Source organism: Pelodiscus sinensis, chromosome 17 (genome assembly GCF_049634645.1).
Source record: "Pelodiscus sinensis isolate JC-2024 chromosome 17, ASM4963464v1, whole genome shotgun sequence".
In the NCBI taxonomy this organism is placed as follows: domain Eukaryota; kingdom Metazoa; phylum Chordata; order Testudines; family Trionychidae; genus Pelodiscus; species Pelodiscus sinensis.
The window spans coordinates 2,994,964-3,055,911 of NC_134727.1; the positions used below are offsets into that span (position 1 = coordinate 2,994,964).

Here is a 60,948-nt window from a genome sequence, read left to right on the forward strand (position 1 = left end):
TGCCCCGGCGTGGCCATGCGGCCCCAGAGCCCATAGACCTGCTCCGGCCTGAGCCCTGCCGCGCACGGCAGCAAAGCAGCCCCACTGCTGCCCCACTGCTGCCCCCCAGCCGGCCCGGTGTCCAGGTCAGAGCGGAACGCCCTGTCGAAAAGGGACCTGCTGGCTCCAGCCCACACCACCCAGCAGGCTCTTAAAATCTGGGGGGCGGTCCCCCGCCATGCCCCAAGCATTGGCTCTGCAGCGCCCATTGGCCAGGAATCACAGCCAATCAGAGCGGTGGGGGCGGAGCTTCGTGGCCTCTTCTTGAGACCTATGGTAACGGCCCCCAGAACCCTGCATCTCAAAGCAGGTTTTGCACCCCAAACCCCTGCCCCAGCCCCTTCTTGCACCCCAAACTCTCACCCCAGTCCCCCTCCTGGTTTGCACCCCAAACTCCTCACCCCAGCCCCACCCAAGCCCTCACCTGCCTCCTGCACCCCAACCCAGAGCCCCCTCTTGCCTTCCCAATTCCTCAGCCCCACTCACCAGCCCACAGCCTGCTCCTGCACCCCACCTCTTACCACCTGCCCCACCCCAGAGCCCTCACCCCTCCTGAACCCCAACCCCTGCCCCAGCCTGGTGAAAATGAGCGAGGGGAGGGAGCACGTGGGGGAAGGGGCAGGGTAGCGCGGTTCAGTTTTTGTGGTTAGAAAGTTGGCACCCCTATCGCCAGCCCAGCCCCCTGGTGTTTAGGGGCAGCTCCGTCCCGCAGGATCCGCAAGGGTCACCTTCCGGACTGCCCAAGGAGACTCTGCGAGGGCTGGGGCTACCCCGGGCAGCTGGAGCCACAGAGACGAGCCCCGTACCTGCCTGCAGGAAGTGAGCCCTGGCCTTTGTCCCTGCAGCACTGGACAGCCTGGCTTCCCACCCCCTCTCCCCGCCTGCCCATTGCCCTCCGGGGCTCCCAGTCTCAGGGGCACCCTGCAGGCGGAGACGAGATAGGCCAGGTGGGCCCCCCGCTCCCGGGTTGGCTCGAGCAGATACCACAGAGCTGCATCTTTGGGCAGCGCCCTCCCTTTCCGCCGCCCAAAGTCCTGCTGCGCGGAGCTCTGCTAGTGCCTGCTCCTCGGCTGGCCTGCGGGCCCCCCACTCAGCCCTGCGCCTGCCTCACGTCCGAAAACCCAACTCCCCAAACGGCAGCCTCCACAGCCCGCAATAGCCAGCGGACTCTGATCGGGGCCCGGCTGCGTTAGCTCTTGCATCTGAGCCTGTGGGAATGGGCGGAGTAAGGACACCTCAGCCCATGCGGTAGCTGCTGGCCATGGACATTAGCCTGGTCACAGCCTGCGCCTCTCAAGCCGGCACACGCACTAACCTCGCCTCCGCTTCTCCTCCACGCACCCGCGAGAGCTGGGAAGCAGTTTCCATACCCTGCCCTGCCCTGCCCATGCTTACAAAAGTCCCGAGTTTTCCCCCTCTGAAATCAGGCCAAAATCTCCAAATCGTCACCTCCCTCCCCCCCAAGTGTTTGGCTTTTTCAGTTTGCAACCGTTTTTCGAGAGCTTGATTTTCAGTTTGCAACCGTTTCGAAAGGCTCCTTTTCAACAAAAAAACAGGTTGGTCCAAAAAGTCTCAAGTGGCGCTCGTTACCCCAAACGCGCTGTGTGGCGAGGGCATTCCACGCACTGAGCCCAGGACAGGTCTCCGCAGCACGGAGGGACGACTTTATTAAAGCAGAGGGGAAACTGAGGCAAGGGGTAGGGGAAACTGAGGCACAGGGTAGGGCAGCTTGATAACAGAATCCAGCTGTTCTAATGCCCAAACTGGCTCCCTGACCACTAGGTCACATAGCCCCCTACAAATCAGGTCTGGGCCCTGCCAGCAACAATAGTTCTCCGATGGGACACCAGGGCCTAGCCACAGGGCTCATTAACAATCACTTGATGCTTTTTTTGCAAGGCAGGATTACAAGGGTTTCAATCTGTGTCGTTACTACTGCCCAGCTAGATTTCCCCATTAATGTCGCAGGGCGTTCTTCACTTCCTGTCCCAAACTGTCACGTTAAAGCAGCTGCTATGTTCCAACCCAGAGGTGGGCGCATTTCAGGTAGAACTGGGCATATATGTTCACTTGTTCAGTTCTCCCCTTGGTCCCCCCACCCCCATTGGCGAATTGTCTATGAACAGATTGTGAATTTCTCAGAGTCATCAAAGTTCTCTGGTGACTTCCTTCAGCCAATCACTTTCTGGCCAATATTCACAGCTGGTTCGCTGGCAGCCTGGTGCCCCCTCCCCCGCTGTTACTTATGTTCCTCCGCAGAGAGATGGTCAGAACTGGCCCCCGAGCGCAGAAGTGGCTTAACGGGGCGTGAAATTCACCACGAGGGGGCATCTGTGCCGAAGCCGAGGGGCTGGGGGCTAGTCGCACCCGGAACGTCCGCCCCCGGGGCAAGAAGAGCAGGCTGCTCTCCGCCGCTTCCCCTGGGAGCGCCCAAAGGCCCGGAGCCCGAGCGGGCGTACGCGCTTGCCCACGGAGCCCGGTGCCGTGGGCTCCGTTTTCCAGCCAGTCCCGGAAAGGCCTCAGGAGGCCGGAGCTGGGCTGTGACCGTGCTGGCAAGCTCCCGCCTTGCTCTGTGCTGGAGCCCCCGCGTCAGCGCCGCCCTTGCCCTCCGGCCCCGCTGGCTGGGAAGGCCACAAGCGAAGCCAAAGGCAAATACAAAGAAGGACAAAACCCCGCTGCAAGGGCTGGAGGCTGCGAGCCTGCGAGAGCTAAATTTACACAGCCTGGGAGAGCGGCTGCAGAGGAGACATGATCACAGGCTATAAATACCTGCGAGGAAACAGCCTGGCCAGAGGGAGTGAATTATTCACAGCCTCAGAAGATGACAGGCCAGGGAGCTAGCCGGGCTGGGGGTTAGGAGGAGGGCAGTGCCCCGGGCAGGGACGGCGAGAAGTGACCAGGCAGCGCGGGAACGGGGCCCAGGCCTGGCTCGGAGACGTGCCCTTGAGGGCTTCCAGGCCCAGTCTCACGCTGCTGGCCCGTGAGGCCCTGGGGCAGTATCCGTATCCTTCCCCCACAGCCAGCCCCCTACACCCCCCTCACATCCTCCCCCCGTCCCATGGCGCTTGGGGATTACTGGGGGCCTGAGGCGGGGCAGCAGCAGGGGCCGGATCCCCCCGCGCTCACCAGGAGGAAGCAGAACAAGGCAGCAGCCTCCGCTCTTGCCCTGCTGCGCTCCTGGCGGTGGGGTTCCCGGGGGTGTTAATCGCTCAGGGTGGCAGACAGGGCTGGGGGGGGAGATGCGTGGAAAGCCCCGCGCCAGAGCCCTGCCAGAGGCGAGTGCCTGCCCACCCACTGGGAGGATCTGAGGACTGGCCCTGGCCCTGCGGTAAACGGAGTTTGAGCCCTCTGCCCTCCAGGCTGCTTTGTGCCCGGCCCCAGGGAGCCGCAAGGAGGCAGCTGGTCCCTGGGTGGGGCTGAAACCCAGACACCTCCTGGCTCCACGCCAGCCTGGAGAGAGCCAGGGATGAGACTGGACAGCCCAGTGAAGGGCAGAGAAACCAAGATCAAGTCTACCCCCCCCCCCCCCCCCGCAGGGCAAGCCACGCCCACCCCAGCCACGCCCACCCTCTCCAGGCCACGCCCACCCCAGCCACGCCCACCCTCTCCAGGCCACACCCACTGGAAGAGGAGCCAGGAGCAAGCCGCACGCCCACCACGCCTCCTGGCAGCTGGGTAGGGGCAGGGAGCCGTCCTGGCATCGGTCGTTAAACAGGCAGAACCTATGAGCCACCTCAGGGCTGCGTCCCTGGTCCCGGCAGGCGCGGGAGACGTGTGCCCCCAGGGCTGGGCCGGCGGGAAAGGGGCCTGGGCCCCCATCATCCAAGCAAAACCCAACTTCCCCGCCCGTGCTGTGGGCACGGCCCCCGGGTGAGGGCAGCTGCCACTGGGGAACAGCCGTGGGGGGCAGACCTGCCCGCCTTTGCCCATAGCACGAGTGGCAGCCGCGCACGCCTTGGCTGACCCAGGTTCAAAGCCCCTGGCCCGCCCTCGCCTGCCCTCAGAGCCACCAAAGCCAAACCGGCTGCGCCCCGCGGCTCAGACACCTCCTCTGGCCCTCGCCCAGCCCCTCCCTTTGCTGCTCCCCGTGGTTCCATCCCCTCGGGCTCCCGGGGGCACCGCAGCGTCCCCGCCCGGCTCGGCGCCACATTGCCTGGCAGGAGAGCGGAGCTACGAGTCCCTGCTTGCAGCTGCAGCCACGCGCAGAAGCCAGGCTGCTCCCAGCCACGCTCCGTCTGCCCGAGCGCCTCCATCGCTCTCCTGCTGGCCTGGGGACCAGCCTGCCCCGCGGCCTAGCAAAGAGCAGCAGGCTGGCCCCTCAGGCCTGACCCTCGCACGCTTCAAACCCTACCCAGGAGCCTGTTGCGCACTGAGCCGGAGCACCTGCCCCACTCTGGCCCCCAGCTTGGCCCCCGCCGTTTGGGGCCCGGTCCGCGGCAGGGGGCACGCTCCGAGCGGGGCTCGCCCGGGGTCCCAGCGGCCCCTGCTGAGGGCTTTGTGGGCAGGGTGGATGCGATCTTGGTTGGGGGAGTGAAAGCCACAGCCCGGGGGGGTGCGAGTTCCAAAGGGGCCCTGGGCACGGGGCCCATCTGGCACAAGCTCCCTGCCTCCCGCCACCCACTCCAGGCAGGCGCCTGCCCTCCACGGGAGCTGGCACTTCCAGGGCCACTGGGTGCCGGGAGCTGCTGCTCCCTAACGGGACCAACGCACAGACCCTGCCCCCCGGGGCGAGTGTTCCCTGCAGGCGGGGGGCTCGTGTGGCGGCCCAGCAGGGGCCCGGAGCTGGGGTTGAGTGGGCACGGGTGGTGCACATTCACACAGGCCTCAGTGCATGCAAACATTTATTCCACACATGGTTGATAAAACCCCCCACCCCAGGCTGGCAGAGGCGTGTGAGAACATGGCCGGTGGTGGTGCCCCAGCGCCGGGGGGATCCTGTCGAACGGGCCAGGGGCAGCCGGCTCATCCCCTCTTCCTGCAACCACCCCAACCAGCCCAGCCTGGGACTTGCCCGGCCTCAGCCACGCTGGTTACTCGGGGTTCTGCTGCCACCACGTGGGGCCAGGGGGAATGACACGTGGGCCCAGGCCAGGACGTTTCACTGGGGTGCAGGCTGCAGGAAGGAAACTGAGGCGAGCAGGATACTGGGCCGGCCTGCAGCCCCCCCCCCCCCCCCCCGGCTCTAACGTGACAGGCAGACGGGGGCTGGGACTAAGCCGAGTGTTTGCAGAAATGCCCTGCCCCGGGCACAGGCAAACTCTGGCACTCACCCACCGTCACTGCCCAGTGCAGTCCCCTTTTAGGAGCCATCCCCTCCCCACCCCCCATCCAGCTTTGGGGTCCCTTCTCCTTCCCCCCACAGAGGGAAAAGGTTCCTCGGCGTGCGCAGCTGAGTGGGTGCATCTCCCCCCCCAGGGCAGCCCAGCCCGGGCACGGGCCAGGCCAGAGCGCTCCCGGCTGGCAGCGGGGCAGTAGCAGAACCCGGGTCCGCAGGATGGGCACCCCAGGCGCTCAGTGGCCTTAGCGGCTGTGGCTCCCGGCAGGAGCCCTGAGCTGCTGGGGACGACCCGCAGAGGCCATGGGAGCGCACGGAGCCGCAGGCTGTTTGAACAGACACCAGGCCACGGAGGTACGTTGGAGCCCTGGTTCCAGGGGTGAGAGAAACCTGGAGGCTGGCGCAGAGTCGGCTCCCTACCCGCCGGGCCAGGGGGTAGATAAGCAGGGAACGCAGCTCCAGGGACGGCGAGGGGAGGCAGCCCCAGGCCTGCGGAGGAAAGGCAGGGGAGGGGCTGGCAGCGGGAAGCCCCGGTCTATCATCCGATTTAGCTGCGGGGCAGAGGAAGTTTCTCAGACCTGGAAGAGCCCAGCTCATCCCCCCCCCCCCCCAGACTGCTCCCACAGAAGCGGTTACCTCAGCCCTGAGGGTCGCGGATCCCGGGAGCGAGGCAGCTACAACACCTGCAGCCCCACGGCGGGGCTCATGGCGCGGCCTGGCTGCAAGCTGAGGCGGCAGCGGGTGCAAGTACAAAACAGGCTCCTCCCCCCTCCTCGACCGCACAAGGCCATGTCCAACGGCCCAGGACCCCCTGGCTGGGTCCACTCCCCCAGGGCCCTGCAGCGGGGGATGGCCCGGCAGGACTTGCAGTACAACTCAGCATAAGAGCAGCCAGACTGGGTGAGACCAAAGGGCATCTAGCCCCGTGTCCTGTCTTTGGCCAGGGCCAGGCATCCCCCAAGGAACAGGCAGGAAAAAGGGGGGGGGGGGAAAATCAAGTGATCCAGCCCCTGAGCACGTTTTCACGAGCAGTAGTGTAACAGCTGTGCATATTCTTATCACGGCTGTGCACGTAAAGGGACCTGTCGAAGGAGCATGGCCCAGGTGCCTGGAAGCAGGCGGGGACGATGGGTTTTAGGCAGGTTTCCCAAGCGATATGTCAAAGACCAGAACTGGATCCCTGGCTTGCATCAGAGGAGGTAGCCCAGGGAGCGTGACGGGAAGGGGTGGGGGGTCCTGCCCGGGAGGAAGCTGGCCAGGCGCTGGTTGAGGGCACAGGGCTGTGATCCTAGAAATCCAGCAGCAAAGCCACTTCCACGCTCACCCAGCCGGCCTTGGAGAGGGGGAACATGAACCACGCAGCGGGGGGTAGCACTGCCTGTGGTAGGAGCCAAGCCCACAGCAGCAAGCACCGTGTGGCTGCGCAGCGGGGACTGGAGGCACCACGCTTGGTGCACCAAACAGCTGGCGGCCTGACGCTATTTACTGGCTGGGGCCGGGGCCAGGTTCCAAGTGGCTGAGAACCCCGGGTCCTACCCTGGCCCCTCAGACAGCTCCTGGGGTACGTAGCGTTACTAGGTTCCTCTCACCCTTGTGGGGGGGGGCGGGGGGGCTTGAGCTGGGAGCCACAGGGCAGGAAGGGCCAGGGCTGGGGCAGCCCCATTGCAAAAATGGATGAAGGAAGCAGCGAGCGATGCTCCTGGAAGGGCTCGGGGGGGGGGGGGGGAGCTAATGCCCCAGCAGGACAGTGGGGGCAGCAGGCCTCTGGCAGAGCTGTAACCCTTATTTGTGAGCACTAGAAATACTGTCTTGCAAGCGTGTGGATACTAGAGAGCCCCCCCCCGCAGCCAAGCCAGGTAGCACCAGCTGATCCCCTTCCACTTCCTTCAGGGCCCTGACAGCATCAGCTGATGTGCAAGCGTGCTGGGGGCGAGGGAGCTAATTTGGCCCAGCACGATCAGATCTCCTGGCTGGTCGCTGCTGCTCCCCTTTGCAAACGGTGCCACTCTGAGCTGAAGATCCCAACGCACAAAAGCCCAGCCGGAGGCCCTCTTTCCAATGCTGCTCAGCGTTCCCTTCCCCCTCCGGGAGAACAGACCCCCCCCACGGCCCTTCTGAGCTGGCTGCAAAGCACTGGGGGACCCTAGAGGCAGCGTGTCAGGCACACAGCAAGGCGTATGGACCTGGCTCTGCCCAGCAGCCTACCTGTAGCCCAGGGCCCTCGTGCGGGTGCTTAGGAGTCCCAGCAGTTAAGGCCAGAGATGCCTGATGCCAAGCCCCCGGAGAGCAGAGAATCAGTTACCCAGAAATGCCTTGTCCGAGCACCCCCTTAGCCCAGGGAATGGTAGGACCGGCAGGGATTATACCCCAGACTGCTGCCCACACCCCCAGCCCCGAGCAATGTGGTAGATCTCAAGCCAACACCCTGAGCTGTCTGCGCCAGCAAGCTCTGTTAGCCCCCGCGGGGGTGAATTCCTCCAGCCCAAGGACACCCCCTCGCTGCCCAGCCCCACGAGAGCCAGACGCCCAGATCCAAAGCGCGTCCCTTCCCTGTGCCCCAGCTGAGAGGTCTACAGCTGTTTCAGCAGCCCCAGCTGGTGGCAAAAATCCCACTGCGACAAGTAGGGGCTGCATTGCAGGTGCCACGTGCTGGCTTTCCATGCACCAGGGCTGCAAGTTTAGCGTCCCGTCCTTCTCTACCCCCACCGGGTTCAGTTACCGCCCCGCTCTTCCCGAGAGGAGGTACAGCAATACCCCACGCTGTGCGGGAGGCTGCAGCTGCCTCACTCCTGGACAGCGCGGCTAAGGGAGGGAAGGGTGCTGAGAACTCGTGGGAGGTGACTAATAAAACCAAAGGAAAAACTCAGATACAAAGCGGGAGAAGGAGGCAGAGAGGAGGAGGGAGGGGAGCTCGCTGCGCAAGACTCCGCCAGGCCCAAGCGAGTTTTCACTTCCTTTCCTCAGAAGAGGACAAAGGTCTGCTCTGGCACAAACAGGAAGGCTCCCACGGCTCTCAGGCTACAACACGGGCCTGGCACCCTCCCCTCGCAGCACTGCCAGCAATCCCTGTCCCAGTGTCATTCCCCTGCTGCCCACAGTGGGTGCGTTCCCTGCGCCAAAGCCCAACACTCCCCCCCCCCCCCCGCATTGTCCCACTCCCCGCCATCGGCAACTGTGACGGTACCTTCCCCGGACCAGCCTTCACCGCGCCCTGCCCCTGCAATCCCCATGCCGCACATAGTGCACCGCCACTGTTGGCTCCCCCTCGCCAAGAGGAGCGGTCAGACCCCTACTGATGATGTAGAGGGTGACTACTGGCTCAGGGTCTTGGAGCCAGCGCACAGCAGTGTCTCTATTACCCCAGCTCTAGGAGGCCATGGCCTAGAACCCTCTAAGTGGGCATAAGGGGCAGGTGGCCAACACCCTTGGCCTTGCAGGGCTCCATGGGGGCTGGACCCCACTGTACAGCTAGAGCCCCTGCTCCGTAAGTGCACTAGGGGGCTTTGCCACCAGCCCCCACTGCTGCACAGCCGGCGGGACAGACTGGGCAGGGCTGGCAGTGCCCAGTGCCTGGAGCCAGTCTGCTCACCCCCATGCTGGAATCACTGGCTCTCGGGAGATGGAAACTTCAGCAGAACGTGGCTCCTTGCCCAGGAGCCTAAGAAACGAGGCGGGGGCCCGAGAAAGCAGTCGGCGCTACACGAACGGCAGGCGAGCCGCTGCTGCGCCACTGGCGGACGCAGGACAGCGGAAACGGATTGAAACCCTGCGTCTCAAGGTCAGCTAGGGGCAGGCACATTGCTCCAGGGCGCCCCTCACTGCTGTGGCCACCACTTCCACGCCCACGGCCGCCTCGCTGTCACGCGAACAAGGAGCGACCCCGGGGCCCCTTCGGGCCTACCAGTTACAGCATCATGAGCTTCCGGGGGTACAGCCCACTTCTGCTTGAGACGTGAGGGGACCCTCCTGGCTTGGCACCGGGAACCCCCAGGAGACACAGGGTACAATGGGGGAATCCTCCAGCTGGGAGCGGTGAACTTTTACCCAGAGGCTGTAGGTGACACCGCGGTCCTTGGAGTCTAGCCTCAAGCCGAGCGGAGGCCATCGCTCCCGACAATACAGAGGAAGGAGCCATCTTCCGCATCCACTCAGAGCCCGTCGCCAGCGCGAGCGGACGTGACTCCTGGCTGGGAGCAGTGTACGACTTCTAGTGGGGCTGGGTCTCATCCTGCCGTGGGAAACGTCATTCCGTGCATCCGGGCTCTTGAATCCAGTTCATCCCTGTCCTGCAGCCCATTCATCCGGGCTCTGACGAGAGAAGCCCTAAAGCCAGTGGCCAGAGGGGAATTCCTGGCCCGTTGAGGGATGCGTGGCTGGTACAAGGATGACTCACTACAGGGAGAACAGTCCCGGGTCGAGAGCGGCATGGCGGCCCTGTGGCTAGGGGGTGGCACGGCAGAGGGCGGAGTTACCAGACCAAGCTTGCGCTTGCCAGCGTGTTCACTCAGTTGGCTGAAGTCCAAAACAGACCTAGAAAGTAACTGGAACAACCCCTTTCGAGTGCCAAGGCCCTGCTCACGGGGCCCGACTGCCCCTCTGAGGTCTCCTGCTCTCCAGCATGGGCTCCATGCACAGGGACGGTGAAGTGCTGGAACTGGAATAGCGCCCCCCAGCTTTCCAGGATGCCGTTCATAGAACCATAGAGCTGGAAGAGACCTCAGAAGGCCATCAAGTCCAGCCTCCTGCCCAAGGCAGGACCAATCCCAACTAAATCAACCCGGCCAGGGCTTTGTCAAGCTGAGACTTAAACACCTCTAGGGATGGAGACTCCACTACTTCCCTAGGTAACCCATCCCAGTGCTTCACCACCCACCTAGTAAAACAGTTTTTCCTAATATCCAACCTGAACCTCTCCCACCACAACTTGAGAATTGTCCGTACGATGGTGCTGCAGCCCCCACCAGTGAACAGGAGAGTTCTTCCTAGCCCGAAAGCAGGTAGTGCACGAGACCCAGTCTGACCAGGATGCGGTTGGGGTTCTCAAAAGGGTAAAGCAAACATGGCTTTCCACTGCCAACTTACCCTTAACGTTAAAGGGCCCCCCCCCGGCTCACCCCCCCTCCTACGGTCTGAAAACAGCTGGTGTCCCATATCACGTACCTGCCGTTAAGCCCGCCGCAGCACACAGCTCGGGGAAACTGAGGCCCAGACTGAGCCCCGCCTGTCCATGCCACGGCGCTTGAACTGGAAAACGCTGCTTTGTGATCAGTGGTGATGGTTCAGACTCTCAAACAGGTGCACACGGAGGTGCCCGAGCCGGCCATTGCTTCACAATGGCCGCAGCTGCCATCACGTCACATCTTCCTTCCCGTACCAGGGCCCAAGTCCTGGGCTGGTCGTGCTGCCTTTGAGACGGAGAGTAAAGAGCCACCCAGTGCCGTGTGACCAGCTGGGAGGGGTCAAGTCACCTGAGGTTTGTAGCTGGGTTGGTGCCCAGGTATCAGACAAGGTGCGGGAGGTAACGTCGTACTGGGATCAAGTGCTGTTGGGGAAAGACAAGCTCTTGCAGGAGATCCTAGGCAGCTGGTGCCCCCAGACTTTGGTGGGCCATGTGGCCAGGGACTGAGCTGCGCCCCCTCCTGTCCCTTATGTAGGAAGCTCATAAAAGAAAAGGACATGAGGCAGCCTCCGGGCACTGGGAGCAGAGCACCATGGCCAGTGTCCAGCCTCGAGGCGCTGGCAGGGATGCTACGTGCTGGAGGGGGAGAGTATAGAGACGGGCGCCTGCTTCTCCTTTCTGGTAGCGCCTCAAGATGCTTCTCTTTTCAGCTGGGGGGGGATTTAAGAGGCAGCACTCCTTCCTTTCTGCTGCAGCCCTTGCTGTAGCTACCCCTGGCAGGGGCATAGCTCTACGCTCCACCTTTTGGAGCCTTGTCAGCCCCTCACGCAAGCACCAGGGGAAGGAGGCCTGGCTCTTCCCTCTGCAGGCTCAGGGCTCTCTTCTTCCTGCCTGCTGAAGCGCTGTAACAGGACAGGACTCGGGGAAGAGGGATCATCCCCTCCCCGAGGAGCCAGCAGGAACACCTGCTGAACCTGCTCCCCTTTCTGCCCCAGGCAGCTCTCCAGCAGGAAGATCTGTAAGTGAGATTCCCTTGCTCTCTGCCATCTTAGGCAAAGGCTCTCCAGGAGGCACGGCTAGCTGCAGTAACCAGCTGGCCTGCCCAGCCCGAGGAACATCACTGCCTTGCCCAAAAAGCCTTTTGAAAACCTGGGAGATCTGAGCTCAGTTGCAGGGACTGGGCCCAGGCCTTGGGGAGAACTCGCAAGCAACATGCGTTTCCTTGTGAAGGGGAGAGAGGAGAGATCAGAGCGTCCAGTTCCAAGGGCAGGCTCACGCTTACAAAGGGTGAGCCACTCCCAGAGCCAAGAGGCTCTGACACAGCAAGTTCCAGCTCACAGCCATGGATGGGAAGGAGCAACCGAGGGCAGCTGGGGTTGCCTTGCCCTTGGTGGCCGTGGAGAGGCACAAGACCAGCTGGGTGCAGGCACAGGCCTGATGGACGGGCACTGGGTAAGAGAATCTCAACTCCGCCAGCAGTGGAATACAGGTATGCTCATAAGGAAGGGAAACTTCCCATCGTAACGTGAAGACAAACGGCTACGATGCCACAGGCCTGTAGCTACAGCCCCTTTAAACAGCTCAGATGTAAAGTGCCCTTCCGCCTCCCCACACCGGGCACTAATCGGAGAAGGGCTGGGGGTGCCAGTGGTGTAAAGCAGGACTGCAACTTTGGAAGCCCGGGAGCTATGATACTTGCAGCACATGGAGGGCTGCAACTTAAGTGTGGTTGCATCTACATCGCTTCTTTCACACTGACGGCATGAATACAAAGATTAAGGCACAACTACACAGCACACAGGCCTCATTTCAGTCAGTGCTGCTATCATCAAATGCAATAGTTAGCCAATGTCCACCCATATGACAGCACTTTGAATGAGCAGTGACAACCCAGGAATTGAACTACTAAGACGCACATCAACAGAAGACCATTATGTTTATCTGGTTTTGGCTCCCACCTGCAGGCAGCATGTTGAGCCCCACGTAACCCAAACCGCACGGCAGGCCGCAAACGAACAGGCTGCGTGTTGAGTAGTCCTGGTGTAAAGCTACATTCTGAGTTGGCTGCTTGGGCCTGCCCCGTCATGCACCCGCTCACTGCAACGCAGGAGGACGACGGACCTTGCACCTCAGAACATCTACTATTCCTACACTTACTCCCCACGACTCGGGCAGTCATGTCAGCATATGCGAGAGTGCTCCCCTCAAGAAGCTGGCCTGAGTCTGGGAGATCACATTTGACGAGGGAGAGGAACTAGCCAGAGTTGAAAAGGAAAAGTACTTTCCTTTGCCCTGTTCCAGCAGCTTTTGGTTTCCATGAGGGTGCATCTCATTTGGTCATTAGCATACTGTGTCCCCTGCCCCCGGAAAACCTGGATACACAAAACACTGAAAGAACAAAGACTTAAATCTTCCAGGGTAAGCAAGTGTTCCCAAGGTAAATTCATTTCCTGCCAAGTGGCATTTGCAATTCCTATTAGCAAGAGCATGGAGCCTGCAGCAGGGCACCACTGTAAAAAACACATCTCAGGCAGCATCCAGTGAAGATGGGGATGAGGAGGCAGGTGACAGGGCTGGAATAGCGAGCAGCTGGAAGAGGAAAAGCAGAGAGCTTTCAAATGCCCCCAGAACGCTAAGTGGCAACAGCGTGGTCCCTGAGCCGTTTCAAACTCCTTTGCTTGAGTTAAAGCCAAAACCTGGGAGCTGTTCAGTGTCAAATTCAGCCTGAGATTAAGCAAGCAACTCAAGGGATGGAGAGCTCCAATTTTCATTCGTTTTAATGGCAACTGGGCATCCAAATGCCTTTGGCAGCTTTGAAAAAAAAAAAAAAGTCAGCCCAAAATGTGTGTAAGAAACAGTGAAATACGATTCATTGCTGGATTACGGCTGAAAAGGGCTGCTGGGCTTCTATGCAGGAGGCGATGGGATGGAAAGGGATCCAAAGTTAGAGAACAAAAAGGGACCAACCTCTCCAAAGTAGCAGACACAGCCTATTTATAGGATTAGGAACTACTTTTCCAGGCGGGAATATTGCACATATGTACAGTTAACAAGCCACCTACTGAAGGTATCACAGGCTGTGTATAAACAGGCTTCAACTAATTCCTGGGGACCAGAGACACCTGACCGCCTCCATCCCTTCCCAGGCACCTTTTGCCATGTAGGGCTGTCGGTGCACCTTGGCCCCACCATCTCTGGCGAAGGAAAACCGCTGAGTCTCTGGAGGGTCACGGTTCTGGCCTAATTCTGCTTTTTGGCCTTGGTAAGGGGGTTGCTAGTTGCTGTTGGGTGACCCTTGAGCTACAGAGAAGGATGGTGCCTTCTGCCTTAAGTGCTACACAGATTTCACTGACCCCATCCTCACAGCACCCAACACTCGTATATGGAAACGAGCACGTGGCCAGTTTCCTGCTGGCGACCACTATCCCCCTCCAGCTTTGGTTTGCCTGAATTTGCCACAGATTTGGAGCCTGCTGCCTAGGGCTCTGCGGCAGAAGCTGGCTTTATTTTGATGAAGAGCACAAAGGGCCATGAGCTCAGCTTGTAAGCTAGACAAACAACAACAAAAGCATCTTACTGCCGACAGGGGACAACCGAAAGCCCAGTTTAAGAGAAAGAGTTCTATCTGCAGCGGAAAGGAAGAGCAGAACCTAATGCACTGAAGTCAAAGTAGATCTGGGCTTAAAAAAAATAAAATAAAATAAAAAAAGAATACACACCTGAAGCAGAGAACTTTATCAGAGCCCAGAGTCTCCTCAGACGTGTGTTCAAGTGTGACGCTATTGCAAAAATAAAACAAAAAACCACCAACCCCCCCCCCCCCCCACACACACACACACGCATGATTCTGGGAGGCATTAACAGGTGTGTTGTGAGCAAGACACGAGAGGTCATTCTTCCGCTCTACTCTGCGCAGGTTAGGCATCAGTTGGAATATTGTGTCCAGTTCTGGGCACCGTATTTCAAGAAAGATGGAGAAACTGGAGAGGGTCCAGAGAAGAGCAACAAGAATGATGAAAGGTCTAGAGAACATGAGATAGGAAGGAAGGCTGAAAGTTGGGTTTGTTTAGTTTAGAAAAGAGAACACTGAGGGGGAACATGATACCTGAAAATGGCTATCTAAAAGGGTGTCATAAGGAGGAGGGAGAAAACTTGTCCATCTTGGCCTCTGAAGATTGAACAAGCAGCAATGGGCTTAAGCAAGGGAGGTTTAGGTTGGATGTTAGGAAAGAGTTCCTAACTGTGAGGGTGGTTAAACACTGGAATAAGTTGCCCAGGGAGGTTGTGGAATCCCCATCTCTGGAGATATTTAAGAGTAGGTTAGATAAATGTCTATCAGGGATGGTGTAGACGGAGCTTGGTCCTGCTGTGAGGGCAGGGGACTGGACTTGATGACCTCTCAAGGTCCCTTCCAGTCCTAGTATTCTATGATTCTGTAAGTCTGACCAAAGCCCGCTGAAATCAAAGGAGAGCCTCAAGTAGGCACTGCTCTCAGCCATCAAGGGAATCCCATGGTGGGATGGACACACACCACATTACCCATATTTAAGCAGTTCTTACCGTGACATAATGGATCAATTGCGGTTAGCGCCAGTGCCTGGAACGCACCTCCCTTGCTCGGGATGGGAAGGAACTACTCTGCCCGCCGTTCATGGGTTTGTCAGCTTGTCAGATACCGCAAAGCCCCCTCTTCCCTAGAGGAGTTGGTGCGTGTGTGGTTGGTGGAGGGGGCGGTGTTCCCAATGCATTTGCTGTGCGGCGTTTTATGATGGGGTTTATAAAAAGCTAATGGAACATCCATGATGGGGAGTGAGAAGTTTGAATACCACGAGATTTTAACATCTGATGATCCATTGATTACAGCCAGAAGGGGTCCGATCGCATAGAAGGGCCTCGTCAGTCACAAGCTATTAATGTCACTTCCCTACAAGTCCCATGACCAGCATGGCTATCGTGCCAACTGCCTTAGTGATGGATCAGGGCCCTCTGGCTAACGCGCATCTCCCAGAGAGGCATCCAGTCTTGATTTGCCATCAGAACCCAGAGGCATCCCAGGTTTATAAATCTGCGCTAGTAACAGATACTAGACCAGTACCGACATTCAAGTCAACAGCTACCAGAACGTTCTAGAGAAGTGGAGCCATATAGGGTTGATCCTCAACCGGGCTCTCCCCTGCCTGCCCTGCAGGCTTAGGTGTTCAAACCACACACAATCGCACCACCTGTGCTGGTGCATGTCCACTGCTCAACGGTGTGCACACGTCCTGGGAAAAGGGAGCTATCCCAGAGTGCCTCAGCCAGGGAAAGCCTACAGCCTCCCAGAAGGGACTGGGTGGATGGAGGACCACAGAGTCCCCATCCCTCGAATGATGCCTATCTACACTGCGAGAGTGGGAATCTGTATAACCACCAAGATGCTCAGGACGACAAAATTGTGAGCTCCCATCTTTACCAAGGCCCCTAGCAAAGTCTGGCACCGGCGTTACCTCAATAGCTCTGCGGCATTCAACGGGACTATTCATATGCATGAAATAAAGCAGGTGCAGAACTCCACAGGACAGACCTCCCAGCATTGGCAACATGCAATGTGGATACATTTAAAGCTGACCAGAGCGCTCGCAGCAGCAGTAGTAGGCAAGTATTCCAGTCGGGGCTGCAGGAGTGCTTTGATACAAGTCATGCTTAGGGTTGCCAGGTGTCTGGTTTTCGCCTGGACAGTCCAGTAATTGCATCTTCCATCCAGTAGAAAACAAAATACTGGACATGCGAAATGTTCAGTATTTTGTTTCTTGGACAGAAGGCCGCTAGAGATATTTTTCCTCTGCCGTGTTTGGTGGGGGCAGCCTGGTTAGAAACATCCCAGTTTTATCTGGGACAAGCCCCTCACACTCCTTTCTCTCCTGGCCAAGGGAAAGAGCATCCGTTCTCGCCATACCTATGGCTATGAACAACATTGCTCCAGACTATTTTCTCAAAATGACTTCTACTCTCAAGAAGTTCCCTCTTAGGCACTAGGTTGCTTTCTGCATTTGAGACAGAACAGGTCGTGGTATTGCCACTTCCTCTGGTTAGACAGCCAGACACAAACAAAAGCATCTGTACCACTCCCCTCACCTCCGCTGCATTTCCTATTCTTCCCCTTCCCTCCCGCCATCAGCCCAGCTGAATCCTGTACAGCTGGGAGCCCGAGCCCCCCCCCAGTGAGCTTAACCACCATCAGGCTGCTAACACTCAAATGAGTGAGTCAGTCTTCGGCAGATTTGAGAGTGGGAATGCCTGCTAGCTTCTGAGCAGGACCCAGAGACCAAACAGGAAACTCAGTGTGCTATGTCTTGTCCAGGCAAAGGAGGAAGAAAGATGTACACTAATACCAGGAAAGAGAGAACCAGCAAATGTATCCAGAATAAGTTTACTAGGGAAAATTGGCATTGCTCTCCAAGGCATTGCTCAACTCAAGCTGGTGAGTTGAAGACTCAGCTTTGCAGAACACACAGCGCCTCAAGATTTGAGGGTGGCCTCAACTAGTCTGAACAGCAGGCCTGCTTCTTCGTGAAGTTCCTGCTTCATGCCCCAGGATCAGCTGGGACAGAGCAATCACATTGGCCAATCTTAAGCAGATCCTTTAGGACAGGCAGTTGCAGATGTGTGGGGTAACATGCTCCTACCCTGACCACCTGCCCCGAGTATTGGTCTAAGTCATGCAGGGTTCAGCAACACATGAACGAGGTCCAAGTTCCTTTCTAGCCTGACCCTTCAGGCCTAGATATTCCTCAATGCTTCAGAGATGGCTCCATAAAACCCTCATTCATGGACCCCAAAGCAGCAAGTCTAAAAGGGAAAGTGTTACCATCTCACATCAGGGAGGACAAGGAAAGAGATGGACCACAGGCCTATCTTTTGGATTAAACAGTGTCTTTCACTGTCACTTTCAATAGGAAGGGGAAAAGCCTTTCAGCTGATAGCCATATCCTAGGAAACACTCTTTAAAGGGCTGAGTTATCAATAGCCCTGCCACCCAACAGGAAACAGACCCGCCCCCCCAAGAACTGTGGCCATTGCCACCTCGCTGAATGTTCATGCAGCTGAGACAAGGCCAAAGGGGAACAAGTTACAGGCAATTCGAGTGGCCCAGGGAGAACTAGAGACTAAGGTGGAAATTGCACAGCTGGTATGAAAGTCACAATCCTTCTGTGTAGATACAAAGGTCACCACTCCAAGTCAGAGATCCTGCAGATTTCATGGGGGCTAAGCTGCCTTAGAACAGCCTCAGAAATCGGCAACTCTATAGTGGCTCTAGTTTCCAGATTAAATGATTCATTTGGTGAAGGGATTTGGGACACCAGTGTTGGGGGAGGAGAGGGGGGGGGAGAATAGAGATTGTGTCAAATGAGTTCTGTGAAGTAAATGTGATCCATTAAGAATGCCCACTGCCCCAAAAGAACAGGTTCTCCTTCATGAGCTAGCTTCCTGAAAGGCAAGCACAGGTAGTCACAGAAGACAGCAACTAGGGTAAGGGAGAGACTTGCTAAAGTCACTCATTTCTTACGCCCACTCCACAGCTCAGACTGAGGCCAATACATGACCAACAGCAAAAGTTTGTTGAGCAAGAGAACAAGAACCTGAAGGCAAGAAGCCAAAGTGTGGCTCAGGGCACTGAGAGATCTACTTTGGGCATCAGTAATGCCGCAGATAGCTCTGTGCTCGTAGACAGGAGTTCACCGCAACGCGCCAGCCCGTAAACACTGCTTTATGCTTAAAGGAGATGGCAGCTATCCGCTCTGGTCTCCCTGCTGCTCACTGGAAAGCAAGGGGTGGTACTATGGAGTGATGCGGCTCTCCGCTCCCAGGGAAAAGAGCACAGCGCAAGGCGCAGGCAGAAGTTTAGTTTACAGGCAGCTAGCAGCATTCCATGTAAGTTGTGTGCAACAAGAGTCTCCACTGCCATCCAGGCGATTCACAAAGCACCCACAGACACTGGTTCTGCTGGTGTACACATAGCATGCCTCAGTGCACAATCCATGTGCGGAATACATTTTAAGATGGAATACTGGCATCTAGCACTACTGATTTCAGCCTTGGGGGAAACTGTTCTTTGCAGGCCAGCCTAGACATCAGTTGATGGATGAGGAAGGAAGGGGCTGGGGCCTAGATACAAGTGAAGGTAGAAGAAACTAGTCAGAGGGGAGGAAGGAAAGAGACAAATTTTAAGAAAGGAAACCAACAAAGTTAAGCAAAAGAAGCAACCAAGCCACAGAAAGTTTAAGGCAATTGTTTAATGGAGGGGAGTTGTAAGACATTACAACTGCATGCAGATGTACGGACATACTCCTGGACTCAGAAGTGCAGTAGCCATTTCCCCCCAAACCGTGCACTGCCAGAATGCTCAAAATTGTACTAAAATATAGGCACCACAAGATCCTTCTAAGCATTTCTTGCTCCTTTATGTAGGTTTGGCAGAAACGGCCACCCAGAAAAGCTTCCTTCTGCAACCCTAATTATGAAACTTGGGGGCAAGACCCAAGGTTGGGTTTCATAGGCCAAGGGAACGCGAGAGCCACAGGGTAGCTGACCTCAGCAGCTTGGAGGAAGACTGTGTTTAGAAGTTTGGAAATAGGATGCTACTGCAGCTGAGATGTTTACCCACAAGCCAAGGCCTATTTAGACCACAGGCCTCTCTCTGCTAGGACTACATTCACACTCAGCGGCAGCAAAGCTGATGTGTCATCCTCAAACTATCTACAGCAAAGTGATATTGACAGGTTTGTCATTTCTGAGCAAAGATGCTTGACTTCTCCACTGCACATCCCATATGCCCAGGTGCCAGAGCAGACAGTAAGTGCATGGGGAGGGGGGAAAGTGCAATGGACAAAGAGCCTAAGATCTGTCCGCCACATCGAAGTGCCAGGTTGGCAGGGCATCACTGGAGCTACTTAACTGCTCTGAACAGAAAGACTCTGGGATCAAGGCAGGCAGGGCTTATGTCAGTGGCTGCTGCAGTCTGGGGGGGAAAAACAGATACTGCTTTGCCTGGAGTAGCAAGAGCACTCATTTGCCGAATACTCACTTTAACGGTGGCAGAGATGAAGCCAGACCCTAGAGGGAAACAAACTGAGAAGGGGCATTTTACGGTACATAATACCATCAAGTCTCGAACACGTCGCCATGCCACTCCTTTTAGCATTTCAGCCTAGTAACTGAATAGCATCCGTGTAAGTGCGGGAGCAGATTACTGCATTCCTTACCCTGCAGGAGGATAGAGCTTAGCAACAAGCTGGAGGTAACATATCTGTTTAACAGATACATTCGCCATTGTCTGTTCGATAATTATAGTAGGGTGGGTTCTAGACACAATTTCATCCTATTAACTTCATAAAATAAAATTTGACCACCACGAAGGATTGAAATAGGCATTGCAACACAGAGCACACTAACACCCAATTTAAAAGCCTCTCCCTTTCAAAAGAATTTAGACGTACCTAAACACCTTTAAAAGTACTGTAGGCTCTTAAGTCAGCTAGGTGTTGCTATGCTGAATGTAGCAGTGCCCAACTACCTTTAAAAAGCTGGACTTGAGTTATAATACCCCTAGAATTGCTGTAAGCTATTCCACTAGAAAAACCCACCCCCACAAGCCATCCAAACTCATTCCAAGTGTCCCACATTGAAATGGATATATTAAATGACCATTTTTTTCCCTACAGCAGGCCAAGTGAGGGGAGTTCTGTAAATCAAGTTTTCACAATCAAAAATCCAGTTTATGATTTAAGCTTATATAAGCTTATATAGAGTGACAGAGTAAAGCAGCAATGTGACTGAATTCTCAGGAGCTACAATTCTAGAACATTACACATTGTTACAGGTAGAGCATTGGTAGATGATTTCATAAGGCTGCTGGAATGAAGATAGCTGGATGACATATTAGTGACAGTTCACATTCTAAAACCATTTATCCTTCCTTCTGTTTTCCTGAAGCATGGCCCTGTCTTTGCTCTGAGCTCTTTTAGGTGCTTGCTTGGACAACTGCAGCTATGCAAAGAACCCAGAAACGGAAGCTTTTGCAACATGCTTCAGGATGTCTACATTGTAGCAGGGGTGTGAATGCAGCCCATACAAACACTCCCGTTACCTGGACTCCAATTTGCAGCAAGCTAGTTGAAGTGTACCTTCTCAAATGGACGCATGTAATTGTGTGGCCAGGGCTGCAGCTATTTTAAACCAGCTAGCTAGAATACAGCCAGCAGGCACGCATCTACACAAGCTGCTATTCACACCTATGGTTGCAGCATACACATACCACTACTAAGTGACACAAAGCTGGTGTCATCCTGAGCAAAGATGCTCGAGTACATGAGCTCTAGTTTCAACAGATTAAAAGCCAGAATTCCCTTCAAAGCAAAGGCCAGAAGTCACTTCCCTACAAGTGACACTAGCCCTATGCAAGCTAGAATTATGCAGAAGATTGAACAGCCCCTTGATTTTGCATTAGCTTAGATCTCTTTACTTTATGATGCCATTAAAGGGATTAATTTAAATGATCTGTTTCAGGCTGACATTTACAGCAGACTATGGAAACTTTATACAAGACACTCAAACCCAGAAGGTGAGCATGGTTTAGTTCTGCTCATCATTGAAGGAGGTAAGAAAAAAGCAAACATGATATAGGATGTTATAACTTTTGTACCCGGTAATTTCCCTGAATGCCACAGTAGGGTGCTAGTGCCTTTAACATTGGAGCTTTAAATATACACACGAGGCCGGATAACTGCTAGAAGTTCCTACTATACTGAAACTTGCAGCTGTAGCTTAAGTTATTAAACTCCTGTTCTATGTGGCTCTCTCTCATCACTGCTAACAGTAGGCACCGGTAGGTGAATCAAACCAGTCTGTAGGCCCCCATCACGGCTCATGTTTTCTGTGGGTGTAATACAGGAATATGAGCAAACAATGATGCATTATTGAAGCATTCTCTAAAAGCAAGTATTGCCCAACTTGTCATTTCAGTACAAGTTACTTCACACAAAACAGTACATCACAGTACTTTGCCAAGAAGCATTCGGTCCTCTTTGCACACCACTTGTTCAATATAGGACCGTACATTCTGTAGATCTCTGCAAGTGAAACTCTGCTCTGTTTCAGAGGCATTTTAATCCAAACACTTTGCTTCTTCCTCATGCAGCAAGTATAGAAATGCCCAAGTCTGCCAAGTGTAAGAGTTACCGTGCCTGCTATCAAGACTCATACATGCAAGATTTTCCTGTAGCCCCCTGCATAGAAAGCTCCAGAGGCTGCTAATATTTACATGCAGAGATGCATAACCAAGGACACTGAGTGAGAGATGAGACAACTGGAACAAATTTAGACCAAAAGCAGTGGACATTTATTCCTCATTTGTGCAAGAGTGTAAAGATGCATTTGAAAATGGATGGGACAGACCCCCGTGGCTGGAGAGCTGGCGGCTACAGCCTCTCCTTCATTTTGATGGCTTGGTTTACAATTATTCTAAAGGAGATAAGTTTGCAGACTCACCTACTTCACATGAATGTTGCTGGCAAATACACTTGTTTACAAAGTAAAATTTCAAACTACATTTTCACTAAGTTCAAGTGAAGACTTTGTTCAAATAAAAGACACATACAAGTACAATTTAAAACCATATGAACATTTGCAAATGTTCAGTGCAAAGTAAGCATGTAAAAGCTACATTTTATGAACATTTGTGCTGATGCGTGTTTGATCATTTTTACCCTTTTACATCCATTACTTTTAGTTACATAAGGTTTCACTTACCTACATATGCATTGTGTTAAGTCCCATACAAGTGGGAATAATACCATCAGGCTTTGTAAAATGTTGCTCAGATCCTCATTAAGTAAACTGCTTTGTTGCTGGCACACTACATATCTTGATTTCACATAAGCGCTTAACCCTTATGTTTGTCGTGTTCAGGTGCATAGCCTTTAAGACAAACTGAATTGCTTCAGGATTCTAAAATGCAGCTGTTTGTGAATGCAGATGTTTAAGGACAAGCCACCACTCATTTTAGCCTGTAACAAACTGGTTTTAAAATTAAAAGCCTATTCACACAAAGTTATATGTAATGACTGTAGTAATCAGTTTATTACACAGATTAATCATTCTTGAACGTACAAGCCCCAGGGGAGCAGTTGGGTCTTTAAATATACACGAGTTTTCTGTCAAATGAATTTTTACCCTTACATCCAGAAAGACCTAAGCAGTTAAAAAACTTAAGAAAATATGAGCTATTAGCTATGTATTAACTGAGAAAACCACATACAAACCAAAAAAAAAAAAAGTATGAGGGGAGAGAAGAGTTGAAATAAATCAACATCACTTGATGCACTAATAGCTCCAATCCATTTAAATGTTGACCATTTAAACTTAGACCTTAAACACAGGATGTGGGTACAAGTTTATCTTGTTGGTCGCAACTTTTACCTAAGATGTAGATCCTTCAGAATAAAATGAATACAGAAACAGCTCTGAGTTCTTCACCTTGTTTTCCATAACTGTCATGAGTTTAAAAGGATTCCATTTTTAAAAATCCCCCACAAGTCAGTGAACTATCCCCAGAAACCCACCATTCCTCCCTCTCCTCATTTTATTACCCAATTTAAGTCAATAAGGAATGCTTTTAGGCTCACAACTAGGTTATGATTGAAGAACTGGCTTTTCACACACACACACTTCTTTGCTAGGAGTCAATGTTGGTACGGGGAATACAGTATTTCTATTTTGTTGTTCCAAGTATGTACAACACGCAGCACTGCTGTATCAGGTAAACATGTGCACAGGGGAAGATGAGGCGTGGGCTCATAGAAAGCAGTCAAATGGAAATCAAAAGGACTTTCTCTTTCAGAGTTCCCCTATCTTTATTTGTAGAGGTTATCCAATAATTTCTTTAATTACATCGCATACTTCTGAGTCCATTCCCGAGCTATTCTGTTGTACCTGTATATATAAAAAGAGGATTTGCTTAACATCAACCATTCAAATGCAAGAGACTTAATATTCCAGTGGAATGTTCTACACATGCCTTTAAGCTAAGTTAGTCAACATCAGCATGTTCAGTCAAGTATTTTGAAAATAAAGTTACACAAAAATAAGTGCCAACGTAACCCTGTAACAGAACAGGGAGTAAACTTTGCAGTGTTTATAATTGTTTCAGCAAGCACCAGCATCTTTGGGGCAGACATATAAAAGATCTAGTTTTCTATTTGAAAGGAAGACTTAAATTTACATGTTTTCTAACCACTATCTTTGGGCAACAGCATGTTACTTTTGTACATTTTATCTTCATGATACTCAAAGCTTGGTATGATGCAAATTGTTTTGGCAAGGTTTTGCTTCTGCTCTCTCTCCAGTCCTCTTCTGATGTAAGGAAAAAGTGGTAAGTTTCCCATAGCTGCTGAGCTGCGAGATACTGCCAGATTCAGAACAGTGTTAGCATTAGTTCATGTTGGCTCCTACTATTATGGTTCAGTAATTGACCCAAGGGGAACGAAACCTGGGTGAGGACGTGTCAACTGCTAAGGAGCAACCTGCTTCTCTCAGTTCCAATCCAATCCTTTTTGCATCCAGTGCACTCTTTACAGTCAGGAATTGTGCACACAGGACATTTTGGATATACCGGTAGTCTAAATATTATATTGCAATTTAAAAGTACTGCTGATATGTGGAACATCTTTGTTCCACATCTTCTCCCATTTGTCTTCTGCAAACGTTTCACAAGAAGGCCCTTGACCACCTTATCTTACAGAACTCAATCTTTGTTCCAATAAAACTGAATCTAAGAATGGTTCCTTGCAATATAAAAGCTTTATTTCGATAACCCATTAACTTTAACACTGTTTGAAGCGTTCTAAAGCCAAGTTCAAATGCGTCGATAGCACAAGATTAATGTATTTTCATGTTCCTTCCCAGATTATACAAGAATATACAAACAATGGATTTGTAACTTTTATAGTTGTACCTCTTGCCATACTGCTGAATACTAATAATGCAGCTTTGATTGCAGACAAGATACACTGACTTTCCCCAATATCTGCTTCTGAATTCTCACACATCCAGAAACTTGCTTAATTTCACCTCCCTCCCTACTCACAGGTTGCTGAAGTGCTGTCTTGACTTCATTAGATGGTCGTGAAAGGGAACTGCTGATCAGTTCTGGAGTGGAACAGCTCAAGGGGAGGGGGGATTAGTTTACAATCATCATTAAGCAATTTCTCAGACAAGTTCCCTTTTAAACTGAAGCAGTTTGAGTTCATTAATGCAAGAGTTCTGATTTTTGCAATTTGCTCCTTTAAAGCTTCCCCCACATCTCTTCACCACTCTTATCCTTCCCTTGCACCAAGTGTGCTGTAAGAACGTGAATCGGGGTACTGCTTAGTTATGTTCATGTATCACCACCACTACCTAGGACATCAGAACTCTGTAATAACTTGTTCTCCTGTTGGCTATACAGAACTGAAGCACAGACAGGGCTTTTAAAGTGTGTAACAAACTGATGCTGCAAAATCTGTGTAAAATATGGTCCTTAGCACAAATTACATTTGAGGGCTTTTGTAGCCTTATCAGGCTATCATGAAGGCTTAAGTAGTTAAAGCAACTAAACAGATTTGCACATGGGCAGAGCACCTAGTACAGGGTTGAGGATGGGGATTAACAGGGGGGGGGGGGGGGAGGAGAAGAGAGGATATAGCTTACTTAAAAGTCCCTGAATAGAGAAACTAGAAACAGACTTCCATACAGAAATGCCATTAGGTAATATTACTAGAGGAAGACTAGTGTCAGTGAGCACTGCTTAGAGGCACTGTAGAGACAATGTCTTGACAAGACCAAGGGTTTACAAAGGATAACAATGTAATAAGTTTAGAGTAGTTTTTTTGTAAAGTAATCCCATTTCCTTTACCTTTGGCTCTTTGAATACAGATTCTGCAGTTTTCACATTAACTGAAGTGTTTGAAAGCTAAAAAAACTTGTTATACTCACTTTTCTCTATCTGTTTTGTAGATCCGTGCAATCTCAGGCACTAAAGGATCATCTGGATTGGGATCACACAACAGAGAACAGATGGACAAAAGTACTAGAGAGAAAAAACATTGCATTACAATTTAAGTGCTGCTGAAAAAATCCTGTAGAAAGTAAACCTACCTGATTGCTATTTTAACCTTTGATATCTGGAATGAAGAGGTGGTGATACAAAAAAAAAAAAAAAAGAGTTAACAGTAATGAATAGTAAATTTCAGAAAATTTAGCCCAATGACTTTACATACTAATTACCATTTCGCAGCTGAACTAAGGTTTTGTAGGACGATAAAATAATTCTGAGTACACTTTGCTAATAGAGACAGAACGGTCCAACTACAAGTTGGACTCACCTTGAAAAAGGGGTCATGCAATTTAGAAAATAAAAATCAGGTATTGTATATAAAGTTGCCTGAAATGTAAGAAACTTAGGTCCTGGCTTAGGTGGAAGATAACTGGAGAATTAATTATATGATATAGTAAAAGAGCAAATGAAAAGGGGAAGAGATTTTAAGACCAATTATTCACAACTTTGTTTTAATGCTTTAATGTTATCTGTCCAGAATATTACTCGTTTTAAGTTAAGATCAAACCACCGAGGCCATATCTAGATTAGGAAGACTACTGGCCATTATTTAAACACTGCTCTGCATTTAGTGCAAACAGGGAAGACATTTAGAATGTGAAGACCTTCTCTGTTTGAACTAGGTGCAAAGCCCTACTTAATCATTTGTAAAAACTTTCCAAGATCCTGAGACATCCAATAGGCCCTCCAAAGTGCAAGATTGACACATTGATATTTCTGAGGTTTAAACATATGAGGGGGGAGGGGGGAGTGTCTATATTGTTTATTAACAGCAAAATTAGGCACGTATTAAAAATAAGGTTAAGGACTAGTCGACTAATCCAATAAGCAAGTGCTACCACTGTAGTATAGACAAGGGCTTCCTTCTCTCCCCTTCCCCCTGACCAGCTCAGATGCTCAATAATTCTCACCACCAGCTCAGCCCCAATCATGGTTCAACAGGAGTAGTCCTGCCACACATACAGCCTGGGCAAGTTCAGATAGCAACGTTCAGGTATGCAGCCCGCCCCTCAGGTATGCTAGGACCCAGGGATGTTTGTGTGTAGTTTACATGATTAACCAATTAAACCTAGGGTTGCCAGATGGTTTAACCAAAAATACTAAATCCCCCCCCACCCCCCCCAAAAAAAACCCACTGAGGAAAAAAAGGGGGGGGGGGAGACACCAAAGTTGTTGAGCAAAAAAGACCCGACAGTTAAAGCAAATATTTCACACACACACAGAGCATGGGGGGGAAGGAGGGGAGAGAAGAGGCAGAAGTCACTCCCATGGAGCTACCTCCCCCTACACAGCCTTTCACAAAAGCAGCAGGAGGGAGGGGCCATGGGGAGCCAGCTTTTAAGTTGGCTCCCCGCATGCACACATGCCTGCTCTATGGAGCCATCTGCTCTCCCCTTGCTGCCTCCCAGAGGCAGCAGGGGGGTTGAGTGGAGGTCACAGGTGAGACAGTTGCTTGAGGGGGAACAAGCTTTACCAGCCCAACCCCACCCCAAATGTAGACGTGTAACCATTTCAAAATCTAGTGGTTACACATTTGTTAACATCCCTACTAGGACTCCCATCAGAGTCACTATGACAGACTGAAAGTCTCCTCTGGCAACAGGACCGCAGCGCCCCAGCCACAGAGACTGAGAGCAAAACCGGTCTGGCAGGAGGCAGCCCTCCGGGCCAGTGACCTGGGCGACAGCTCCCTAGGACCGGCTGACACCCCACAGGGGGTAGGGGCAGGGAGCCCTAGGAGCAGCTGCTGCCTGGCACAAGGCCAAGAGCAGGGAAGGAGCAGCTGCCACCTTGCCCAGAGCAGGTGGTCAGGGAGCCAGAAGCAGAGCCCTGCAAACAGGCTGGTGGCAGCAGAGCCAGGACGGTCAGGCCTGGGTTCTCCCAAGGCAGTGGCCAGGAAATGAGTCCCAGGGAAAGCCTGGAGGCCTGACCAGTAAACACCCTTCTTTGGGACTGCTCAGGTCCCCGGGGGAAGGACTAGGAAGGTCAAACCAGTAGAGGAACTAACAGGACATTAATAGCGCTAGCAAATCTTAGAAGGCTGTATCTACACTAGCAGACTGAGTGCAAAATGAAATTAAGTACTTGTTTGCTTCATGGTGGTTTTGGAAACTCTGTACAAAAGGGTCTTCTACAAGACCACACTTATGGTTGTCCCGTGTGCTGAGTGCAAGAGGAGGACAGACTTCTCCACACATGCCCCTTAGCATGACCATTAAAGACTAACTTCAGAGCTAGAGTTAAAAAGAAATGATCCCAGGTATTTGGGACAGGTTGCTGTCACTAGCTAAGTTGTTGGGTTGAGAGAGCAAGTAGTAGATCACAGATGCCTGAGTTAGTGAAAACTGCATTATTATTGTAGACCCTTTACTATGTGTATGTCAAACTATAGTTTGAGGTCTAGAGCTATTTTAGGAAAGAATAAGTTTGATACAAAGTCAGGTTCTATACTGAATAAATTCCTTCAAATGTGAGGTCTTTATGAATGGCAACCTATTTCTTGTTCTGGCTTAGATTAGTGATTCTTTTCCTCAAACACCTTGTTACTAACCAGTCTCTTCAGCCATTTCTAGGTTGTAATACCCACAATATTTTAACTGATTAGCTGAATTTTCACTGAACAGCTTATGTTCAGGAAACAAAATCCTTGAAGGAGTTGTCATTTAAAAGGATGACAAAACGGTATTCTTCATTAACAATTTCTGCACCCTCAGTATCTGAACACACAATTTTAGAAACCTTTAAAGCTCAGGAATGGTCAGCTAGACCATTGGTGGTACTAGCCTGAAACCAATATCGTGACAACCCACTCACTAGGAGATGCTTTGGAGAAAGACAAGATTTCTTGTAGCAGATAGTTATGGAATAAGAAAAAGCCTTCCCATACAAGCACTCTAATACTCGTCAAGAGGTTAGCTTGACATGACATGGTTTATTTTTTCAAAAGAAATCTTTATTACTGTAGATTTGGATGTTATGCATAAAGCATCCAGTCCTTTCAGAATTCTGCTCAACTCTGATCTCAGTACCTTGTAGCAATAAGTTCCATAGGCTAAGTATGTATTACATGAAAGAGTTTTCTTTATCAATTTTTCCATTTCATTTGAAGTTCCCTTATAGTAGCAGAGTAAAGTGATGAAAAGCAGTTGCCTGTTCCAGCTTCTGTGTCACTGTTGTGTAGCGAGCCTTTTATTCCCCTCCACTCAGAGGTCATTTCAGTCTCCCTCACATGATGTTTGATTGGCTAATCACTCACTACCTCAATTCTTCCACTTCCCTAGTGGGCCCCCCCATTTTTTTAAGTGTGACATGACTAGAAGCTAGTATTCCAATGAGGTCATCTCAGTTACACAGCAGCTTTGTCACCATTGCCCATCCTTTCCCCTCAGGGATTTTAACCTTACTTTTAATCTGCACAACACCAGACACCTGAATTGAGCTGTCCACACTGATGTCCACATCTCCCCCCCCCCCCAATACCTAAGCAATTAGAGAATTTAGAAGCCACCCCACTTCATGAGCAGTTTTTTCCATTTTGCAACACACTGCATTTGAGATTTTCATCTGCTACTGTGTAGCCTGTTGACATCAGTTAGTTAGGTCTCAGACACCTGCAAGTTCTCTCCCTTATTTATCTTGATTTTGTAGATCAGACAAACATTTGCTGTTGTACAGAACCTCAGGACACCATTGTTAACATTTTGTTGGTCTGACTCCCAACATAGCCTTCGGGCCTTTTAAAGAAAAAGGCCAACCTACACATCTGTCACACCACAATCCTCCAGCAGAGCAGCTGTTTTAATGAGGTCATGTGGTTTGCTAGCAACTGCCATTCTTAAGTGCTTTCGTAATTCTTGGATATAGACACACGGTCCCGATCACTTGTGCTTTACTTTAATCAACAGTAGCAGCACCTAAGTCCTTGACAGGACTTTGAAATGAGTGGGTATCACCCCAGCCTCAGTGGTGAAGACTGATGGAAACAAATGATTGTTTCTCCACCATATCCTTATGTTCAATTGCACCCTTAATCTGATGATCCCAACTACCTCCTAGCTCTCTTGCAAGCTTCCTACCGCTCCAACGTGCTTGTTAGGTTTTTTACATTTAGCTATTTGCATTTCATAGTCCATTTTAGCCTTCATTGCTTTCTAGGTGTTTTGCCTAATGAAGTTAAGTGTTCTTGTCATCACTAGGCTTGACTTTCATTTTCTGTACGATAACATTTTTGCTCCAGTAACTTCTGGAACATAGTAAACAAATATGGACAAATAGCTGTGGCTTTTTACTGCCTTTTCTTTTTGGCAAATATATGGTTCATTTAAGAAACCTCCATTTCAGTTTTCCCTACTTTTGACTGGAGGAAATTTAACTTAAAATTCGCCTCCCTCCCCCATGCTAGTTTGTCTGTCTTTACTGTAGAAAAAATTAATGATGCTGCAGTCACTACTACATAGTGCTCAACTACAGTTACTTCCTAAAGCAATTCTTGTGAATTGCTCTGGACTAAGGAGCAGCCTCTCTTTGTACTCCAGAACTAGTTCTACAGAAATCATTAAATGTCACAAGTTTTTCTATACCATAACCCATCTGACCGGCTTATATGCATGTAGGTGAAGTCCTCCATTACTACCACTGCCTATTAGTGTTGTGCATTCATTTTCTTCAACTGGAAGGCCAATAGTATAACCTCAGGTATGTTAGTTTGAATACAAAGTCATCTGGGTCTTTCCTAGGGTTGCCAGGTGTCCGGTTTTGAACCTGACAGTCCCATATTTGAGTTCTCTGTTCAGGAAACAAATTAATATAAATGAGAAAATAGAAGTGTCCGGTATTTTCTAAATAAGATGTAACTTAGATTGTGATGTAATGTCAAGTGTCTTCGGTATTTTTGTTGAAACCATCTGGCAACCCTGGGCTCTTTCCACCCACTCACTTGCTAGATTTTATGGGGCCTTTAGATGAAGCACTTCTCACCCTATACAGTTTTCTGTTCAGTTTAGTTTATGACCCGGTATTAGCAAACTCCAGAATGTTGAGATATCATAGGATGCCATTTTCGAGATTCAACTGCCAAGCAGGCATTCTAGTTCACATAGTTGTGCTTTTAAGCTTCAATTGTTAGTATTTTAAAGTTTATTTTAGACCATGTTCTTATTTAACTCAGTCCAAACACCAGTGAATTTCACCTCTAATCTCCATCTGTTCCAGCTCATCTGCAATTTGTGCTATTCTTTACTGAAAGATTATTGCCACATTTCAAATCTGACTTGCATACTTCTCAACACACATCAGCATTCCTCCTCTCCGGCCTGTGCATATTCTCATTTAAATAAGTTCTCCCCAACCTTTGTAGGACCGACTGCTGGCAAAGGAAACAGTGGTAAAAGCAAATACTATAGTTACTATGGGTATCCAAGAGTATATACCAGAAATTAGTACTTTAAAGGAGATTGACTACTTTCAGTTACCCCCAAGAAATAGGAATTCTGACTGGCTTGATAACCTGACTTTTTACCGTTGCCATGAAAGTTAGACTGAAGAGGTGAAAAACCCTTCCCCCTCTAAAACATAATAGCCAGAAGTTAGAAAACCTTGTGAAATACTCCCTGGCTGTGTCTAGAGTGGCCAGTTTTTCCAGAAAAATCAGCCGCTTTTCTGGAAAAACTTGCCAGCTGTCTACACTGGCCACTTGAATTTCCACAAAAGCACTGACTTCCTACTGTAAGAAATCAGTGCTTCTTGCAGAAATACTATTCTGCTCCCGTTCAGGCAAAAGTCCCTTTTGCGCAAAGCTTTTGTGCAAAAGGGCCAGTGTAGACAGCTCAGATTTGTTTTCCGCAAAAAAGCCCCGATGACGAAAACGGCGAGCGGGGCTTTTTTGCGGAAAAGCGCATCTAGATTGGCACGGACGCTTTTCTGCAAAAAGTGCTTTTGCGGAAAAGCGTCCGTGCCAATCTAGACGCTCTGTTCTGAAAATGCTTTTAACGGAAAACTTTTCCGTTAAAGCATTTCTGGAAAACCATGCCAATCTGGTTATTCCATTTACCATTTCAGTGTTTGTTGGAACAGAATCCTGCTCTGTCCTGTCCTGTCATCTCCACAGAGCTAAGTCTCACTGCAAACGGTAGTAATGAGAATCCAATTCCTTCTTGCACGTACCTCTGTTTTCAGGAAGGTGCGCATCTGTAATGGAAATCTATTAGAGACATATGAACTCTGTAGTACTTGTTTTGGACTACACAGAACTGCACCTTCAAGTAGTTCACAAATTTGGGATAAGATTTTTGGCACCAGCAAGATCCCACTGCACCACTCCAGTAGCACAGAGGAGCTAATTAATCTAAGTGACAAGTTGAGGAGTCCTTCAGCATGGGGAAACCCCCAGGAGCAGTAAGTGTTTGGCTAGCAGACTTATCCCCTGGAGCAGTTGGCCATTTTGGCTTGAGGGGTGTTCTGTCTCAAACTGCCATGAGGTAGGTATGCATAAAGTGACCTCCCCCCTCCCAGTTCTGCCTCAAGCACAGCTGTACAAGACCACAATCAAGCCAAACAGTACTTACATTAAAAATACACAAGTACAACTTCAAATGGATTTAATATGGGCCTAGCTATATCCCGCTCCCCAAAAATCCCAATCAACTCTTACCTTAATCCCCTGTCCTGTTACAGTCTGAATTTGGCTATACATAGTAGAGATATTCAATATGCTAAAAATAGCAGGTGCTATTTACTAGTCATGAATACATTTTAAGTCAGTCTGAAAGAGTTTTACATGACAGGCTCCATTCCACCAAAGCAATCACAGGTCCTTAAACTGTATTTTCCAGCTTGTCTTCCCATTCTGCAAGTCAGAATTCAAGGCTCATGCACTAAGGAGGTGAATGTTTGTTAAGAGACAGGCTATATACTGCACATAGGCTTAAGCAGAGTTGTTGACTCGAGACTCGACTCGGGTTCATTGTTTGTGATTTGAGACTCGCTAATTTTGTTAAGTTGACCTGGTGAAAAAATTGTCCAAAAATGCCGTTATTGATGGCTTGTACAAAAGTGACTTGACTTTTTTTAAGTTAAGACTTGAGACTTGACAATGACGACTTGAAGACAACACTGGGCTTAAGCAACAGAACTTTTACTCCTAGAAGATACAACTGGTTTCAAGTATCACACTACAGATACAGGGCACTGTCCAGAGTCATGATATCCAGGCGCCTTTTCTCCTTAGCTAATCTGTAGAACTTACACCTCCAGTTTTCAGGCTATACAGTGATCAATAGGTTCTGTTTAAGAGTGAGAATTGGGAATACTACCCATTTTCTGAAGTCTAGAATGGTGGTTGAGGTTCATTCAGAAAAATCTAAGACCAGCTTTGCCACATACTAGCAGTGTCAAGCTGTTTACACTAAGAGTTAGAGGTGTTTGATGCACCTGGAAGAATTCAGTTCAATATTAAAAAAAAAAAGTTAAGAAAGATTATGTTCAACACAGTTTGAGTTAAAAACAGCAGTTCTTAATTTGAGGACATCGGCTCAATTGAGAGTACAACTTAATTTCCTGACTTGAAACCAATAAATGTAATATTTTAACTGGACTTTATCTATATTAAATCTGCTATTCAAAAAAGCTAGAGGAATAATATAGCAGGCTCAACTATGGATGTGAATGATTAACTGGTAAGCATCACCCTTGTGGAATAATGCTTAGTAGCTGTGGTAAGCCAAGTGGCTTGGACGGGGTTCCCAGCCAAAGCAGCTCCCACCATCCCCATTTAACCAGTTACACAGGATTTTACATCCCTAGGCTCAACCTATAGAGGAATCCAGATATTTTAGCCGCTGCTTACTTAAGAGCAAGCTAGCATTAAGTTCTCGTGTATGTAGATGGTACACGGCACAAGTTTTAATGTTTTTACCATTGTTTTCATAAGGAAAAAGCAGAGGCAGAAGCCTGTAGCTCCAAAATCCTACTGGATGAGATTACACTTACCAGAAGAGGAAAACTGAGGTTCAAAACAACCTTACATGAGCTTAGCAAGCACCAAAATTCGAGTCTGAAGATAATCTGGATTTCAAAATTTAGGTGGAGGGATGGTTTAGTGGTTTGAGCATTGGCTTGCTAAACCCAGGGTTGTGAGTTCAATCCTTGCAGAAGCCATTTAGGGATTTGGGGCAAACATTTGTAAGGGATGGTACTTGGTCCTGCTGTGAAGGCAGGGGACTGGACTCGATGACCTCTCAGGGTCCCTTCCAGCTCTAGGAGATAGGCAATCTCCATTAATAATAATGTGTATAGATTTAACATTTTCAGGAACAACTCCATGAGGCAATTAAAAGTAATTTTCCAGGTGAAATTACTCCAGTTCAGTTCAAACATAGCAGATTTCGAAATAACGCTGTAGTGTAGACATGTCCTCTGGCAGCAAAAGGCCTAGGTGCTATTTCAGAATAGCTGATCTACCCACAAAATGCATTTTGAAATAGCGTTTTCCTATTCCGAAATAGCACGTCCACTGAATCGCATTTAAGGCCGGCCAGAAGCAGGTCTGGGTAGGACATCAGGTCAGGAGTTACTTTGTGTCGCTGCTGCTGGAGGCTGAGGCCTGTGCTTAAAGGGACACCCCCTCCCCCTCCCCCTCCCCAGACAGCCGGTTCTCAGGTTTCCCCGCTTGCTTGCCTACCTCGATGAGGGACAGCAAAGCATTTGGTCTCTGCATACTCTGGTTGCCCTCATTTGAGACACCACAGCACTCTGCAACATGGAGCCGGAGCTGCCCCTGGGCACTCTGGTGCTTCTCATGGACGCGGTGCTGGGAGCCTGGCTGCACTTTCTGCAGGCTGCCATCTGGGAGATCCATTGGGGGGCTGTCAGTATCCAGACGGCCCTGAAGGAGAGCTTCCACCCTGAGGAGCACTAAGCCTCCCTGGTCTGCCCCACTGGGGGCTTGTGCCTCATTCCTCCCTCACGCTCTTCTCACTTACCTCTCCCTAACCCCCCTTCCTGATGTCAAAATACATGTATTTTTATGAACAAACTCTTTAACAAAACGCGGGGGGGGAGGGGGGGGGAGGAGGATGAAACTCTGGTGAGACTGGGGAAAGGAGGTGGGAGACGGGAAGAGAGGGCAGGAGAGGGGAGGGGGAAACCTGGGAGGAGGGAGCTGGAAGGGGGAAGCAAGGGGAAAGGGAAGCTCAGGGTTGGGGGTCTTGCTGGACCAAATTGATTTTCATGCAAACCTGCTCCTGGGTTCACATGTGGCCTTTGGGGGGCCAAGCTGGCAGCTATCCTGCCATAGACAGCCGCATTCCTCCATCTAGTGAGGAGATCATAGATGTTGAGGGCATCCCCCCAACCCTGAATAAGGTCCATGATCTCCACCCTGGACTAGGAAGGCTCCTGGGAGCTGGCAGACTGCTCCTGGGAAGCAGTGGAGGGCTGGCTGGCTCATGTTTTGGGGCCACTGAGTCAGGGGCAATGACTGCTGGCTCTGGGCTGGCACAGGCACTATGGCCAGAGTCAACCCCTTTAAGGGCTCCGGCAAGGGGGGAGGAAGAAGAGTGTTCTTGGATGAGGCTGGAGTGGCCACCAGGGCACCCTGGGAAGGCTGGAGGCCCCCTATTTCGATATAAGTATCTACACAGCACTTATTTCAAAATAGCTATTTCAAATTTGGCGTTATTCTTCACGAAATGAGGTTTACCAAATTCAAAGTAAGCGCTCCACTATTTCGAATTAATTCGAAATAGCAGTTTGGCTGTGTAGATGCTAGTAAAGTTATTTCAAAATAACTTCGCTGTGTAGACATACCCATAGTTTATAAAAAACAAACTTAAGACACAACAAATAGTCTAGTAACACCTTAAAGACTAAGACGACATGTAGATGGTATCATGAGCTTTTGTGGGCACCTGAAGTGGGTTTTGCCCATGAAAACTCATGATCCCATCTACATGTTTTGTTAGTCTGTAACAGGAAACACTTAAAGTCTAGTAGCACCTTAAAGACCAACTTGGATACCTCTGATTTTTTTTTTTAAATAAACTGAGGGAGAAAGCTATGAAGGCCATTCCTGTTCCATCAGGTTTGAAAGTGAGATCTCAAGCAAGGAGTTCAGTTCATTTGCATGCGGACCATCTGCATTGAGAGACTTGGAACAACATGAAATAGAGAAAATAAACTCTGCCAACAGAAAAGGAACATGCGATAGAGAAATTCTACATCCTCTGAAATGGAACATTTTGCATTAAGGATGTTGAACTGCAGTTATCTGGCTAAGTCAATCCACATTTTATTGACTACATGATTAGTTAATAAGGGGCTGCTCTGCAGAGGGATTAGCTCCTGGAGCCAGCTGGAGTTGGTATGGAGCAGTCCCAGCTCTGGGAGCCACCCATGCTGCAGCCCTACATTTTACATATAGTAAGAGTCACTAGGCTCTTACTGCAACATTTAAAATGCAGAGGCGCAGCATCCCGAACCAGTGCGAGTCAGGATTGCCTGGTCCCAGCTCGCGCTGAGTCCAGCAGCCCCTCTTCGCAGCAGCCAGGGCTGCTCCGGCAGCAGCTCCTGCACATAGCCAGCCCCGGCCACCATGAAGAGAGGCTGCTGCCAAAGCAGCCTCAGCCCGCTGCCGGCAGAGGCTGCTTTGCAGCAGCCTTCCTTATCTCCCCCTCCCCCCCCCCCGCTGCCTCTAATAGAGGCATTAAGGTGGCAGCACCGTGGAGACAGAGCTGGGGGAGAAGCCAGCTTTTAAGCCGGCTCCTGTCCCCACCATTTTGCTGCCTCATACAGAAGCGGGGGGGGCGGGGGGGGGGGGGGGGGGAGATGACAGGGGAGCAAGTAGGCCACTCAACTACCCACTAGCATCCTATTTTGCACTGCTCTGTTCTGTTCTAACTAGCCCTGTGGTTCTCAAATGGTGGTCCATGGTGACTTTTGGTGGCCCACAGGAACATTGTCCAAAGTCACATGGCATGAGGAGGCGCCACCGTTAGGTGCTATTTGCTGCCCCGGTCAGTTCCATGCCGAGTGTGGCATGAAAATTCATCACAACAGGCACTTTCCCACACCATGTTAAACTTCTAAACAAGTTAGCTGTTCAAATGGATAAAAAAAGTAAAGACCAATCCTAAAGGGTAACGAGCTAGTGTCACCCTTACTTCTATCTAAGTAACTGCATAAACCGTTAGGCTGTTTTATTTATTTGTATACAAAGAACAAAATTTAAGATCCCTGAACTTTTTCTAGGGAAACTCAGCTGATTCCCTACTGCTTCTACACAGAGCTGGCATTCAGAAAGGACATGACAGAACCAATACTTCCCACTGCCTCCTTTTTAGTGAGCTGGTGGGTTTGTCCTTGTACGACCATTTGGGGAAGCTATACGTTTATCAATTCCATTTTGGGATGAGGAGCTCTAACACACTAGTCACTCCATTCTGAATGTGGGGCTGTATGCTCTGTTGTATTTACCTCCACACAAGGCTCAATTTCCAAGGGAAAGTGACAGGGCTAACAAGGGAGGATCACTAAACCATGATGACATTTTGTCCAAGGGAATTTCCATGTGACTAGGATAGCTACCATGCAGTAAAGCCCAAGTTTTCCAGTCTGGACTCCAGGAGAATATAACTAAATTGATGAAATGGTGGGGGACTGCACCCGAGGAGACTAATCAGAAGTCCTCTGACTGGAAATCAAAGAAAGGATCTTGCTGGAAACTTTAGGAAGAGATGGTGAAGAGACCAGAGAAACTGTGTTCCAAAGAAGTCATTCACGGGGGGGGGGGGGGGGGGGGGGGGGGGGGGGGGAGAATGGCTGGCGGGGGGGGGGCCGGCAAGAAGTGATAGAAAACAGACTCAAGTCCCAAGAAAGTGGTGAAAAAATTGAGGAATGGAAACGTACACAAGTCTGCTGTCAGGCTACGTATATTTCTTCTACTCACCAATGTAAGGAGTGATTTACAAAGCCTATATTATGTGTTTCACTTACGTACCTTTAGGGATGTAAGCAACTAGTCAGTGAGTAGTGACTTTACTAGTTGCTTCCCCACCCTGGCTGCCTGTACCAGAGGCAGAAAGTGGGGAAGCAGAAGCTGATGCTGGGGATGTCTGCTTAAAAGCCTGTTCCCCCATCACCATCTCTGCAGGGGAAGCAGAGGCACAGCAAGGAAACTGCACGAGCAGGACTGAAGCAGTCCCAGTTCACACGGGTTTCCACTGCAGCACTTCAGCCTTTGAAACGTAGCAAGAGCCCTGCCTTTTATTTCATACCACATATTACACATAAGCCAGCTTCTGCAACTGCTCGCTTATCTTATACTTGCTTTTAATGGTATTGTCTCCAGCCTCTTTACTACCCTTTTTTCTACTTTATATATGCTATATATATATTCTCCTCATTGTTCCTTTAGAACCCTCCTTGTAGAGAAAAATGAGCTTTGTGGGGTAAAGTACACAAAGAAAACTAGATGCTGATCAAAGTCACCTATTCTTCCATGCATTGACAAATTTAACCTATGGAAAGATTCTACAGGCAAAGGTCATAAGTAAGGAAATTGGGATCTTAATGTGACAAAGGACTTTAGATCTAGTTTATTTTCCTCTATTAACGCTTGATCTTTACTTCTAGCAGCGACAATTTCACTTTCAGCTTCATGGACTAGTAATGATCCCTGGCAAGCCACATGTACCAGCTCTGTTTCCAACAGCTTCTGCAGACGCACAGGTTCTTGAAAACCGCATTATAGAGGACAGTAGCTGGAACTGAGCCCACCTAACTGCCCCAATTTGGAGCTTTTACTTAAAAAAAAGAACTTAACAGGATCTGCCTTTATGGGGGTGGGGTTTTTTGGGGGGGCCGCCAAAATGGCCGCCAGGAAGCAGGGTTGGGGCAGCAGGGCTGTCCAGCAGAGATCAGGGGTGGGGTAGGCAGACAGCTGCCGGAAGTGGGGCTGGCCAGGGGAGATTGGGAGGAGAAGTGGGGGAGAATCGGCCCACTGGGACGGGGAGGAGATGGGGGGCCAGCTGGTGGAAGCAGGGCTGGATGGGGGAAGAAGGGCTGGATGGGGGAAGATCGGGGGGGAGAACCAGCCGCCGGAAGCAGGGCAGGATGGAGGCAGCAGAGCTAGCCAAGGGAGATCGGTGGGGTGCAGGGGGAAAACCGGCTGCTGGAAGTAGGGCTGGATGGGGGAGATTGGGAGGAGTCGTGGGGGGGGGGGGGGGGGGGGGGGAGGAGAAGAGGAGAGTGAATCGGGCAGCAGGAAGCACGACTGACCCGGGCACAAGAGTGATTCCAGCCCCGGGGATTTCGTTTTGCCCCCCTCCCCCCCACCCATATCCTCCCTCGAGTAGCTGCAAACTGCCTGGCTGGTAGACACACTCGCAGCGTGAGCACATCTACCAGCCAGGCAGTTTGCAGCTACAGACTGATACACCTAAAAAAACGAAAGTAAAAAATTCGGGAAACCCTGGTCTAGCCAGCTTTCTATCCATCTTACAGCCCATTTGTCCAATCCATATTCCCTTAGTTTGCTGGCAAGAATATTGTGGGTGACCATATCAAAAGCTTTGCTAAAGCTGGCACTGGAGGCTTTGGGAGGACCAGAAACAGCTTTTGAATATTCATTTGCTTAATGAATATGCAAATGAATGTTACAAGTCCTCCAAAAGCTCATGAATGGATTTTCTGGTCCCCATGTCAAAAAGTTTGGGAACCTCTGATCTAGAGGAAACAGAAGAACCTAGAAACCCATGTACTTGCATCAGAGCGCAAAACTGTCAAATTGGACATGAATGACCCTTTAACACAGGATAGCTTAATTTATGAAGTATAGGGCAAGTAAGATTCTCTTGTTCAGTGGTTCCCAAACTTTTCAGCATCACGCCCCCTTTTTGATTTGAGAGACCCTCACGCCCCACTCCAACATAGCAGCAAAACTTGTGGGGGAAAAACTGACTAGGGCAACAAACCTTGATGGGGGTGCTGGGTTGTCTCATGCCCCTCCCCCCAAGAATTTCTTCATGCCCCAAGGGGGCATGCTTCCCAGTTTGGGAACCCATGCTCTAATCTGAGAGAAAGCCATATATGCCGTTGTGTGTGACATTTAGTCACAAGAACAGGGCCTACTAAGTTAAGATTTTTCCAGATATATAGGGGCAATAGTTGAGGATACTGCAAGACAATTTGTTTTGGAACAGGGTAATCTTAGCAAACTCAATGCCCACATGATTTTATCATTCAGCCCCACTAAAAGATTAAGACTATCCCCCATGCATATTTTCCTCTGAATAAAGGAAGTCTGTTCCAAGATGTTTTACTCATCAGATCAGTCTACAATAGCTTGTTTAGTTACATATGGCTATACGGTTATTCTAGAATGGCACCTATACACCACAAGTTTCTACATGCCAGCTGTACAATCACTGCTAAGCACCCTACTGGAAAACATACTACAGCCATGAGTGTGGCATGAAAATTCATCACAACAGGCACTTTCCCACACCATGTTAAACTCGTAGACAAATTAGCTGTTCAAATGAATAAAAAGGTAAAGACCAATCAGAATGGGTAACAAGATAGCATTACCCTTACTTATATTACTGCGATAAATCAAGGATCCATTGGTATAACTGGACCATAGGGACAGTTTACAATTCTACAAAGAATGAGGCACCCAAGGAATTAGATATTGAGCTAGACGTTGTGACCACATGAGTAATCAGTAATAGGCAAGCAGCAGTTTTTCATGTTAATAAATCCAAATCAATAAAATTACCACCAATGCTCATTTAGTTACCTTTTGAAATAGTTAGTGCTGGAGACCACTGTGACCGTAGAATGTCAAGACAAATGCTGCCATTACTGTTAATATTTGGATGATAGATTCTTGTTGTAAATGCAACCTGAAGAAGAGGGGAAAATTTCAGATGAGATTCACTAATGTAAGTTATACAATTACACGAAGAAGATTTATACAACCTACTCACCTTAGGTGGTTTGAAGGGGTAATCTGTTGGGAAGTGAATTGTCAAGAAAAATACTCCACCCTGATAGGGACTGTCATTCTGTTAAAACAAAGAAACATTATTAGAAGAGAATCAACTTCAAGGGTTCTTTACATTGAGATGTGAAGTACATATACTTACTGGTCCCATTATTGTAGCTTGCCAATGGAACACTGAAAAGAGGAAAACATGAATTACTGTGTTATTTCTAATATGAAGAGTCCAAGTAGTCACCACCACAGTACTGGTCAGTAAGCCGCATGTGTACATTGGTTAATGTAAATAGATTTTTGGGTAGAATTCAGTGAGCCAGGGAACTCCTACATGAAGGCCCAAGACTCCACTTACATAAGCTGAAATACTTTAAGCTATCAGCTACACAATCCCTGGAGTTTAAAATCAAACCATTCACATACTATCTATCCACACATTCTGCTCCAGTACAAGTCTATACTGCCACACGGCTGATTAGGGAAGATCTAGGGATGTTAAATATCAGTTAATTGAACAGTCGATTAACCTCATGAATTCTTATTGGTTACTCGACTATTTTATAGTCCCCAGGGGTAGGGCTGACAGCCAGTGCACTCCGGTCCCACTCCTGAGGAGCCCCTGCCACTCTATGCTGCTGACTAACAAAGCAGCAGCAATGCAGGGCAGGGCAGGGCAGCAGTCCTGTCTGCAGGGGGCCCAAGCTCCCTAGAGACAGAGGCTGCACTGGCATCCCACCCCTGCCCCCCCCCAGCTGCTCGATACAAATACCGCTAAAAAGAAAGCAGATCTCTACCTTCTGGGGCTCACGATACATTTGTAAACCTTGATGGCCTGTCAATGCAGAGATTGTCCCCTGCAGAGACTCCCCAGATCTGAAGCCTTCCCTCCTGTGCACAGAGCCATCAGGATGCTCAGAGCTATTCTTCCACACGCTCTGGCCAGGTTGAACAGCTATGGACTTCAGACAGATGCAACTAGAGTAGCAGCCTGAGTTACCCCAAAAACAGTTTCTCCCCCATGGCCTGGAGACACAAATGGTATTGGGCAGGAGCAAATTGGAGACCTGGATATAAAATGGGGAGATTGAGGCAGTGTGGAAGTTATGGAGTTATGGATTTGGGGAAAGAACTGGTGCAACAATAGTTTTCCCCACAACAGCTCCCACATAAGGCCCATGGGGGCAGAGGATAAGGGGTAATGACAGAAGGAATCATCCAACTAGGAGGGAAACCACCAGAGGAGCCTAAGACTGGGTAGGCAGGAAATATGGAAGATGGCCTGGGTTGCAGTACAGAGGTTACACTGGGATCCAGTACTTCCCACTAGGATATCAACTGCCCCCTCATTGCTCGTTCCAGGTGGAGTAACACCTACTTCAGATTTTCACTTTACAAGTATTTCCTGAGGGTGCAGACTCCTGGGAGTTAGCTCTCCTCTCTAAAATGAGAGGAGGCCTCCACTCCCGTATTGCCTCCCAATGTGTGTGCTTGATGCCTTACAACTCCGGCAGTACTTACTGTCATCTCCAACAGGCCCTGCTGAACACTGTGCTGGGGGATCCCGTGCCAGGTCATTCAACTCCTAAGGGCAAGAAAGGGTGGACAGTTGATGTTTTGCCTGATCCAAAAATCAAACAACATTCTGCTACTCAAAACTGATAATGGTACTTGAATAGCACTTGTCCCTCAATGGTATATTCTTAAGTGAAACAGAATTTTACATGGTGAAAAATGGTCAAACTTCCTAACCAAGGGGGGGAGGGGTGGTGTGTGTGTGTAAGTGTGTAAAACGAAAACCTGCACTTATGCCATCCATCTTTTGTCCCCAGTGAGCAGTGCTGAACTAGCTTCCCTTTCAGCCAACAAACTCAGAAGACCCTATGTTCCATCTTACACTTCAGTTACCTCCCTTTAGACCAGGCATGTCCAAAGTCCGGCCCGCGGGCCAAATGCGGCCCACGGTCGGATTTAATACGGCCCCCCGCTTCTCCCGGCTCCCCGGTGCTTTTTTTAACCGGCGCGCTCAGCGCGCCGCTTCGGGTCGCCGCCGCCGCTGCGGTCCCAAACCCTGCCCCTGCACTCCGCTTTGGGGCTGAGAGTGCAGGGACAGCCCCCGCTTCCTCCCCCTCTCCTGGCTCCCCGGCGCTCCTCTGACTGGCGCCGCTTCCGGCCGTGCCGCCGCCATCCATGGCGGCCGCTGCGGTCCTAAAGTCCACCAAGTAGGGCACGTCCGCAGCCCCGCTCCCCCGCTTGGCTACGGGTTCGCCCTGCCCCCGGGCAGCCGTCAGGCCAGCGTGCCCTGCGCTCTCCGCCCGCCTCTGACCCTGCAAGCCCTCTACCTTGGGGCTGAGAGTGCAGGGACGGACTCCGCAGCTGCTGAGATCAGGGACTGCCTTTGAACCAGACCTAGCCTATGTGCTGCAGTCCAGATCTCAGTTTCACCCTTCACATTAGTGTAGGCAAGTTTTTTTTTTCAATTGAGATGAATACATTGTAAAATCTCAGTTAATGTCAGTTGGTCTAAATCAGTTATAAATATATTTGGACACAACGGCTACGTCTACACTGGCCCCTTTTCCGGAAGGGGCATGTAAATTTCACCTTTCGTAGTAGGGAAATCCGCGGGGGATATTTAAAGTAGGAATAAGAGCCTCCGGAAAAGGGCACTTTTTCCGGAGGATCGGGGCCAGTGTAGACGCTCTTTTCCGGCTTTTTTAAAAGCCGGAAAAAAGCAGCGGACATTTTTATTTAAATGCCGCGGGGGATATTTAAATCCCCCGCGGATTTCCCTACTACGATAGGTGAAATTTACATGCCCCTTCCGGAAAAGGGGCCAGTGTAGACGAGCCCAACATGTATAGTTGGTGTTATGTCGTTTGCCGTTTGCAATAAACTTTGCATAAAATAGTTAATTTGCATTTAATTTTAATGGTTCAAAGAATGTCAGGCAAAATGGTCGGCCCTCACGCATGTTCACTTCATCAAATCTGGCCCTCTTTGAAAAAAGTTTGGACACCCCTGCTTTAGACTGTTCTCTACCATATTAATTAGGAACAGGATATCACAATGTAGGCACTAATGAGATCTGAAGAGTCTTATCTTGCTTCAAGTTATTTCTGTTTACATAATTACAATCGAAGCAGAAATAACTACCACCACCTTGATAAGTTACTTGTTTTTAACATTAAATCCCACCTTTTTATGCCTGGGTTCAGGGGCGGCCCTAGACTAGCTACCAGCAACTGGCGCCCTAGGCGAACCATGCAATCGGCACTCCCCCCACCAGCAGATATCGACTGAGGGTTTTGGTTCTGTGCTGGGGAGAGGGGGGCTGGGGGTGGAGATCTGTGGCTGGGGGCCGAGAGGGTTGGGGGCTGAGTTGGAGTTCTGGGGCTGGGGGCCCAGGGGGTTGGGGGCAGGGGCCCAGGGATGGAGTTCTGGGGCCGGGGGCCGGGGATGGAGTTCTGGCCCTCCCCTGGGGCTGACCCCTCCCCCCCACCCCACATGCTGCCTCTCACAGGACTTACCCCCGTCCTGGCCGCAGGGAAGCCGTGCTCCAGGTAAAGGCAACCGGAAAGTGAAGGGGAAATGGAAGGGGCAGGATTTGTAATTTGGCACCCCATGCAACTGGCACCCTAGGCGGCTGCCTAGTTTGCCTATAGGCACAGGCTGCCCCTGCCTGGGTTACATAAGTTATCAGCCTTAATTCACAGCAGAACGTCAAAAATAATCAGACTTTCCCCCAAGCATAGAAATGGCCTTGGAATAGGAAAATGCAAGTTACCGCATGTTTCAGCTCTAGTGACCAGCAGCTATTAGTTCAGTGTATGAAGTAGCATTACCGTCCATGCATGCACTACAGCAGAGGTTCTCAACCTTTGACTCAGGTATGGATGTGAAAGGTTAACCAATAATGGTGGGAGGGCTGAAGCAGCTTCCTGCCTGCCACATGCAGGGGGCTGCTCCAGCCCCAGAGGGGGCCTGCCAGAGACAGGGGTTGCTCCAACAGCCAGAGCCGCCCTGTATGCAGGTAGCTTGGGCAATAGAATTTTTAATCGACTACTCAATTAGTTGATAAGGGAAGGCAACCCACCTCGGTCCCGGCTTGTGCCAGGGCCAGGATCAAATCCCTCTGCAGCTCTGCAATTTAAAAAGCAACAGAACTAGGCTGCGTGTCCGCCCAGCTCCTTACTGCTTTTTAAGTGTAGAGTGGCAGCGGGGTTTGGTCCCAGACTCTGCATGATTGAAGACTGAGCCAGGCTGCCTGCCTGCATCCTGCTGCTGCTTTTTAAAATGCATATATAGTCAATAGCATGAACTAATAAGCTTCTATTGATCGGTGATTCCACTATACTATTACATCCCTCGTTTGTAGGGTCCAGGACAACTACCCTGAATTATCCTGCACTTTTTTGGGGGGGGGGGGGGGGGGGGAAGAGAGAAATGGGACTGCCCCACTCAGTAGCAGCACTACCTGCCTCTGATCCACTTTGCCCTGTCTCCCACTTCAGGGGATGCAAGACCTGGAGGGTACAGGAGCCAGCAGCAGCACACCAGGCCTGCTCTGCTAATCCCAGCATCACTTGGAAGAGGACTGGTCAGGGGACTTTGGGGAACCGGTGGCAAGTCTAAGTATTGTGGCTTTTTCATCTAATCCATACGTTCACGTTGATTAAAATCAAGAAATATCTGCATTAAACAGTTCCATCAAAGATTGTTACAGTAACCTGCTGTTTATGCACATTTCCTCTATAAACATAACTAGACGCAGTCCCTAAAATAAATCCACCATGACTTGACTTATCTTCGATAACACAGGTTAATACACAGGCCTTAAAAAGAGATCAAGGCAAAACTGAAAGTCTGAGCCATTCTGGTTCTTCATCAGATATGAGTATCTGTAGTTAGATCACTAACAGTATTTGAGGCCAGTGGGGAAACAGTGATATTGAAGAACAAGGATCAAGTTAGTTAGCAGTAACGGGAGGAAAGTTTGCAGTGTAAATGCCCACAATTGGTATAGTCAATACGTTTCCAAAAAAGAAACCAAGTATCTTTTACAAGCCTCCTCTCTCCCTCACTTCCCACCAGTAGGGCGGCAGTTTAACAAAGCCTGCATCTAATGGTTAAATACTCTCCTTAACAAAAGGAAGTGAAGTTTTGCTTAGATTTAACTTGCTATTTCATTTATGTACTGTGACTTTGCAACACAAAGATACTGCCATGAATTAGACACAATGGGCAACTAAAGGCTTTTAGATCAGATCTTGTTCAAGTATTCCACAAAGTAAGTGTTTCCAAAATTGGAGTAGACAATCCTAGGTTGTATGTACCTCCCATCACAGGGCCCCCAAAGGCTCTACTTGTGCCAGTGGTAGCTTGCATAGGTGATCTCTACCAAGTGAGGTGCCTAAACCACTCCTCAGGGTGGTCTTTAGGAGTCTCCAAGATGTGCTTGCTGCTCATCAAGTGAGCTTGTATTCATTCAGGAAGAGCAGTGCTTCAGTCCCACTTCACCCCGGCAAAAGGGCTTACGTACATCATGCTGTCTGAAAACCAGAGTTGGACCACTGCCCCTCCATCTCCTTGGCTGGACTGAAGAGGGAGCAGCAGAGGCTCTAGCCAGCCTGAAGATGAGTAGTGGCAAGCCCCATTGCCTGTTGCCCTGTGCAAGAGAGGCCCCTTTATGCAGCACTACAGCAGAACCATGAAAGCTTGAATGGTATTATGTTAGCAACTCCTAATCAAGCATTAATGGCTTCATCACTCATGACCCCCACAGCAGTAGCCCCCAAGTCTCTGGCATTAAGCTGAGTGCCTGAGCCAACCAGGCCTCTTGCAGACTGCTGATGCAAATACTGGCTCTGGGTGGAGATACCTCATTATCCCAGTCCTAGAGGACCCTACTAATCACCACAGTCCTGACTATCACTTTGAAAGAGATTACCCCCAACACCAGACTGATAGTACTCAAAATTCCAGTCCCCCCAAAACATCCTGTATCCCAGACTAGCCCTTCCTCTTACTGCTCTTCAACTCGCCTGCTCCATCTTAGCTAAACATTGTGTTGCTAGACCACTACTATCCACTGGATCAAGACTACTACACCTCAGTCAAGCTAGAACTCCTTATTTTGTATGAGTGAACTCAAATAGGGGATGTTAAAAAAGCAGTTAATTAGGTAACTGTTGAAAGTCATAGCGGTTACATACGGGAGGTTCTGCAGTATAAGAACCAGTGCGCACCGGGAGCCTTGACTGCCGGCCCCACTCCTGAGGAGCCAGTTGCACTGCAAGCTCAGCAGTATAAGCTTTATATTACAGAGCCCACAACACAGGGCAGTAGTCAGCTCCAAATTAGCTGGTGCACACTGGAAGCCAGCTCCCTGTGTACATGCACTGGCTCCCACCTGTAGCTCCACAACCCATGACTGCCTGCTCCCCTGGAGCTGGTGCACACTGGGAGCCAGCTCCCAGCCCCACTTGCACTAATACAGAGTCAGCTAATACAGAGCTCCACTCCAGGAGTGGGGCTGGGAGCCGGCATGTAACTGATAAGCACATACTTCTTGGTTAACTGTTTAACAGTTACTGTACATCCCCAATACATACAAACCATAACTTCTGGTCCACCACCATACTACAGGTCTAAAAGCCTCATTGTGCTTTGTCTCAGAGCGGAAGAAGTAAGTTCCACATATAAGCTGTAGTTTTAACTTGTTCAAATGTGCTGTATGAAGAGGCCACATTACTTTCCCAAGCTACACTACAGCATCTTGCAGTCTCATTGTCATATGCAAAAGTGTGCTACTATCATGAGAACTCATGAGATCCTTGGGTTTATATGTGATAAGTACATAAGGATACAGGATAGAGTTAGCATGGTCATAATGGCTCAATTTCTAATGACCTATTTCCTCCTACCGCTAAAATGGAACTCTAAGAATGAAGTTGCACATTGTAGTTTCCCCTATGAAAGCCTCGGTTCATCAGATCAATCAAGTTATCCATATGTAGTCACATTAATGATGTAATACTACTCTTACACTAAATTGCAAGATCTCATTTGGCCTACTAACATTCCAAAGAATTGTGTGGAATCTGATGTGTAAGGTCACTGAATCTTGTAGATGCAAGTAACTCAAGTCCTTTATTTCAGGTTTTGGTTCAGAAAACAAGTGGCAAAATTCTTGAAACTTCAGAATGACAAAGATGAGGAATTAACATCCACAAGACATTCTTTAGAGCTCTGGATTATATTAATTTTACTAGGCAAAGGATTGACTTTGAACCCTGAAGAGACTTACCCTTTGTCTACAATTACCCAGGGATTGATGCTCCAGACAACTCTCTTCTGGGTTCGATTTAGTGGGTCTAGTAAGCACCTGTTAAATCAACTGCTGATGGCACTGCCGTTGATCCCAATACTCCACAGGGTCGCAAGGAGTAAGGGAAGTTGATGGCAGAGTTTTTCCTCTATGTCCTTATTGTGGGAGGTTGACAGATATAAGCTGGAGATGTATATCTTAAGTCAAATTTCTCCCTGAGCGTAGACCTGGCCTAAAACTACAAGATCCACAGACAAAGCCTAGGCTGGAGTGGAGAACCTCAGGCCTGGAGGCTAGTCCTGAGTCTGAGGGCCCCTCGCCTTGCATTGGACAAGTGCATGCTAGCATGCCAGCCCCTCTGCTGCTCCAACCCAAAGCTGGAGCACACAAAATCTACTAGGCTGGGTCCCCTTGGCTCTGGTTGAGGGGAAAATGGGGACTGTTTCTCCTCAGTCAGGGCCCCATGATAGTGAGGTTTTTTTTTTAAGCTTCACTTGTGTGGCCCCCAACTGATTTTTCTGTGGGTCAAAGGCCCCAACCCAAAAAAGGATCCCCACCTCTGGCCCAGGCACTAGGTAATCTTTGTGCGCTGTTGTGTCTATCAGAATGTTGTCAGTTTGATTACCTCTAATCATTTTTCCACAATTCAGAGAAGCTGCTTTCCCATAGTTACAACTGCATAAGAAATGGGCCTACCCCATACAAGTTTCCCAAGTGTGTGCCAAAAATATGTATACCCCAACATATGTACACCCACCCACTAACTGAGCATCTGCCATTTGAAAATATTGCTTGGGAATTGGTTTTAAATACAGGCTGCACCTCTATCAACTGGGAGTCTGATATGGAAACATCCAGATGTTCCAGAACAGAGAATCCTGGCCTGATGTAGAGGGAAAAGTGGGGGGAGAACAGAGGTGGGGGGGGAGGAGCCAGGAGCCCAGTGCATGCGGCTCAGCTGGCATTCCAGGAAGTCAGGAAGGCTGTGGGGGTTGCAGGGAAGGGGGTGGAGCAAGCAGCAGGGGGCCCAAAAGTGACCACGCCTGATCAATCAAAATCCCTTATCTGGAACTAGTCAAATCCCAAAGGCACTGACCAGGGAGGTCCAACCCGTTTTGTGCCTAAAGTTCCAGAGTTTAGAATCTGTGCATCATTTCTAGATGTTATTGACTTTTCAACTAAGCATCTGTTTGGGCTTCCATGACCTAAAATGAATGATTAAAGACTAAACAAAGCCTGAGCTTAACTCAAGAGGCTCTACTTCTTAGAAGACCAGAGACTTATGATTAAAAACGTGGTCACCAACAGGTCAATTGCGATCAACTGGATCAACTACCTACCTCAAATGAAAATGGAGGTTCTGTCAGATTCCCAGGGATGGACAGAAGTCCTGCAGCTTAGCGTCACTTCTGGAAGTGCACTACTGCTCTGCCGGGCGTATTACGGGAGAGTGCATCAGCTCCAGAGGAGGAGCACAGCTACTTCCCTGCACTGCACAGGAGAGGCAAGTTGGGCTGGGAGGAGGCTCACACTGGCTGCGGAGGGCGGGGGGGGGAGAGGGGGAGAATCCTGGGAGAAGGCAGATCCAGGGGACTCTCTACATCCACTGCCCCCCACCTCCATTCCCACTCCCCCGTTCCCTCTCCCCAGCCACAGAACTGTCCCCACTCCCCTGTCCCCAGCTACAGAACTGCTCCTATTCCCGTCCCCACTCTCTGAACTCCATCCTCATTCCCCTGTCCCGAGTCACAGAACTCTGTCCCCACTGGCACCCTTCCCCAGTACTATGCCCTCTGTTCCCACCAACATAGTTGGGGCCACATTAGAGAAGCCGGGGGGGAGGGGAAGGTTTTTTGCATCTCACTTGTGTGGCCCCAACTGACTTAAGTCAGTGACCCCTTACTCGAGACAGGTTCCCTTCCCTTTTCAGAAATAAAGAATGCAGAAACTTTGTTTGACAGTACAGGCAGTCCCCGGGTTACATACAAGATAGGGACTGTAGGTTTGTTCTTAAGTTGAATCTGTATGTAAGTCGGAACTGGCGTCCAGATTCAGACACTGCTGAAACTGACCGACAGTTCTGACTTACATACAGAATCAACTTAAGAACCCCAGGCGTCCCCAAGTCAGCTGCTGCTGAAACTGATCAGCAGCTGATTCCAGGAAGCCCAGGGCAGAGCAACTCTGCCTGGGGCTTCCTGTAGTCAGCGCTGGTCAGTTTCAGCAGAAGCTGACTTGGGAACACCTGGGGCAGAGCAGCTGGGGTGCTGCTGGGTTGCTCCAGTAGCGCCGCTCCTCGGTGCTACTGGACCAACCCAGCAGCACCCCATCTGCTCTGCCCCAGGCGTCCTGATTCAGCCGCTGCTGAAACTGACCAGCAGTGGCTGAATCAGGACCTGGGGCAGAGCAGCTGGGGTGCTGCCGGGTTGGTCCAGTAGTGCCCAGAGCGGGCGCTGCAGGACCAATCGGCAACGCCCCAGCTGCTCTGCCCCAGAGTCCAAAACAAAAGCCTGGTCTGCTGGGGGGGGAGCACACTAGCTGCGCCCCCCCACCCCAGCAGACCAGGGACACGGGGAGCAGAGCTGCAGCAGCAGCGGGGTGCCGCGCCTCTGAGGCTTTGCTCTGGCAAAGCCTCAGAGGCGAGGGACCCCCCCGCGGCTGCAGCTTCAGTCCGGGTGCCTGTGGTCTGCTGGGGACCGTCCCCAGCAGACCACAGGCACCCAGACTGAAGCGGCAGCAGTGGCGGTTCCCCACGCCTCTGAGGCTTTGCTCTGGCAAAGCCTCAGAAGCGCGGGAACCCGCCCGGTGCCATAGTCTGCTGGAGACGGTCTCCAGCAGACCAGGGGCACCGGAGCAGCTTACGAACGGGGCTGTCTCACCCCGACCTCTGGGGCGAGAAAGCCCCGTTCGTAAGTGCGGATCCGACGTAAGTTGGATCCGCGTAAGTCGGGGACTGCCTGTATTTAAAAATGAAGCCTGGCCAACAAATCCCAAATTGGGGCCAAGCCCCCATCTAGCCACAGCATCAAAACACTCCTGTGCTCCCCTTTCCCCCCAGACCCTACATCTGAGCCTATCATACACTGGAACCCCCTGCCCTGAGCCCCTCACATACCCCAACCCAAATTCCTGAACCCTCATATCCAGAAGTCTGTGGGTTGGTTAGTACCCTAACCCTACATCTGACCCCAACACTGCCTGGCCTAGCGCCTCTCCCCAATCAGTGTCCCCTTATCCACCTTCTCCTGCATCCAGATTTCCTCCCAGAGTTTGCACCTCTCACCCCTTCCCACACCCAAATCCCTCATTCCCACCCCAGAGCCTACATATCCTGTCTCAACCCAGCAAGGCAGACTGCAGGAGTTTCAGGATTCCGGAGATATCCCAGGAAAAAAAAAAACTCTTCTGCATCCAGGGATGCATTTGTTCTTCCACTTCTTTTAATGGAAGAGCAAACATGATCTTTCGGTCACCTCTATATTCCTCTTTCCACAAGGAATAAGGGGGCTTCCAAAAGAGGGGGTTTCTGACATTTGGTCCAGTCTAGACAGGCCAAATGTTGGAAAAAGCCTCTTCCTATAGAAGAACTGGGGGGGGGGGGGGAAGCAGCAGTATAAGGGTCAGGGATACCAAGTGATGGAGAGGAAGAGACTAGAGAGGGTGGAGCTTCAAGGAATGGGTAGGGCTCTAGATCTTGGCTTGTCCTGTCATTTAAAAAGTGATCTTGGATGTGAAAAGGTTGGAGACCACTGAGTTAGAAGATCCTAGAGCCTCCAGTAGTTTCTAAATACCTGGATCCAAGATTAGTGAATAATGAAGTCTGCCATCTATCACACTGCTTCTAAAACAAATACCTGACAACTGAGGGTCACTAGCTATACCAGCTTACTTGCAGATAAATGGCTGATAAAGATGAACTTGCTCTCAAACACACCTTTTAAAAACCTTATAGCCTCCAGGTTGAATGTGGTTTCAAGTTCTGCCAATTCACAAGAGATTCCACAAACCAACAGTCCTAAGTTAAAGCCTGAAAGCCTCAGCAAAATATCAAGAGCTTGATCCAAGTTAATGTTTATTTAGAAGGGATATAAAAAGATCAGATGTGTTCTGCAACTTAACCCACAATCGTGTAGTCCTATCCCAAGCTCCAAAAATACAACAGTGGTGTCCTCCTTAAAATGAGTCATAGGGTCCACCAGTTTTACTGGAGTTCAGTTCAGCTGGCAATATAAGCTTTTGGGTTTGCCAGTATGCATTATTTGTCAGTCATGAACCACATCTCTCAGCAGTTATAAGCTGTGCATGTGCCTAACAGTTAATAATCACATCTACTTCTCAGCATACTTTCAAATTCCACCAGCTTTGCCAGCAAAGCTTTAAAGTAGTATGTACTATAACCCTCAGGAGATTTACAGTCTGCTGTCATAGCTCATAAACACTATGAAACATCCCTCATGGGACATAAAGCAAGTTCTCTTTTCATCCTCATCTGTAGCTTTCGTCTCACTGAATTTCAACCCTACAGATATTCAAGTTGCTGTTCACTTTGAAAATTTATATAAGATCTATGAAGCAAATAGGTACAGAGGTTTAAAGTTACAAAGCCCAAAAGGTTATGTGGGGAACAACAGTAGCTCTCAGTAAGGAGTGTATACAGATTGAATCTCTAAAACCCAAGACTTTGGACTGGTAACATCTACTGGACCACAAATTGCTGGGACCAGACAGGACCAGCTGGCCAAGTTCAGGCACAGAACCAGCACAGTGGGGAGCACTAGCCTGGCATGGCCGGGAACACAGCCAGCAAGGCAGGAAACAGCTCAGGGGCCAGGACTGGCACCCAGGAGCGGGACTGACAGTCAGGAGGGAAGCCTTGACTCTCCCACATCTGCCAAACTCTGGTTCAGGACCACTCCGGTCCTGAGGGTACTAGACCAAGGAGGTTCCACCTGTATTAGGCAAGTGGGAAGTTTAGGCAAAGTTGCTGTTATGGTAAACAGAACAGTGACACCTGCCTGTACCTTAAAACTGGTTAGAGCAACTTCCAACTTTCTGAAAAAAGTTCTCCAGAAACTGCAGATAGGGGATTACACAAGTCATATTACTTCTACAAAAACTGTATTTCACATGCCAGCCACAGAACATTGATCATTAATTGACAATTTATGGGCATGTTCAGAACAAGCCATACATCCCATTCATTGGGGATATAAACAAATATACAAATCCCTTCCCCCATGGAAGTTACTTTACACCTGCAGATGCCCTTAAGAGCTGGATTCCAGAACAGAGTGCAAGGAACAAGTAATTTCCATACAGGCATCCTGTTTTGAAAACAAGACTTGCAGCTCATGCTGAGTGCTGCTGTGGTCAGTTTTCATATATTTTCACCTACTTGTAAGTCTCAATGCATCAAGAGTGCCCAGAGCTTTATATAGTCTCACTCTGGTGTGAAATTTTATTAAAACTGAAATCTATTATTTATGCTTAACCCAGGGGCAGGGAACCTAAGGCCCAGGGGCCAGAGGCAGCCCTCTGGTTGCCTGGATCTCAACGCACACCCTGGATCTTGACGCACATCCTCCCCCTAGTCCTCCACCACCACCTGCCTGCAACCCCCAACTGATTTTTCTGTGCATCAGTGGCTTAACCAGTACAGACGGAACCTGTGTCAGTGTGGATGCAGATGATGACATGGTTCACCTAGCGCTTCCACTAGTGTCCCACAATATATCAGTGGCCTTTTGAACTCTCCCAAAATGCACTGCTTCTGGAGTTGTGGGTTAAGTACCCAGAGGATATTGTAAGTCAAAGTGTTTGAGCATAGTGTGAACACAGGACTAACTTTCCATTTAGCTAGCATCGTGCACACACAGTTTTGCATTTGAGCCACCACCACAATCCATTCAGATACCAGTGATTCAGTTCTTATGGTTATGAGAAGGTCTGTCTAATGGTATCTTGTGCCAGCAATTACTGTGGTCCACTATGACTTGAGCAGATACTCTAGCCTTTGCTTGTTTCCACATGTTGGTAAGTTATCTCCAAAGCAGAGATGCCCTAAAGCTGTCCCTTGACTAAGGGGTATTATATTCTCCAAAGAAGTTAGACTTTGATTTCTTCAGATGTTTGCAGTGATCCAGAATCCTGCCCCAGACTACAGATCCTCTGTGTAATAAGAAAAAACACGAATAAAAAGTCTTTTCCCTTTGTAAGGCTCAAATACTGCCTATAATTTGTTTTCAATAGAACTAAAATCTCTCAAAGACGTTTCCCCATAAGAGCCATAAAAAGAAGAGCTGGAATTTAGCACATCACTTTGAACAGATCAAGCAAAATGGCTTCACAGGCCTGAAAGTTAGGGCAAGTATCCCCCAGACAGTGGAGAGGAAGGATGGACTCTATATCTCCTGACTGTTTTGAGAGGTAACAGTGTTAGTCTGTCACTTTAAAATTACTTTTAACACAACAACAAGTTCTGTAGTAACTTAGAGTCTAACCCAAAATATCTGTATGGTACCAAGAGCTTTTGTAGGCAACATATTGGTTTGAGATCATCCTGCACATCCTCAGGTTTCCATGAAGATCTGCTTCTGCCAACAGGGAAGAGCTTCCCAAACCTTCTAGATACGAGTCACCAAACATGCAGACAAGATCTGCTGAGACAGCCCCTTATGCAACCTGAAGGAAATTTTTCCAAGAAACAGGACACTTCATCTTACAGCCTTTAATTTCTCTAAGACCTCAACAGTTTTAGAACTAAAGTTTCTTGGAAGCACAAAATCCATTACTTTGACTAGAGAATGTAGAACTCCAAAGCCAATGATTCTATTGGGGACACCTGCTGAGTAAGATGTGGCCACCATATCAGAGGATCTTGTATAAAATCTAAGAGTATCTAAAGCTCAACAAACTCCAAGCAACTTCACTTTGACCTCTGAAATGACAGATTCCTAAGTGACCATCTTGTACCATCACCCCACCAGAATACTAGCCTGATAAAATGATCAGTGGCTTCCTCTTTTGGCTCAAACTTCTGTTACTCTCATCCCTACATAATTAGAATACATCATGAGTGAGCTAGTCACCCACCCCTTCAAGCCAAGGACAAATTAGACAACTGACTTTGCCCAAGGTCACAGTCTGTGGCAGAACTAGAAATTGAACCTTTATATCAAATCCCAGTTCAGTGCCTCAATCACAATGAACATCTTCCTACAGGCAACAGAGATACAGGTTGAGCCTCTCCATTCCGGCACTCTGGTCCAGCAACAGGTGTGCTCTGGTATGATTTGAGTTAGCCGGATGGCCACTTATCATGGGGGTGGCCAAATTTCCCAGGGTCCCAATGAAGTGTGTATACAACCGCCTGTCCGGACTCCCAGGAATGTTCTGTAATGTATGTTAGCTCTAATTTACCCCTACACCTCTTCTGAGAACCCAGTGAGCAATGGAAGTGTTGGTAATTCTGCCAGACAATATTGAACTCCCATGGTTCAGCACTGGTAGGGTCACAAAGGTGCCAGACTAGAGAGGTTCAACCTATACCCCATATGTTAACATATCTAAGAGACTTAATCTTCATGCTGGACTGCTGCTACTTCAGCCACTTCTCACAACTTTCTCTGCAAGTAAAGGTAAGAGAATTTGCTGGCCCAACTTCTGAGGCAGTTTAAAGGGGAAGAATTCTGCTGCATCAATGCAAAGTTTTAGTTAGTGCCTGCAACATGGAGTTACTCACAACACTAAATTGCACATTGCTATTCATTCCCCACAGTCCAAAATTGAAAAAGCCAACCTAGACATGGGCATAAGTGTCAAATTATTGTAAAGAGCTAGAAATGTTTTCAATGAAAGCTTGAATTCTGTAGAAGTGTACGGCTTCGGGAGACCAACACAAAAGGATGTGCTTTCCCTCAACATTGCCCCATTTTAAGTTAGCATTTTGGAATGTGCATTTCACTCTACTGGAATGCCTCCTATGTTAGATTAAAACTACATACAGCCTCTTCCATTGTTCAGCATATGCCACAACCTTTTTTCAATTATTTGGAGATAAGTTATATAATACCAAGATTTGGCTTATCTGGTTATGTTAAAGTGCCCCATCTTTCCCCAAAAATTGTTAAAATTATCTTGGAATATGAGACCAGTATTCACAGGAAGCCACAGTACCAGCACCCTCATGAACAGAAGAAGAATTATTCAGTTTCAGTCTTCCCTCTGTTACAATTATAATTTTTTTCAAGTTTTAGGTCGTTAAATAATTAAATGTTGAGTGACGAAAGTAAGCCCTATTCAGTGTGCCTATAAGCTGAGCATTTGAGTGGCCACCCAGAAGAGATTTGAATGACACTTGGCTAATTAGCAGAGCATCCTTAGCTGGCAGCATGTGTTTCGACTGGTGGTGCACATTTGCATGCACCTCAGTGCACACAATTTATTCTACACATGGATAGAAAAAATTAAAGGGAGCAGCCATGTTATAGCCTAACCACTTAGATCTAGACTTGAGAATTGATACAAATGCCTAGCACAAAAGAGAATATCCACTCTAATGCCTAAACGTGTTCGTGATATTTGTGCTAGTGTTGTTCTACCATTGGCTAAAACTCCCTCTGAATACTCCTCAGTTCCTGGCATAGACCTGATGAGTGGACACCAGGAAACTTTGAGAAAGCCATAAGGGCACTGAACCACTTGTATCTAAACCACTTGTAGACAGCACTAACATGATCTGGGTGCTTGACCTGTGCAGATGGAAATGATACCCATTAAACTGTTATTTAACTCAGCCAAAAGCAAAGATAAACCAAATGCTATTTAAAAGGCATATCAGTTCAGTGAACCTGTAGATCCAGGGCCACACTCAGCATATCTATAAGTCTCAGGGACCATTGCTACATCATGGTTAAGTTTTTTTAGTTACAGACTAACATGGCTACCCCTCTGAGACTATAAAAAAACAATTATTTTTGACATGGAAAGTAAACTGCTATAGTTAGCAGGTAAATTGCCCATGTATATAGTTTTACCCCAGAAGAAGAGTGCCTTTTTCCAAGTCAGACACTTTAAAGTTCTGTCAAAGCAACATAAGCTACTCCAGAAAAAAGGCACTAATTCCACAGGCACAGATCCACATGGGGGAATTATACTGTTATAGGTAACCTGGTATAACTGTGCCAATAAATTTCCCCATGCAGACAAATCTTAAGCTTACAAGCTTCTCAAAGCAGTACTTTTGGGCACTCAATGAGCTACTTTAATTTGATCAATACAAGACATTAAAAGAAAGCTTTGAGCACTTACAAATGCCATGCAATCACAGCAGAAATGCGCTGCAAGTCCATTGCTGTGTGCATCAGAACAGAAATGGCCCCACAGATCTCCAGTCACCGATTGTACCTTTTATCCAACTTTTGTTGGAGAATCTAAACAAGTAATCCACACTTGAAAACACTCAGGAAGGATACACACATGGGGTTTGAACTCAAAAGTCAGTAATCCAGGCTGGATCTTGTTTTGGAATAGTCTGCCAAACAAGTGGCGCACTAAGTAGGTTGGCAAAAGATTCCTCAAGAGTCTACTTTTGGACAGCTGTCCCTTGCCAATATTTATTATGAACTATGAGGATGACTACTTAAGAATTTCTTGTAACACTTTCCAGAGTAAAAGAGAAACTGATGGTCTCATGCAAAAAGACTAGGAGACAAGAGTTTATAAACATTTTTAGCCTGCAAGGACAAGATTTTTAGGTGCATTTTCCTGCAAATACGTTAAATAACTATGTACTGAGATGTACCATATAATAATGACATTGTAAGATCATGAGCTGCTGAATATCTGACATCTATGATCACTTCACCCTCCACTAACAGTTAAGAGTTTAATCGGTGATGCCAATACAGGTTGAACCTCTCTAGTCTGGTACCCTTGGGACGTGAGTGGTGCCAAACCAGAGAACCTGCCCAATCACGGGAAGTCAATATTGCCCAGCAGATTACCAATACTTCCATTGCTTACAGGATTCTCAGAAGACATGTAGGGGTAAATTAGAGCTAAACCACAGCACAGCAAGTTGACATAGGGACCGATGGCTGTAAACAAACGTTATGGACCATGGAAAAAAAAAAAAAAAAAAAAAAAAAAACTCGGCCACACCCACGATAAGTGAACATCCAGCTAACATTATGCCATACCACAGATGTTGCTGGACTGGACAGTGCCAGACTAGAGAGGTTCAACCTGTAATGGCATAACAGATTAAAAAGGGAAGAATAGATTAGGAGACTTTAGTAGGCCTGCCCATCAAAATACACGAATCTCATACACGGTAGCTTCAGATACTAAACCAAATTGGATGGACCCAGAATGTTTACGCAGAGTAAGATGATCAATTAAGGCTTTCCCTAGAACAGTGGTGGGCAATCTGCAGCCCATTAGGATTCTGTGTGTGGCCTACAAAACATTTTATTTTCCTATTGTTACTGAAGTGATATGTATGCAAACTGAAGTGTGTGTTGATGCCACATGTTGACTATGAGAGCTCTATGCTCCCTCTGCATCCAATGAAACCACTGCTATGATTCAACTGGCACACTCCAGAAATTCTAGGTACACAAGCACAGTTAGCAAGACTACCCTATCCCGGGAAACTGTATGGTTATGACAATCTTGCAGTCCACTGAGATTGAGGAGGGCCACTCATGAAGCCCATTCACTAGCCTGGGTTGCTCATCACCTCTCTAGGTTTAAAATTCTTACTTGGTATTTTTCCCTCAGCTAGAAGCTCAAGTACATGTGCCTATTAAGTTGCCATACACAACACTGAAGTTAAATAAAAGCCAGCTTGCACTTGAGGAGGACTTCCTGCATTTCAGGGTTAGATGGCAACTCCTACAAAAAAAAAAAAAAAGGCCGCAAAAGAGAACTCCTGGGCAACAACGGACATGGAGGAGGGAGAAGTTTTGAGGCTTCCCTCAGATCCTAACAGGCTCCCTGCCCCGGGTGTGACCCCAAAAACCCCAGGCCCCCTTCTGACTCCGAGGCTCCCTGCCCCGGGTGTGACCCCCAAACCCCCCAGAGCCCCCTTCTGACTCCGAGGCTCCCTGCCCCGGGTGTGACCCCCAAACCCCCCAGAGCCCCCTTCTGACTCCGAGGCTCCCTGCCCCGGGTGTGACCCCCAAACCCCCCAGAGCCCCCTTCTGACTCCGAGGCTCCCTGCCCCGGGTGTGACCCCCAAACCCCCCAGAGCCCCCTTCTGACTCCGAGGCTCCCTGCCCCGGGTGTGACCCCAAACCCCCCAGAGCCCCCTCTGACTCCGAGGCTCCCTGCCCCGGGTGTGACCCCCAAACCCCCCAGAGCCCCTTCTGACTCCGAGGCTCCCTGCCCCGGGTGTGACCCCCAAACCCCCCAGAGCCCCTTCTGACTCCGAGGCTCCCTGCCCCGGGTGTGACCCCCAAACCCCCCAGAGCCCCCAGGCCCCCTTCTGACTCCGAGGCTCCCTGCCCCGGGTGTGACCCCAGACCCCCCAGAGCCCCCTTCTGACTCCGAGGCTCCCTGCCCCGGGTGTGACCCCCAAACCCCCCAGAGCCCCTTCTGACTCCGAGGCTCCCTGCCCCGGGTGTGACCCCAAACCCCCCAGAGCCCCTTCTGACTCCGAGGCTCCCTGCCCCGGGTGTGACCCCCAAACCCCCCAGAGCCCCCTTCTGACTCCGAGGCTCCCTGCCCCGGGTGTGACCCCCAAACCCCCCAGAGCCCCCTTCTGACTCCGAGGCTCCCTGCCCCGGGTGTGACCCCCAAACCCCCCAGAGCCCCCTTCTGACTCCGAGGCTCCCTGCCCCGGGTGTGACCCCCAAACCCCCCAGGCCCCCTTCTGACTCCGAGGCTCCCTGCCCCGGGTGTGACCCCAAACCCCCCAAACCCCCCAGAGCCCCTTCTGACTCCGAGGCTCCCTGCCCCGGGTGTGACCCCAGACCCCCCACCTGGACTCCTCCGAGCGGAGCCCGCGCTGCGGCCCGGCCGAGCCCTGCCCCTGCCTTGTGCTGCCCGGCGTTACAGGCAGCAAGCGGGCTCGTGCGCCGGGCCCGGCGGGAAGGCCCAGCCCCCCCCCCCCGCGGGTTCCCCGCTTTCGCTTTCCCCCGGCCCGTGTCACCCGCTCGCCGCCCCGCCCGGCCCGGCCCTCGCCAGGAGGCCGCGGGGCCCGAACGCACCTGCCGGCCCCGCAACAAAGAGAGGCCCCGGGCCGCGCGGTTACGTAAGGGGGGGCGGGCCCCCCTGCCCGGCACACGGGGGGGCGCGCGGCCCTTACCTTGTGGATTCTCTTCAGCGCCATTGTGTGAGGGGCCCGGTGCGGGGGGCTCGCTCGGGATTATTTCGCGGGGGGAGGGGCGCGGCGCGGCGGAGTCTCGGGGCGGCGGTCGGGCCTCGCTCTCTGTTCCCCCCGGCGGCCGCTGGGCTCTTGCTCGCTGCCGCAGCTGCTACCGCATCACTCCGCGGGGCCTTTATGCGCTGCCGCCTCCGAGGCCGTATCACTCCGCCACCATCCCAGTAGTCACCAGCGGGGCAGCCGGGCGGAGGGGGAGCAGCACCTGGTGATGGGGCCCGCTCGGGCACGAAGGACTATTTTCCCATTCTCCTTACACACAGAACTCTCCAGAAAGGGGTCCGGAGAAGCGGAGGGATACGATTCAGGGAGGGGGAGTGAAATAACTTCTCGCGAGAAGAGAAAGAAAGAGGTTCCGGGAGAGGTAGAGTAGAAGGAAGGCCTAGTGCGGCTGCGCGGGGGGGGGGGGAGCGTCGGGAGGTTCCGCGTCGGGCCCGGTGCTGCTCGGAGAGGGCGGAGCCTGTGGGCCCCCCCCCGGGCCTCTTCCCCCCCCCAGGGGCTTGTCCTCCCCCCACCCCTAGGGCCCGGACACTCCCCTCCCCCCGTCCTGTCCTCCCCCTCCCATCCCCTCCCCCCTCGTCCTCCCCCCACCCCTAGGGCCCGGACACTCCCCTCCCCCCCCATCCTGCCCTCACCCCGGGGCCCGGATCCTCCCCTCCCCCCCCGTCCTGCTCTCCC

At 49.9% G+C, this 60,948-nt stretch overlaps 1 protein-coding gene across 1 annotated transcript; it reads right to left on the bottom strand.

Annotated features, from left to right (window-relative positions):
- Window positions 1-22,521: 22,521 nt before the first annotated feature.
- On the bottom strand, window positions 22,522-60,543 carry UBE2D2 (ubiquitin conjugating enzyme E2 D2). The gene is made up of 7 exons (XM_075900117.1): window positions 60,196-60,543; window positions 42,077-42,140; window positions 40,707-40,738; window positions 40,548-40,625; window positions 40,358-40,463; window positions 25,443-25,536; window positions 22,522-23,402 (listed from the first exon to the last, which is right to left on the bottom strand). The coding sequence occupies exons 1-7, from the start codon at window positions 60,217-60,219 to the stop codon at window positions 23,357-23,359; spliced, it is 444 nt and encodes a 147-aa protein (XP_075756232.1). The 5' UTR covers window positions 60,220-60,543; the 3' UTR covers window positions 22,522-23,356.
- Between the last annotated feature and the right edge of the window lie 405 nt (window positions 60,544-60,948).

Bases quoted from the DNA above. Each gene is read 5' to 3' on its own strand.
- UBE2D2 (XM_075900117.1), bottom strand. From the start codon at position 60,219: ATGGCGCTGAAGAGAATCCACAAG. The intron at 42,141-60,195 runs GTAAGGGCCGCG...TCTTGCCCTTAG, and splicing joins CGCTGAAGAGAATCCACAAG to GAGTTGAATGACCTGGCACG. The intron at 23,403-25,442 runs GTGAGTATAACA...TTATATATACAG, and splicing joins TACAAAACAGATAGAGAAAA to GTACAACAGAATAGCTCGGG.